The sequence below is a fragment of the Heterocephalus glaber genome, unplaced genomic scaffold (assembly GCF_053883595.1).
Source record: "Heterocephalus glaber isolate CG9 unplaced genomic scaffold, H.glaber_assembly_v1.0 deba00001428, whole genome shotgun sequence".
NCBI classification, from domain to species: Eukaryota; Metazoa; Chordata; class Mammalia; order Rodentia; family Bathyergidae; genus Heterocephalus; species Heterocephalus glaber.
In genome coordinates, this window is record NW_028258293.1 from 25,888,275 (window position 1) to 25,960,363 (window position 72,089).

The 72,089-nt window shown below is 37.8% G+C and overlaps 3 protein-coding genes and 5 pseudogenes across 3 annotated transcripts in view; 2 read left to right on the plus strand and 6 right to left on the minus strand.

Moving 5' to 3' along the window:
* LOC101696839 (signal recognition particle subunit SRP72 pseudogene) overlaps positions 1–1,339 on the minus strand; it is a 2,333-nt pseudogene extending 994 nt beyond the window's left edge.
* Positions 1,340–1,447: 108 nt separating this feature from the next.
* Positions 1,448–2,302, plus strand: LOC110345569 (RING1 and YY1-binding protein pseudogene; annotated as a pseudogene).
* A 23,420-nt stretch (positions 2,303–25,722) lies between these two features.
* Positions 25,723–26,647, minus strand: LOC101710765 (olfactory receptor 52I1-like; annotated as a pseudogene).
* An 8,761-nt stretch (positions 26,648–35,408) lies between these two features.
* On the plus strand, positions 35,409–36,294 carry LOC101726607 (ribosomal biogenesis factor pseudogene; annotated as a pseudogene).
* A 6,702-nt stretch (positions 36,295–42,996) lies between these two features.
* Positions 42,997–44,189, minus strand: LOC101726240 (olfactory receptor 52I1-like; annotated as a pseudogene).
* An 8,698-nt stretch (positions 44,190–52,887) lies between these two features.
* On the minus strand, positions 52,888–53,972 carry LOC101725876 (olfactory receptor 52I1-like). The gene has a single exon (XM_087211423.1). The coding sequence runs from the start codon at positions 53,934–53,936 to the stop codon at positions 52,944–52,946; it is 993 nt and encodes a 330-aa protein (XP_087067549.1). The 5' UTR covers positions 53,937–53,972; the 3' UTR covers positions 52,888–52,943.
* A 9,982-nt stretch (positions 53,973–63,954) lies between these two features.
* Positions 63,955–64,905, minus strand: LOC101725497 (olfactory receptor 51H1). The gene has a single exon (XM_004863450.3). The coding sequence runs from the start codon at positions 64,903–64,905 to the stop codon at positions 63,955–63,957; it is 951 nt and encodes a 316-aa protein (XP_004863507.2).
* A 6,835-nt stretch (positions 64,906–71,740) lies between these two features.
* The window catches only part of Or52m1 (olfactory receptor family 52 subfamily M member 1), a 1,182-nt gene continuing 833 nt past the window's right edge, over positions 71,741–72,089 (minus strand). Inside the window, exon 1 of the mRNA XM_004863339.3 lies at positions 71,741–72,089. This exon is cut by the window's right edge and continues 833 nt beyond it. Within this exon, the coding sequence (XP_004863396.2) occupies positions 71,840–72,089 (250 nt within the window). The 3' untranslated portion in view covers positions 71,741–71,839.

The window sequence follows — 72,089 nt, forward strand, 5'->3', positions numbered from 1 at the left end:
GAGCAAGAGATTTGGGCTGACAGTTTTGGTACCACTGGATACCCTGTGTGACCTTAATGGCACTATCAATATCTTTCTCATGGCTGTACATGGTCACTAATGCTGATACCACCCTGGTTTATGCTTTAACTCTTCTATGCTTCTCAGAATTAGGCATGCTTTGAATATATTAACCTTGAGAAATTTTCAACTGTGCCATACTCAGCTTAATGTTAGCTGCATTTTCTGGATGCTGATCTGAAAATTCCTGGAGCAGCTCTATTGCTTTTGTGTGCTGTTTTTTCTGGCAGAGCTGGGCAGCTTGGATTAACACAGGCAGGAGATGCTCAGGACTTTGGGACTGTAAACCAGTAGATATTTTGCAGCATTGCTCTGCCTGGTTTGTGTACATAGCAAGTAAAGCTTTGTTAAATTCTATAGCTTGCAGTTGTTTCTTGGAAAGCTTAAACTCTACTCCTTCTGCATTGGTTAATATCACCTTCTTCTTGGAGTCAAAGACATTTTGGTCCTTATTAATAGTAATGATGTTATTTGCAATTACAGCTAGTAATCCCACATCTGTTGGCTTCAGTGTTATTATCTGATTATAAAGCTGCAAAGCCTCCTCTGTATGACCTTGAAGTTGCAAAATGTAGGCCATCTGACCATGAATGATGGCCAGTTGTCTGTGGGTCTTCCTCCGTTCCATCAGAGTCTTCTGAAAATGACTGGCGGCAAAGATCTTCAGCTTTCTGTAGGATTTTCATTGCCTGGTTCAGCCGGCCTGGTCCAATCTGTGCACAGGCGGTGTTGTAACACAGTTCATGGGTGCCTTCTTGGAGGCCCAGGTTCTCTGGAGCCACTTTTTCCCAATTGCTTTTAGCTGCAACAACTGCTGAAAGCTTTGTTTTTCTTTCCTCATCATAGTCATCTTGGGAGTTTTGCACAAGATCTCTATGTACAGCTAAGCATTCATCATAGCGTTCCAAACGGTGTAACACTTGTCCATACAGCTCTACAGCTCTTTTAGCTTGTCTGTCTGCTGGTTGGCACTTTCTATTGTCTTCAAGGCACTTTCAATTCTGTTGAGCCTATACTCACAATATGCCTTCTCAAAGGAGAGAGAGTTATTGGCTAAAACTTTGGTATGTGTACTGATGACATTTAAGGCTTCCTTGAAACTTCCATTCTGAGTAAGGCAGACCACTTTACAGTGCAGGACAGTTACGTCATCCTTGTTGATCTGTAGTATCTTGTTGACGGTCTTCAGAGCGCACTTGAAGTCGCCGTTCTGTCCATAACGGTTCACTTCACTCCACAGCGCAGGCACCGAAACGCCCCCACTGCCACCGCTCGTCATCTTGGAGGAGGAGGGCTGCCACTGAGTTTTGTTAGGAAATACTGATATACATGTCACATACAAAGCCCTTCATGAACAAACACAATTTTAGGGTGGCAACAGGAGGCCATGTGGCTCGAGCGCAGCCGTGGTGACGGCTCCTCATCCCAGACAAAAGGGGATTTAGCCAGGCCCAAAAGACAAGCAAAACCTGCCGTGGAGGAAGGCTTTCGGGATTGTAGCGTTTGTACCTTCAGGAACAGCGCTGAAGCCTTTAAATGCAGCATCTGCGAAGGTTGAAAAGCAAGATGAAGAGAAACCTGAAAAAGATAAGGAAATCAATCCTAGTGTTACCAAGAAAAATACCAACAAGAAAACAAACCAAAGTCAGGTATTCTGAAAGATCCTCCTAGTGAAGCTAACAGTATACAGTCTCCAAAAGCTACAGCAAAGACCAGAGAAACGAATCCCACCTCAAGGCCCCGGCTGAAAACTGTGGGCAGGAGCACTGTACAGCTGTTGGCAGTAACCGTGGACAACGTACCGTCATTACCACAGGCTTGGAGGAAAAGCCTCGCTCTTCCTCGACATCGTCACCCACAGTGACCTCCAGTGCAGGGTCCGGACAGCAGAACCAGGGCAGCTCGGGGTCAGAGAGCAGAGACAAGGGCTCTCCCGTTCCTCCACGCCAAAAGGCGGCAGACACATCGGCAGTAAATGATGAATCTTTCTGAAATTGCACATGGAGTTGTGAAAACTATGAATCAGGGTATGAAATTCAAATCCTCCACCTGCCCGTGCTGTTGGCGACCATGGAGAATCTTCTATGGACATCGACCTCTGAGCAATGCTCCCAGGATAATTTCTGCTTGCCGTGGGTATCTGGCCACCAAGGAATTTCGCACCCTGACAATTACTCTTGACACTTTTATGTATGCCATTGTTTCATATGATTTTCCTAACAATCATTTATAATTGGATGTGCTCCTGAATCTACTTTTTATATTAAAAAAAACTGCTCTGAACAATTTTTCCATGTACATTACAACTGGTTTTTTGTTTTTATTTTGTTGAGGGGGGGTTAGGGGGGACTTTTATTTATTGTGTTCACAAACTCCATCCTTTCAGCATATCCTCTTTAAGTTTAGTTCTTTCTTCTAGTTATACTATGTGCTATCAGTTTTGCTCTAACTATATATATGTAAATATAAAATTGTATATAAAGGGTTATTTGAAACCAATCCATGGCAACGCTGGTGCTTGATACACTGTGAAGTGAATACAACATTGAACAGTTATAGATCTGGGACAGTCCCTTCCATGAAAGTGCTGAAATTGAATTAAAATCAGTCTTACATAAAGCGTGCTCCAACCCACATGAGAACTTGATTCTCTCATCTGTCTGTAAAGAGTCCTGGATGATATAAAAAAATATATTTTTAAACTATGTGATCTCAAATTTAAAGACTGCTCCAGATAGCCTGCATTTGCAATGGGATAACTGACAAATCACAAGTGGTTTAGTTGAGGGGAGGGCTTTGATCATTCAAAAGTAAACTAGCTCCAGAATGTCAAGTATTCATGTAAATTTCAGTTACATGTTAACATTGCTGTTCTCACTTTCATGAAAATGTGGTGTTCTGTGACTCGAATTCCATCCATTTTCCAGACCTCTACTCATATCTGAGGTAAATCTAGAAGTTGTCTTTTAGTTTTAGGATTAAAACTCCATCTTTGTCCTATACCACACTGGGAAGCAATCCCTTGTTTCCACTTTGCACATGACTTTGCAGTGGTGGTTTTTGTTACTGGAATTTGTTTGCCTCATGTTCCCTTGTCCCTCACCAATGTTGTTGTTAGAATTCATTTTTCTTTCTTAAAACCTAGTATGGTTCATTTTACTAAACAATGGTTATCAACTACACATCAGTCCCAACATGGAGCCCTTCAGTATGTGGATATTTCCCAGTTCCCTGTGGTGGGAAGGGACTCCAGTGGTGGATGGCTAAGGAGCAGGAAAAGCTCAAACTCATGGCAAGGGCCAATGCACCTGCGATCTCTGTCTTCATTGACAGAAAGACTGCTCAAGTGAACTCTCTCTCTGTTTTCACTCTTTTTACTGTCTTGCAAAAAAAAAAGAAAAATCAAAGACTACTAATACAATTCCACCTATCATTTAAAAAATGTTGTTTTGCTTTACTTTTATTCAGATTTGGGGGTCTACCTTCTATTTGACATCTATGTTCATATCCACTGAGTTTGTAGTACTTCAGAATCATTTCAAGCATAAGAATTTGATGTTAACCTTCCTTTATTTGATCTTACTTTAAGGACTCATGAGAGGGCATATAATGTAATGAAGCACCATATTTTGGTGTTAAGAATGTAATTTGCTTATTAATAGAACTAAATTCTGTCTGTGGAGGCAACAAGTAAAAAGAAATTAATGGCTTGAATTGAGTAGCCAAAAGTAAAGGTTCCTTTCACATTTACATTAAAACTATTCTGAGGTCCACTAATTACCATAAGTTAAATTCTGTTTTTAAAAAATCTAGATTATAAAGCAGTGTCATTTGTTGTTGTGGTCCTATTCTCATATGCATGGACAATGTTCCCCTCTTTTTAAAATAATGCTTGTATCTGGGATGCAAGCTGTGCTTATCTTTTTAAATATCTTTTTAAAGTATTTATTAATGAACCAAAGGAAATCAGGTGCTCTCTACAAGCATCAGAATATAAAATACATAGTGATTTGACTATGACTTTTAAATCCACATTTTAATATTAGTGGGATATTGCAAAGACATACTAAAGTTTTAATACCCTTTTTATTAAGGGTCTCAGGGAGGGTAAATTAGCCATATTTATTTTCCAGAGAAGTAAGGAATTGCTAAGTTTTTAATTAACTTGTTAAAAAAAATTAAATGCCACCAAATTCAAGTGGGTTGCACTGCTTTTTGAACCAATAAGTGGTGGTATTTATTTTGTCCAGAAACACATGTACTTTTCTAAATTAGTTTCATGTAAAGTGATTGGACCCCTAGATTAGTGGAATAGGTGATTAACTAGCTACTCACAGGCTGCTAATTAACTCATTACCAATGTCTTGGTTTTTCAGTTTTGCCTCCATGATAAATTAAAGAACGAGAGAGGTGAAGGAAGGGGAGGTGGATTGCTGTAGAACAGGTGGGATGACTTTGCTGTTTTGGTAGGAACTGTAGCTAGCAGTGGGAGTTACCTAAGCAATCAGAAGTCAGAAGGCCACCCTTTAACTGTGGATGTGTGTTGGGATACTGAAGTGGTAGCTATTTTTAGACTTAATTTCTGAAATTGTTGACACCCCTCAGGCATGTATTCTGGAAATGGAGTTCCTCTAATGTTCTGCCTTTGCAGTTTGGCCTACAATTAGTAGGCAGTGCATAAAAACACTAGTGTAAGTTATAAAGATATATATTAAAAGAGGACCAGAAATATTTGGTATTCAGTGGCACAGAAGAAAGCAGGTTTAAAAAGAAAAAAAACAAAAAGTACAGTGTTATGCTTGCAAGTTTCCATTTATTTTAATACAACACACACTCATGTGTGCACAGGCACACACACAGCTTACCTGATTTGTTCTGCTTGAGTCATGCAACTTAAAAAAAGGTAAAGGCATCTTGACTCCTAGAAAACATTTTTTTTTTGGTACTGGAGATCAAACTTGGGTCCTTTGCAAGCGGCAGAACCACTGAGCTAAATCCCCAGCCCTAAGAACGTGTTTTAATACAAACCTTTCCGTTTCAATCTGAATATTTAAGAAATTGGCAAAAGCTTCTGTGAGTTTTCATTCAACTAAGATGTTTTACCTGCCTTATCAAGACCATTCTCAGTCTACTTTTTTAAGCTACCGTATCTTAAATTATTGAAAATTTATTAATTGCTGAATATATTAAAATCTTTGCTTGTATATAACTGAAAATGATTTGAGAGCCAACATTTAGAGTACGACAATGAAGCTGAACAGTTTTTAATGCACAAGTACTTCTGTTCTTGTGTATGACTTGTAACCTTAATGTACTGTGTAAAGGTGGTCACATTATTTCCTTAGCTTTGTTTGTTGGAGACAAATAGTGAATGCTTGTTAAGTATGTGGAAACATAATCTTACCTTGTAAATTTTTGTTAATGTATTATACGAGCTATATTTTCCATTTGGCCAGAAAGACAGCTTGTATAACACTTCCTTGGAAGCTTTCTGCTCTCTAACATCTTTAGAGCTGACAGTCTGTTAGGTTTGTTTTCACTTCATGCTAAAGTGTCAGTTGGTGGTTTTGTGAACTGGTCAGAAATTCACAGGTCTTAAATGTTTTGGGGAAATTTATATTGGACACTGCTCTTTGTCTAGCAAATAAAAGATGTTAATATATTCCTGTTACTGGCATGTGCACGACTATGTTATTAGAAGCTACTTTATCATTTTCCTGCTTTAAATAGAAATGTCTATTTATGAATTCTGCTTGTAGCTTTTTCACAAAATAGTAAAATTTAAAAAAAAGAAAAAACATAATTTTACTTCAAAGTAGAAATGATTATTTGTGTTAAAAACCTGCAATCAAGCAAGAAAAAGAGACTTATGAGAGTTATTAAAAGGAAATTAGTTATTATTTGTGGATTAGTTACTGTATATTTAGATAATCGAAAAATATTTTGAAAAAGTATTAGAATAATTACTGAGCATAGAAAGGTTGGTGACTACAAGGTTGATGTATGAAATTTCTCTGTAATTCTGTAAAATGTGGATATGATTTTGGGCTGGGGATTTAGCTCAGTGGTTCCACCACCTGCCTTGCAAGCCCAAGGTCCTGAGTTTGATCCCTGGTACCAAAAAAAAAAAGTGGGTATGATTTTAAGAGTATTTACAATAGCATAAAAAATTCAGATGTCTAAGAGTAAATTTAAGAAATGATGGAGGACCTACACAAACAACCATAAAATATTCTTTTAAAAAATTGATTTTAATGGATGCATGGGTAAAGAAACTGTGGCATATAAATAGGATGAGATATTATTAAGCCATAAAAGCATAAAATCTCATTACTTGCAGCAATAGGGATGAGCCTGGAGGACATTATGTTAAACCAGCCACAGAAAGACAAATAATATGTGTTTTACTATGTGGGAAGCTCAGAGCACTGATCACATGGATATAAAGTTTAAAATTGATTACCAAAGGCTTGGAAAGGCATGAGGAAGAGGAGATAGAGAAATGTTGATTAACAAGTACGAAATTACAGTTAAGAAGAATAAGTTCTAGTGTTTTATAGCACAGTAAAGTGACCATAGTTGACAATGATTTACTGTATATTTCAAAATATGCAGAGAAATAAGTGAGGTGATAATTATACTAATTACCCTGCTTTGATCATTACACATTGCACACATGTATTGCAATATCCCACTACACCTACAAATATTTGTAATCATAAAGTATTAAATTTTTAAACATAAGTAAACAGAGAAAAAAAACTATGTTTTGTTTTGTTTTGTTTTTTTGTATCAAGGATCGAACTCAGGTCCTTGCGCTTGCACAGCAGGCGGCGAAACCACTGAGCTAAATCCCCGGCAAAAAACTATGTTTTTATTGGAAAGTTAAATAACATGAAGAATTTAGTTCTCACCTGAATTTCTCTACAGTGTTAACATAATCCCAATAATGCCTTGATAAGTGATTTTGTACAACTTATTGAGCTTAATTTTTAAAATATACAAAAATATAAACTGTCAAAATAGCTACACCCCTCTTGAAAATTAAGACACAGTAGAAAGTCTTGATATACCAAATATCAAGAATTATTTTAATGCAATTATGAATGTGTAATAGTAAAGAGTAGACAATTAAGTCAATGAATAGAAATAAAATCCCCGGAGCACATCTACTCATAGATGATCAGTTATTATATGATACAGATAACACTATGAAGCAATGGGGAAAGAAAGAATATTTTCATTAAATAACATTGCAACAACTGAATATGCATATGGGAAAAAATGAAACTTGAAGTCTAATCTTACAGCACTCACAAGTACCAATTTTTATGGAAAATATCTATAAAAATAAAAGGCAAGGCACACAGATTTCCTGAAACAATGTAAAAAAGATATTTTCATGACCTCAGCTTAGAGATAGGGGTTGATTTATTCATGCAGTTAGTTCATCCATGCATATCTGTTCAATGCCTATTATGTGACAAGCACTCTTCTAAGTAATGGAAGGGACCAGATGAATCAATGACTAGAACAGACAAAACACCCTGCTTTGATGGTACTTACATGCTAGTCAGTATAGTTTAGCAGGAAAATCACTCTAAATGCATGCCAGAGTTCCTTTTCTCTTGGAGTTCAGGAACTTTACCAGGATTTATTTACGTACAGATCCTTTATTACATGAATTAATGAACATTCTATGACTTGAAACATGAATCTTTAGCTTTTAGACACTTTCTATTGTTTTTTTCCTTGATTGCTGATTTTACTCACCTGCTCCACTGCCTCCTTTCCTTCCTTCTGGAAATGCCTGTATTTGCCCTACATGCCTTTTATCAGTTCTTGACTGAGTATATATTTACTGGAAAGCAAAGAACTACGGATACTGAACTTGAGGAATTCTCCCAGAAAGACAGTGCCCGCCCTGCCTCAATTCAGCTTTTTTTTGGTTATTTTTTTCAATTTATACACTGGAGTTCTAGGAATTCGAGAAAATACCAGAGTGCATATGTTCTGAAGCCAGACAGAGCCAGCGAAGACTGGGAAGCGACAACCCACAATGACTTTTTCCTTCTCCAGAATCCATTTACAAGACCACTCAGTGCCAGAGGAGATGGAAAGAGGCCAAGAGCTCTATTGTAATGGAAATTCTTCTGCATGGAAATGAGGTAAGGGAGAAAGGAATTTTCCACATAAAATTTTTACACTCTGTCCTATTGTTATCATTATTTCCAATGGTTCATTTTTCTTTCCCTATTCTTCTGTATCAACCTGTCCTTGTTTACATGAAATAACATTTTCTCAGCTCTCATGAAGCTATGAATCTGTTTTTAAAAAGTTTTTATTTCACCATTTTTACTGGACCATTTAGTCTAGTTTCTCAAATATGTCCCCATTTCCAAGCCCTGGTTTTTTTGTTTTTTGTTTTTTGTTTTTTGTGGGTTTTTTACATTACTAGTTTTCATTTTTTGCTTATGGTTATGAATGGTGGTTTGATAAATTACTGTTGTTAGCTGATGTTGGTTCTCAGGACCATCTGCCTCCAAAGGCATGCCCTCAGTAAAATATACCTCTTACAACCAGGCCCCACCTTCTAACAGCACATTTAGCTATGAACTTATCAATGGATCAATCCACTGATAAGTATCATGCCCCTGTCGTCCAATCACCTTCCAAAGCCCCATGAGACCTTGGAGGGACTTTTAGATCCAAACCATAACAATCACTTGTAGTGGTGTATCAAAGTTCTGAACTATTTGCTATTATGACGCACACTCAAGATTGAGAATGATTAAGAGCTCAAAGGTTGATATTGTATGCATGTATTGAATTACACTGTATATCATAAATATGTACAATTTTAAAATAATAAAATAATTTTGAATGAAAAAGTTACAGGGTTGAACCCTGAATGACTTAAAGGGAAACTGGATATTCATGCCTGACAGCAGTATGCTCAGAATAAGCTTTGTGGAAGTCACCCCGGCACCGCACCACCCCACCAATGAGGCTCCCTTGCTGCTTTGGAAGCAGCAGAGGAGCCCTGCCCCATCTGTAATTCTCTCTTTCAATTGAGTCTGTGCCTGGTTTTGGAATTAGGGTAATGCTGGCTTCCAGGAATGACTTCAGGAACATGCTTTCCCTTTCAATATCATTAAAAAGTGATGAGTACTGATGAAAGATCTTCCCTAGTGTTCTTTTTTTGGGGGGGTACCTGGGATCAAACTCAGTCCTTATGCTTGCAAGGCAGGCGGCAGAACCACTGAGCTAAATCCCCAGCCCTTCCCCAGGGTTCTTGTAGAATTCAATAGTGAATCCATCTGGTCTTTGGCTTTCAGTTGGCAGGATGTTTTATTACTGCTTCAATTTCATTGCCAGTTATTGGATTATTCAAGGTTTTCAAATCTTCTTTGTTCAGTTTTGTTAATACATATGTATCTAGGAATCTGTCCATTTCTTCTAGATTCTCTAATTTATTGGAGTATAGGTTTTTGAAGAAGTTACTAATAATCTTCTGGATTTTGGTGATGTCTGTTGTGATATTGCTTTTTCATTTCTAATAGCTTTGATTTAGGTCTTTCCTCTTTTTTTGGTAGTCTCAATTTCATTAATTTCTGCTCTGATCTTTATCATTTCCTTCCTTGTTCTAGCTTTGGATTTGGATTGTTCTTGTTTTTATAGGCTCTTGAGGTGCGTTATTTATTTAGGGTTATTTATTTGGACTTGCTTTGATTTTCTGCTGTGGACATTCACATCTATAAACTTCCCTCTTAAGACTGCTTTAACTGTGTCCCATAGGTTCTACTACTTTGTACTAACACTATTGTTTGATTCTGGGAACTGTCTAATTAAGTGGTAGCAAACCTATGGCATGTGTGTCACCACCACTTGTATCATTGAAAGCTCTAAAAGATTTGCCATCACTGGTCTAATTTCACCCTTGATTTCTTCTGTGACCTATTGCTTATATTGTTTTCATATGTTTGAATAATTTCTGTGGTTTCTTTTGCCATTGATTTCTAGTTTCATTGTGCTATGATCTAATAATATATATGAGATAATTAGAACTCTTTGGCATTTACTTAACCATGCTTTATGTGGCCTATTTTGCAGAAAAGTCAATGTAGTGCTGAGAAGAAGGTATATTCTGTCATTGAGTGGAACACTCTCAAGGTGTCTATTAAATCTTTTTATTCAAAAGTGTGGTTCAACTCTGACATTTCTTTGATTTTTGTGTAGTTGATCTATTTGTAATAGTGGAGTATTGAGGTCCCCCACTATAACTGTGTTGGTGTTTATCTGATCTTTTGGTCCAGCAGTGTTTGTTTTATGAAGTTGGATGTACTAGTGTTCAGTGAGTATGTTTCTAATTGTTATCTCTGACTGTTGAATTGTTCCCTTAACCAATATGTACTGACCTTTGCCTCTTCTGGTCAGTTTTGGCTTGAAATCCACATTGTCTGAAAATAGGGTAACTACTCCTGCTTTTTTGCAGGATCCTATTGCATGGAATACTGTTTTTCCATCTTTTTTACTTTTAGCCTATAAATTTCTATTTGCATTAAACTCTACTGTTGGATTTTGTTTCTTGATCCATTCAGCCAGTCTGTGTCTTTTGATTGGGGAACTGAGAGTATTCACATTGAGAATTATTACTGAAAAACATTATTGCCATCATTGCATGATTTTCCTGTTGCTTATTCCCTTTTTTCTCCCTCTTTAACTGTGCACCTTGCCTGGTATATACATTCTATTAGACTTTTTGGCATTATTGCCTTCATTTTCTCTTTCTAGGATATCCTTGAGAATTTTTTGAAGCTGATTTGGTGAACATGAATTTCTCAAAGTGTTCTTTGTCTTGGAAAGACTTTATATCCCTATTAATTTTGCGAGATAGTTTCAGGATATATCAGTCTGGGCTGGAAGGTGTTTTCTGTTAGGGCTCAAAATATTTCACTCCAAGCTCTCCTGGCCTTTAAGATTTGTCTTGAAAAGTCAGCTATAATTCTAATGCGTTTATCTTTATAAGTGATATGTTGCTTTTCTATTGTTGTACTGGACTTTTGGAATTTTCATTTTGAAAACTCAAGACATGGAGAAGTTCTTTTTTTTCTTTTTGGAGAAGTTCTTTTTTGATTATGGCTATTTAGGGTTCTACATGTCTCACTTATCTTTATGTTAATTTTTTCTCCATTATTTGGAAAGTTTTCTGCTATTATTTCAGTAAGCAGATGTTTATGCCATTTGTACTGTGTTCTGATTTTTCATTAATTCTAATTGATCTTAGATTTGTCTCCTTTGCATTATCTAGCAGCTGTTAGATGTATTTCTCATGCTGTCTTATTATTCTTGTTATTTTTAAGATATCTCTGAGTAGATGGTCACTAGAAACAACCCTATCTTCTAATTCTGACACTCCAGGATCACTTGATCACTTCTGCTGCCCATATTTTCAATAGAATTTTGACTCTCCTAGATTTCTATTCAGTACCTTTTCATGGACTCCAATCTTTGCTAAACTGGTCATTCATTTTTTGTATCATTTTGTTAAACTCAGCTATCTTTTACTTAGTGTCCTCTGTAGACTTAATTGATTGCTTTATTTATTAAGTCCATTATCTATTACTTATATCTTCTGTGAGCTCACCAAGAACCTCATTGAACTGGTTTTCTTGTCTCCTCTTTTAACATTTTGAATAGTTCAGTTGTGTGGCTCTTGATTTCCTCCCCCTTGATGCCCCACAAATTAACTTTGGAGGCACTGGGAGTTTTGGAAAGCATTATGTTTTCTTGCCTTCTCATATTTCTATTTTTCTCTCTCTTGTGACCCCCTCCCACCCAAACACTGTGGTAGGATGACACCAAAAATTCTGAAATGTAGTTGTTCTGTACTTGTTCTGTGGTTCAGTGGCAAATTAACCCTCTCCCAAAATTATTTGATTATATCCTTTCAAATATGGTGGACACTACACTGTATTTCTTCTTCAACTCTAGCCCATCATGGTAAGGAGTCACTTTCAGAGTAAAACCACACACTATTTTTGCATTTTACAATACCAATAGACTTTTCAAGGTGCTAGCACTGCCAACCTGGTTGGCTTTTTCTCCCTGGAGCTGCCAACCCTCTCCGGGCTTACCTTGTGTCAGCAGAAACAGGTCTCCCTCCCTGGGAGCACGGGTCAGCTTTCCAGACCTCTTCTTTGTTTTCTCTGTTTCTCCAACTTCTCTGTAGTAGTTTTCCTATCAGCTTCCTCCCAATTCCCACAGATCTACTTCTTTGTTTCTCTTCACCAACTTGTTTTCCAGGTATCTTGATTCCAGATCTTGGAGAGGTTGTGTTTTGCTGTTTATCTCTACTCCATCATTTTTAATTCCCTAGTACAAAACTATTTTTATGAGCTAGATATAATTATCTCCAGTTTAAAGACAGGAAGAAGTCCTAGAAATAGGGGTTGATAACTTTTGAATGAATCTGAAACATAGCTGGTCATCTCTCATCAAGTCACTTAAAATCTATAAATAAGCCAAGGACTGATTAAGACAAGTTTGATGAGGTTGCTGTAATATTGTTATATTTTTAATACATATATCTACACACATAAAATATACTTTATGTGTATGAATATGTATGTGTGTGTATATATATACACATACGATATACTGTTGTGTATATCTGTGCACAACTCTTTCAACCTAAAAGATCAGTACTCATGGTACAAAAGTTCTGCAAATATTTGAGGAGGACAACAAGCCAAAATAATAAAAAATAAAATGTTGAGTTGCAGGGCAGCAGCTGGGTCTCCACGCAGAAGGCGCCAGGCCCACAAGGGGAGCTGCATTGTGAGGGTGGGGCCTCGGATGCACGCACCACGACCCCCACCCCAGCGGGCAGCCAGCGAGCCAAGCAGCCAGCCCGCTACCTGGGGAACCGTCCTGCCGCATCTTCCTGAGGGAGCATCTGTCAGCCAATGGATCCCATCACCAGCTCCCCATTGCCCTGCGGTTTTTGCTTGGGCTTGGAGAGTGAGGGATAACAAAAAATGACAGAGCAGAGCCAGACGGCGCCTGAGGCAGGCAACAATATGGGAAATGATGTCATTGGAGGAAATGTCAGCAAATATGTAGTGCTTCCAGCTGAATACTGTGGACAGGCCAGGAAAGGACATCTTATCTTTGATGCTTGCTTTGAAAGTGGTAACCTTGGCCAGGTAGAACAGGTCTCTGAGTTTAAGTATGATCTGTTCATTAGGCCGGATACCTGTAATCCATGCTTCTGAGTTTGGTTCAACTTTACTGTTGAAAATGTAAAAGAATCACAGAGATAAATTGTCACCTCCATTTTTACATAAAGAAGTAGAAGAGCAGCTAAAAGATGCAATGAATGAAGTGAAAGGTACAACAGAGAGTATCAACAGCAGCATCAATCAAGAAGGAAGCAGAAAAGGAAAGAATTGGTGAATTTGAAGATAGACTATTTGAAAATATTTAGTATGTGGAGAAAAAAGAAGTCATGAAAAGAATGAAGAAAAATAGAAGGTTTATGGGACAGCTTCAAAACAGCAAATATCTGTTGTGTAGAAGTTAAAGAAGATAAGAGAGACAAAGGCATAGAAAGCACATTTAAAGGACTTACAGCAGAAAACTTGCCATATCAGGGACAGAAATTCTAAGTCTCCAAAGAAGACTACATGAAGACATATAGTAGTCAATCATGAACTAGGAGAGGATCCTGAAAGCCATGAGCAGTTTTAATGGCAGAAAGTTTGTAGGCCAGGAAAGTGGGATGATATAATGAAAATGCTAAGGAAAAACATATTACAGCCAAGAGTAGTATACTTAGAAAAGCTATCTTTGAAAAATGAAAGACAAACAAAAGCTAAGAGAGTTAGTTACTTCCAGACTTGTCTTACAAGATATATTAAAAGGAGTTCTTCTAAATGAAAGAAAAAGATACTATTTAGAAACATAAAAGCACAGAAAAGTATAAAACTGACTATAAAATGTAAGTACACAGTCAAATTATAAATACTCTTTGTATTAATCATTTTCCTCTCTCTGGGGCAAAATTCCTGGTGTGTACAATTTACAGGAGATTAGTTTGAGGGGAATCAGGTCATGATCGGCTTCAAGGCAGAAATGACATGGTGGAAGGGCATGGAAGAAGAAACCTGTTTAACTAATGGCAGCCAGGATGCAGAGAGAGACAAGGGAGGAGCTGGGGACAAAATAATCCTTCTAGATAAACTTGAGTCATTTGTTGGAAAACGGATGCACCTTGAGATCATAATGTTAAGTGAAATAAATCAAATACACAAGCTTAAATATTACATGATTTCTCTTATATGAGAAACCCCAAATATAAATAAAGAGCAAAATAAAAGATAATAGGAAATAGGGAGATACACCTCTTGGAAATGGAAAGGTGACAAAGAGATGGGGTGGGGTGTGGGAAAGAGAAGCAGTGGGCATTAAAACAAAGAAGAATTACAATCTATTTCACAAATGTAAAATAACTCCACAAGGAATGTGATCATTATATACTACAATCATGTTTTTTAAAAAAATATACCCTTTCAGGTAATACCGCTGATGACCAGTCCTCTCCAACTAGGCCCCCACTCCTAAACTCATATTAAGCTACACACTCATCAATGGATTAAGCCCACTGATGAGTATAGTACCCCCATGATCCAATTATCTTCCAAAAGTCCCACTTCTGAATACATGAAACTTCTGGGGATATTTTAGATCTAAACCATAACACTCATATTCTCTAAGAGTGGAGTGTAAATTACTTATATATTTAGTATGAAGATTCAAAGACAAACAATTAAAATAATAATAGCTACTGTAACATATTAAAGAATATATAGTATAAATAGTATAGTGTTTATAAATAGTATAGTGTTTATATATAGTATAAAACAAAAGCATGCAATGGTGGGAGAGTTAGAGTAAAAATGGTGTTATTTTATGTGAAAGTTAAAATGTTATCATCTTAAAATACCCTATTATAATTAGGAGATGTTTTATGTAAACCTCAGAGTAACAATAAGATAAAAACTTTTGGTCAATCACAATGAGAGAAAAAGAAGTCAAATCATATTTCTAGTAAAAATTACCTAGTTACAAGGGAAAACAACAAGTGAGGAAGGAGAAAATGATCTGCAAAAAACTAGAAGATGATTAACAAAATGAGAGTAGCAAGTCCTTACCTATCAATAATTACTTTGAATGTAAATGGATTAAATTCTCCAATCAAAAGACATAGAGTCACCAAACATTAATAATAAAGACAAAAAGACCCAACTATATACTATATACAAGAGATTCCATCCATAATAGAAAAAGAGGTTCAATACATGATGAAAAAGCAGTCAATTTATTAAGAGAATAAAACTATTAAGAGACTATGAAAGAAATAATACAGATAAGACCTCAAATAAATGAAATAAAGATGGGAATAACAATAGAAATCATCAATGAAACTGGGTTATCTTTTGAAAAATAAACAAAATTGACAAGCCTTTAGCATTCTAAGAAGAAAAGAGACTAAAAAAAAAAACAACAATATTACCAATGAAAGAGGAGACAGTAGTACCAGTATCACAGGTGTACAAAAGAAGTCTGCAAAAAAAATTAATTAATTATTTTTTTAAAAAAGGAGTCTGCAATGATTATGAACAACTATCTGCCCACAAAATAGATAACCTGGGCAAAATAGATAAGTTTCTAATACCTAAAACCTACGAAGACCTTATTCTGAAGAAAGAGAGAATCTCAAAGATTAGTCATGAGTAAGGAGATTCAATCAATAGTAGAGTTTCAATTGAAAGAAAAGCCCAGAATCTGTTTGCTTCACTGTTCTATTCTACCACATTTAAAAACATGGTTCTCAATGCTTCTGAAATGCTTCTAAAAAAATCCCGAAGAGTGAATACTTTCAAAGTCATTTTACAAAGATAGGATTACATTGGTACCCAAAACAGAAAAGAACACTATCAGAAAAGAAAATTAGAGTCTTCCTATTTCACATTATCAATTATTCATTTTAATCCTTATTTACACTTTCAGTTTCTCACAGGAGAGAAACTATTTGGTATTTACACAGGGTAGGGGAAGTGGGAGGGGTGGGGGAAAGGAAAGACGGGAAAGGAAAAAATGGAAACTAAGTCTTTGTAAATAGGGAGGGGTGGAAGGGGTGAAGGGAGGGCAGAGGAATGGGGAAAAAATAAGAACCAAGACACATCATGTAAAGATACAAGTTCCCAATGATAAATGTAATTGTATTGTATACCTAAAATGTACTAATAAAAGAATTTAAGGAAAAAATAAAATAAAATAAAATGTTTCCAAACCTCTGGGCAAAGTGGATATCACACTGATAAAATGGAAAGAAAAATGTGAAGACATTCATAAACACTGGTTCAGATTTCAGTTGTAGCAAAATGGATATTACCTTAATAAAGCTGAAGAAAAAAGTGATTACTTTCACAAATACCCATAAACAAAACTCTCAGTTTCAATCTCAGCTTAGGCTCTTGAGTACATAACTCTGTGTTTCAGGATCTTCATCTGTAAGATGGACACAACAGAGATGTTGTAAAAATTGGAATGTTAGGCTCCCAGCACAGAGGAGGCTTCCGGGTTGACATGCCACAGCTCCCAGTGCAGCATAGGAGGCTTCCAGGCCAACCTACCACTACTACCAGCACAGAGGAGGCTTCTGGGTCAGCATGCCACAGCTCCCAGTGCAGAGTAGGAGGCTTCTGGGCCAACCTACCACCACTCCCAACACAGAGGAGGTAAGCATGTGCGCCCCAGCAGCAGCGACCCCCCCCCCAGTCGACATGAGAACACAGGTAAACAAGCCTCAGAACCAAACTTCCACATCACCTACAGCAACCCCAAAGGGACATGAGATAAAATATTCTGATACTGAACCACCTGGACTCCATGAACTAGCAACAAAAGAAGATCTGGAAAAAAATGAAATCAGAAATAATTTCTCAAATAACAATAACACAATAAATGATAACAACAAAAATAGTGCACCCAACTATATAAAACAAATACTAATGGACATGAAAAATCACTTAAGCACTAATACAATTGTGGTGGGGGACCTCAATACGTCAATGTCACAGATAGATCAACTAGACAAAAAACAAGCAACTAAATAGTAAAACTCAATCAAACTCTTGAATAAGTGAACTTAACAGATGTTTACAGAGTGTTCCACCCACAATATCAGAATACACATTCTTCTCAGCTGCACATGGGTCATTCTCAAAAATAGACCACATACTCACACATAGAACATGTTTAAGTAACTGCAAAGGAACTGAAGTTATCCCCTGTATATTATCAGACCATAGTGTGATGAAATTGGAGATCAATAGCATAAGAAACCACAAGAATTTCATGAACACATGGAAACTGAACAACACATTTCTGAATAACCAATGGGTCACAGAGGAAATTAAAGAAGAAATCAGACAGTTCCTTCAATTAAATGACAATGACAATACAACATATCAAAATCTATGGGACACAATGAAAGCAGTCTTACGAGGGAAATACATAGCAGTGAATATGCATATTAGGAAAACACAGCGAATCCAATCAAACAACCTGATGCTGCACCTCAAGCTTCTAGAAAAAAAAGGAACAGGACAAACCCAAAGCTCATACAAGGGGGGAAATTATAATGCTCCGAGCAGAAATCAATGCAATGGAGAATAAGAGAACAATACAAAAAATCAATGAAGCCAAGCATTGGTTCTTCAAAAAAATAAACAAAATTGACAAACTCTTAGCCAACCTTATCAGAAAAAGGAAAGAAAAGGCCCAAATCCATGCAATTAGGAATGCAGAGGATGAAATTACAATGCACCCAGCAGAAATCCAGAGGATCATCAATACCTACTTCCAGAATCTATACACCAATAAGATGGAAAATACACAAGAAATGGGCAGATTCCTAGATACATGTGAATTACCAAAGTTGAACGCAGATGACTGAAAAATTCTAAAATACCCAATATCACTCAATGATATTGAAAACATAATTTAAAACTTGCCAACTAAGAAAAGTCCAGGTCATGATGGCTTCACTGTGGAATTCTACAAGACATTTAGAGAGGAACTGCTACCACTACTGTTTAAACTCTTCAATGAAATTGAAAGGGAAGCAATACTCCCAAATTCATTCCTGGAAGCAAGCATCACCTTGATCCCCCAAGCAGAGAAACACACAACCAAAAAGAGAACTATAGGCCAATCTCACTAATGAACATAGATGCAAAAATCCCTACTGGCAAATAGAATGTAGAAGATCATCAAGAAGATCATACACCCTGATCAAGCGGGATTCATCCCAGGGATGCAGGGATGGTTCAACATATGCAAATCTATCACTATAATACACTATATCAGTAGAGCCAAGGACAAAAACCATATGATTATCTCCATAGACACAGAAAAAGCATTTGACAAAATCCAACACACGTTTATGATAAAAACCCTACAAAAAATTGGAATAGATGGTCTCTACCCCAAACTGATGAATGCCATCTATGAAAAATCAACAGCCAATATCATACTAAATGGTCAAAAAATGAAATCCTTCACACTAAATCCAGGAACAAGACAAGGATGTCCACTATCACCACTCCTGTTCAATATAGTTTTGAAAACATTAGCTATGGCAATTAGACAAGAGAAAGGAACAAAAGGAATAAAAATAGTAAATGAAGAAGTCAAATTGTCATTATTTGCAGATGACATGATACTCTATAAAGAAGACCTGAAGAACTCCACCAAAAGTCTTCTAGACTTAATTGACAGATTCAGTAGAGTAGCTGGATACAAGATCAACACACAAAAAATCAATAGCTTTCCTCTACACAAACAACAGACTCACTGAGAGAGAAATATGGCAATCAATTCCTTTCACAATAGCATCCAAAAAACTGAAATACCTAGGAATCAACCTAACAAAAGAAATCAAAGACTTCTTCTCTGAAAATGATAGCACTCTGAAAAGAGAGATTGAAGATGATATCAAAAATGGAAAGACATCTCTTGCTCCTGGGCAGAAAGAATCAACATAGTGAAAATGGCCATACTTCCAAAACTGCTATATAGATTTAATGCAATCCCAATTGAAATCCCAGCAGCATACTTCACAGATCTTGAGAAAACAATCCAAAAATTCATTTGGAACAAGAAGAGACTCAGAATAGCAAAAGCAATTCTAGGTAACAGAGACATGGCAGGGAGTATCACAACCCCCAACATGAAACTACACTACAAAGCTACTGTGATAAAAAAAAAAAAAAAAAAAAGCATGGTACTGGCAAAGAAACAGACTTGAGGACCAGTGGAACAGATTAGAAGATGCAGAAAAAACTCCAGACACACTCAGCCACCTCATCTTCAACGAAGGAGCCAAACACTCTCACTGGAGGAAAGATGGCCTCTTTAATAAATGGTGCTGGAAAAATTGGGTTTCAACTTTCCAAAGACTAAAACTAGACCTATATCTCTCAGCAGGCACTAAACTAAAATTGAAATGGATTAAAGATCTAAATATTAAAACAGAAACACTATACCAGCTAGAAGAGAGTTTAGGAAGAACTCTTGAGGACATTAGTGTAGGAAAATATTTTATGAACAAAACCTCAGTTGCCCAGGAAGTAGCAAAACAATCAACAAGTAGGATCTCTTCTTACTAAAAAGCTTCTGCAAAGCAAGAGAATCCACCAACACTATGAAGAGGCAGCCCACAATGCGGGAAAAAATTTTCACCAGCAGTCCCTCAGACAAAGGTCTACTATTTCAAATCTATAAAGAATTTTTAAAAAGCAGACCTCCCAAATTGAAAGATCCAATCCAAAAATAGGCATCTGAATGAACAGACATTTCAGACAAAGAAGGAGAACTAGCAAATAAACATATGAAAAAATGTTCAACATCACTAGTCATTTGAGAGATGCAAATGAAAACAACACTGAAATTCTACCTCACTCCAGAAAGAATGGCTGCTAGATGAGTAAATATCTTTCAATTATAACTATCAATGTTAATGGCCTCAATTCACCAATCAAAAGAAATAGACTGGCAGAATGAATTAAGAAACAAAACCCAGCAAGATGCTGTATACAAGAAACACACCTAACTCAAAAGGAAATCCATAGACTGAAAGTAAAAGGATGGAAAACAGTTCTCCATGCCACAAGAACCCAGAAAAAACCAGACATAGCAATCTTATTTGCAGACAAAGTAGATTTCAAACCAAAACTATTTAAGAGGGACAAAGATGGTCACTACATACTTATGAAGGGAACAATCCAAGAGAAAGAGATGACAATCCTAAATATATATGCACCAAATACGAATGCACCCAACTATACAAAACAAATATTAATGGACATGAAAAACCAAATAAGCACTAACACAATTGTAGTGGGGGACCTCAACACCTCTCTATCACAAATAGACAGATAAACTAGAAAAAGAATTAACAGTGAGATTCTAGAACTGAACACAGCTATTGAACAACGGGACTTAATAGATGTTTACAGAGTGTTCCACCCCACAAAATCAGAATACACATTCTTTTCAGCTGCACATGGATCGTTCTCCAAAATAGATCACATGCTAGTACATAGGACAAATCTAAGTAAATGTAAAACAACTGAAGTTATCCCCTGCATATTATCAGACCATAGTGCAATACAATTGGAGATCAATAACATAAGAAACCGCAAAACTCCCACAAACACATGGAAATTGAACAACATCCTCCTGAACAACCAATGGGTGACAGAGGAAATTAAAGAAGAAATTAGACAGTTTCTACAAGTAAATGATAATGCCAGTACAACATACAGGAATCTGTGGGACAAAATGAAAGCAGTTCTATGTGGGAAATTCATAGCAGTGAATGCCCATACTAGGACAGCAGAGAGAACTCAGTTAAATAACCTAATGCAGAACCTCAAGCTTCTAGAAAAAGAAGAGTATAACAAACCCAAAACTTGTGCAAGAAAGGAAATTATAAAGATAAGGGCAGAAATCAATGCAATGGAGACTAAGAGAACAATACAAAAAATCAATGAATCAAAGAGTTGGTTTTTTGAAAGAATAAATAAAATTGATAAACCTTTTGCCAACCTTATCAAAAAAAGGAAAGAAAAGGCTCAAATCCATGCAATTAAGAATGAAAAAGGTGAAGCCACAACAAATCCAGCAGAAATAAAGAGGATCATCAATACCTACTTTGAGAACCTGTACTCTAATAAAATGGAAAGCACAGAAGAAATGGACAGATTCCTGGATACATATGAAATGCCAAAATTAAGTGAAGAAGATATAGAAATTCTAAACACCCCAATAACAATGAGTGAGATTGAAAATCTAATAAAAAACGTACCAATGAAGAAAAGCCTAGGTCCTGATGGCTTCACTGCTGAATTCTACAAGACATTTAAAGAAGAACTATTGCCATTACTCTTTAAACTCATCAAGGAAATTGAAAGGGAAGCAAGGCTTCCAAATTCATTCTGAGAAGCAAGTGTTGCTTTGATCCCAAAACCAGGGAAAGACCCAACTCAAAAAGAGAACTACAGGCCAATCTCCCTAATGAACCTAGATGCAAATATCCTCAACAAGAAACTGGCAAACAGAATACAGAGGGTCATCAAGAAGATCATACACCCTGACCAAGTCAGATGTATCCCAGGGATGCAAGGATGGTTCAACAACGTAAATCAATAAATGTAATACACCATATTAACAGAGTCAAGGACAAAAACCATATGATCATCTAAATAGATGCAGAAAAAGCATTCAACAAAATCCAGCACCCATTCATGATAAAAATCCTACAGAAAATTGGAATAGAAGGTCTTTATCTTTTTTTCCCCCATTAACTTTATTGGTACATTTTAGGTATAAAATACAGTTACATTCATCATTGGGATCTTGTACCATTATATGAGTCTCTTGGTTCTTATTTTTTTTTCCCCTTCCCTTGCCCTCCCTTCACCCCCTCCACCCTTTCCTATTTGCAAAGAAAGAAGGTCTTTATCTTAACCTGATTAAGGCTATCTACGAAAGACCAACAGCCAACATCATACTAAATGGTCAAAAACTGAAAACTTTCACACTAAAATCAGGAACAAGACAAGGATGCCCACTCTCACCACTCCCATTCAATATAGTTCTGGAAACATTAGCCACAGCAATTAGAAAAGAGAAAGAAATAAAAGAAATAAAGATAGGAAAAGAAGAAGCTAAACTGTCATTATTTGCTGATGACATAATACTTTACACAGAAGACCCCAAAAAACTCCACCAAAAGACTTCTAGATTTAATTGACAGATTCAGTAGAGTAGCTGGATACAAGATCAACACTCAAAAACCAATAGCCTTCTTATACACAAATAACAGACTCACTGAGAGAGAAATTAGGGAAACAATTCCTTTTACAATAGCATCCAAAAAAATGAAATATCTAGGAATCAATCTAACAAAGGAAGCAAAAGACCTCAACACTACCTCTACACTCTAAACTACAGCACCCTGAAAAAGGAGATCGAGGAGGATATAAGAAAATGGAAAGATATCCCTTGCTCCTGGGTAGGAAGAATAAATGTAGTGAAAATGGCCCTACTTCCAAAACTATTATATAGATTCAATGCAATGCCAATTGAAAGTCCAACAATATACTTCACAGAACTAGAGAAAACAATCCAAAAATTCATTTGGAACCATAAGAGACCTAGAATAGCTAAAGCAATTCTAAGCAACAGAAACATGGCTGGGGGTATCACAATCCCCAACTTGAAACTATACTACAAAGCTACTGTGATAAAATCAGCATGGTACTGGCAAAGGAACAGACCTGAGGATCAGTGGAATAGATTAGAAGATGCAGAAACAACTCCAGATGTGCTCAGCCACCTCATCTTTGACAAAGGAGCCAACCACCCTAATTGGGGAAAGATAGCCTATGTAATAAATTGTGTTGGAAAAACTGGATTTCAACCTGCCAAAGATTGAAACTAGACCCATACCTATCACCATGCACTAAACTAAGATCGAAGTGGATTAAAGATATAAATATTGAGACAGAAACACTAAAGTTGCTGGAAGATAAGTTAGGTAGAACTCTTGAAGACATTGACATAGGAAAAGACTTCATAAACAAAACCTCAGCCGCACAGGAACTAGCAGAAAGAATCAAAAACTGGGATATCATCTTATTAAAAAGCTTCTAAAAAAATAAAAATAAATAAAAAGCTTCTGCACTGCAAAAGAAACCACCAACAGAGCTAACAGACAACCTACAATATGGGAAAAAAATTTTAGCAGCTGTAACTCAGACAAAGGGGTACTGTCTAGAATATATAAAGAACTGAAAAAAATCAGACCCCCCAAATTCAAAGACCCAATTCAAAAATGGGCATCTGAAATGAACAGACTTTTCTCAGACAAGAAAGTAAAAGCAGCAAACAAATACATGAAAAAATGTTCGACATCACTCATCATTCGAGAGATGCAGATGAAAACAACACTGAGATTCCACCTCACCCCAGAAAGAATGGCTGCTATCAAGAAATCAACAAATAACAAATGCTGGCGAGGGTGTGGAGAGAAAGGAACACTTCTCCATTGTTGGTGGTAATGTAGACTGGTGCAACCACTGTGGAAATCCGTATGGAGATACCTCAAAGAACTAGGACTAGAGGTCCCATTTGACCCAGATTCCCCTGCTGGGTATTTTCCCAAAAGAATTAAAAGAATCATACCACAGTGATATATGTGCACCCATGTTCATAGCGGCACAGTTTGAAATAGCTAAAGCTTGGAAGCAGCCCAAGTGCCCATCAACTGGAAACTGGATAAAGAAAATGTGTTTTTTTTATAAAATGGAGTACTACTCAGTAATAAAGAATGAAAAGCTAGAGTCATTTATAGCTAAATGGATGCATATCAAGGCCATACTCTTAAGTGAAATAAATAGGACACACATGTGTAAATACCGAATAGTTTCACTAGTGTGAGAAACTAATAGTGTAAACAAGGTTAAAATGATTAAAAGGAATAATTGATAGTTTAAAATAGGAAAAATGGTCCAAAGACGAAGGAGTGAAGGGAAGGGAAGTGGAAAGCAAAAGAGGGAAAGGAAAAACAATGAGAAAAGGAAAAAAAAATGGAATCTCTGTAAATAGGGAAGGGCGGAGGGGGTGAAGGGTGCACAGGTAATGGGGGGAAAAGTAAGAACCAAGATATATCATGTACAGGTACAAACACTCAATGATAAATGTAAATGAATTGTATACCTAAAATGTACCAATAAAAGAACTAAAAATAAATAAATGAAAAATAAATAAAATAAAATATATTTTATCAACCATGGTCATTTTAGTAGTTGAATTGAGTCCATGTCCATCTTAGTATGCAATAGTCTTTCCGTCAAACACCTCCATCTGATCCCAAGACATTAAATGACATAAAGAAAACTCTTTATCTGTTATCCTTTAGTAGGATGCCATCTCCAACCAGTAATCTCAGTGGAAGAACTCCAAAATGATATAGGGGGAAGAGATGTAACTCCCAAACCTGCTAGATATCTGAAATGCAAGTTTGTGTTCTCTAAAATTGAAGAATGAATTCTAGGAACAACAGAGGTTAAGAGTAGGAAAACTTTATTGGGAGAAAGAAAGCTTCTGCCTAAGAGAGAAAGAAGGGGGACAGAAAAGTGGGTTGCTGACAGGTTGCTTCTTCTTGAGCATTAGCAGTAGAAGGGCATAAATTTCTACCAGCTACTTGGAGAGGAATGAACTGGTAAGTCAGTGACCTGGGAAAGGATTGAGCTGACTTACATTAGAGGGGTGATGAGTGCTCATCTGTGCACGTGCTCCCTGGGAAGCTGAGTTGAGAAGTTCTTAGGAAGCACATCCAGTTATGAATTAGAGCCAGGTGACATTCTCTTCATCAATCTATATAAATATTTCTTTTACTGTAGTGCCTATTTGCCTCTTCAAGTTTGTCTGTTGGAAAATGGCTGTGCCCTCAGATAAACCAGAATCCATTTGGTTGGGAAAGGACTCTGTGGCCTAGGTGTAAACAAATGGCTGAAGTCTGTGGATTCACCAGTGAACCAGAGGACAGGGTCAGATAGTCACACATCTTCATTTAAACACATTTAAGAAGGGACAGTTCTGAGAAAAACAATCAGGTGAGTGTATAGTGGGAGAAGGAGGTCTAACCAAAGTATCAAACAGTCTGTAGGGCCTGGGAGAATAATAGTGATCAAAATATGGGTCAGAAGCTAAGGAAAGAACACTCCTAAATCTACATAGTTAGTCCAAACATTTCATTTTTTATTCAGATACAGATTGAATCAAACCATTAAAAATTTTGAGGAATATTGGAATCATCACATTCACTTTCTTACTCAAAAAAGTGGCGAGGATACTCTTTACAACTTTATCATATAATTTCAGAATTTCTGTACTGCCAAGTGAATAAGTCAAGCTCAGTAGAACTCTAAATTATCAGTGCATTTGGCTACAAGGCTAAAGGTCTGAAAGGTTTCATGTTCATGAACCCTTACAAAAGTGGTAGAAGAAGAACATCAGCAAGTGTCATATCTTTTCCCATACTTGTTTGGTCCTAATACCATAAATAATGGGGTTTAAAGTGGGAGAGATTATCGAGTACAAGTCAGCTAACAGCACTTGGGTGTGCAAGGGCACTGTGTCCTTCCCTAACCAGGCTAGACAGTTGTCATCCCAACTAGATAGAACAGAGCCATGTCCCCCACATGGGAACCACATGTTTAATGCCTTTCTCTGAGCATTCTTTGAGGAAAGATTGAATACTGCCCTGAGAATCAAGACATAGGAAGGAGTAATTAAGGCCCATCAGAATCTGCACTAGTGGAGGAAGCAATTAAACTGAAAAGACTGCTGGGCATGGCATCAGCACATGCCAACTTGGCCACAGCCATGTGCTCACAGTAAGAATGGGGAACCACATTGGAGCCACAGAATGGTAGATGACTCAGTATCCAACTCAATGGAGACATGAACACAACAGCCCTGAATGCAATGGTCACACTCATTCTCAGCATCACTTTAGGTGTGAGAATTCTCTTGTAATGTAGGGGCTTGCAGATGGCTACATAGCGGTCAAAAGCCATGGCCAGCAGCAGCCCTGTCTCCACAGCTGTGGCTGCTGGACAAAATACATTTGAGTGAAGCAAGAGTTAAAGCTGATGGAGCCATCTCCTGAGCAGAAGATGCTCACCATCTTGGGTACCACAGAGGAAGCCATAACAATGTCCACGGCAGCCAGAATACACAGGAAGTGATACATAGGCTCTTGGAGCGTGGAATCCATGCAGATTACAGTCATGATGAGGGTATTTCCTAGCAGCCCTGTGGTGTACATGGCACTCAGTGAAATAGCCAGCCAAAGATGTGAAGACTGCAAACCTGGAATGCTCACAAGGAAGAAGGTGGCAGGGGTTCCCACTGTGTGGTTGTAGGGTGGCCCCAGCATCACAGGTGAGATGCTTTCCTTTAACATGTGAAGTAATGAAATGATGCAAACATCTCAGTTTTATTCTTATATGTGGTGCTGGTAAATCCTGGGGGAGTTTTCAGCTTGGTGCTATTCTCAGGACCAAAAAGGTGACCCGTGGTAAACCTATCTTCCTGTAACTTCCATCCTAAAGATTATTTGCCTAATATCTCTTCATTGTTCAAGGATATGCTCATGGGTTTCCTTCTTTGGGGAGTTTTTTTCTGCACTCTGTCCTCCACCATTGCATGCTAAGCTTTTATGAAATCTCCGCATCTGATCGCTGAGACACCTAAACTTACAATTCCAGAAGTCTACCTGTGAATTGATTGTACACACTCAAATGCAGGTCTCACATTCATGGCCTTATATATACCAGTATGCATTCCTTAGCTGTGCTGCACAAGTCAAGTTCATTAAAAGAAGATATATTTGTTTATCATAGTTTGTGGTTTCCACAGAATTCATGATAAATCAAAGACAAGAATTTGTATTTCATCTCTATATTTAGTTACTAAAAGTTAATCATTGTTGAATGAAACAGTCAACTTTTTGAGATCAAACATGTCACATTTTGTATCCTTTGTATAGGCCCTAAACTGAATGAACAAACATTATTATTATTATTGAAGAAGTTCATTAATGGCTTCAGAAGAGTAAGGTCATTAAAGAACATTATCTCATTCTCTAAGAGATAATAAGATGTATGCTAAGTTTCATCTTCAATTTCCTACTGAGCTAGAGTTAATGAATAAACAATTACACATAAAACTTTAGGGCTACATTATAGATGCATTACAAACATGTTTTTGTGTTTCCTCAATATATCTAAGTCCCTTTTCATTTTAAACTACCAAGACATTTCAGAAAACAAGGAAGTTCGTCTATTAGAAAGCAGAGCAATTTTAAATGGCCATACTATGGACCAGGAATAGTTGAAAAGAACACTACTTATAATCTGGCTCTTTCCCCATTTATAATATACAAAAATATCCAGAAAAGGCGATTTATATAACTATTTTTCCTTAAATTCTTTTATTGGTACATTTTAGGTAAACAATACATTTACATTTATCATTGGGTACTTGTACCTGTACGTGATGTATCTTGGTTCTTATTTTTTCCCCATTCCCTGTGCTCCTTTCACCCCCTCCATCCTTCCCTATTTACAAAAACTTTGTTTCTATTTTTTCCTTTTCTTATAATTCTTCTTTTCCCTTCTTTCCTTTCCCCTTCCCCTCACACTTCCCCTACCCCTTTGGACATTTTCTTCCTATTTCTTATATCATCTTTTACATTAAATTTATTTTTATTATAATAATTAGCATATATTGATTGTACAGAATAATTTATTTCACCATGACTTTTCCATACATGCATATAATATCTATCCCCCACTACCTTCTCTCTCCCCATCCTTCCTCCTCCCTTGTAGTCCTACTTCTACCTTAATGTGATTTTATTTTCTAGATATCACATATGAGAAAAAATGTGTGATGCTTGTCCTTTTGAATCCGGCTTATTTCAGCTAACATGATGATCTCCTGTTCCATCCATTTCCTTGAAAATGATATGATTTTATTCTTCTTTCTGATGGAATAACACCCCATTGTGTATATATGCCGCGCTTCCTTTATCCACTCATCTGATGTTGATCGTATCATTTGGCTATTGTGAATGATGCCATGATAAATACAGGTATACAGGTATCTCTATTATATGCTGACTTCATTTCCTTCAAGCACTTACCCAGGAGTGGGATACTTGTATCATTTGGTAGCTCTATGCTACTTCTAGTTTTTTTAATTTTAACTTCCATACTGTTCTGCACAATGACTGTTCTAATTTACATTCCCATCAACAGTGTATGTGGGTTTCTTTTCCCCTGTATTCTTGCCAGCTTTTCTTATTTTGTTCTTCTTGTTGTTGTCATTGCTGTTTTCTTGGGAACAGCCATCCTGGCTGTTATCAGATGGAATTTCAATGTAGTTTTTGTTTGCGTTTCCCTGATGACTAAATATGTTGGGCAGTTTTCATGTATTTATTGGTCATTTGTACTTCTTTTAAAAAGTATCTGTTCAGTTCATTTGCCCATTTATAGATTGGAGTACTTGGCTTTGGTTTTGGGTTATTTTGCTTTGTTTTATTTTTGAGTCCTTTATGTATTCTGGATATTGTTCCTCTGACAAATGAATAGCTGGCAAAGATTTTCTCTCATCATTAGGCTCTTTCCTCTGCTAATTGTTTCCTTTACCGTCCAGAAGCTTTGTAATTTAATGCAAGCACATTTATTAATTCTTGCTATTATTTCCTGATCTATTGAAGTACTTCCCAGAAAGCCATTGCCTATGCCAATATCCTGTGGTGTTTCCTCCTATGCTTTCCTCTAGTAGTTTCAAAGTTTTAACCTTTACATACAGTAAGGTCTGTGATCCACTTTGAATTGGTTTTTGTACAGCATGAGAGACAGGGATCTAATGACAGTCTTTTACAGGTGGATCTCCAGTTTTTCCAGCACCATTTGTTGAAGAGGCTGTCTTTTCTCTAGTACATGTTTTTGGCTTCTTTATCAACAGCTGCCTGACTATGGATACATGGGTTTATCCCTGGGTCTTCCATTCTGTTTCTTTGGTTCACATGTCTGTTTTTATGCTCATACTGTACTGTTTTCATTATAATGGTTCTATAGTACATTTTGAAATCAAGTATTGTAATGCATCCAGAACTGTCCCTTTTCATTAGTTATTTATTTAATTACCATACTGGGGATTGGACCCAGGGATTCTGTACCACTGAGCTATACCTTGAGCTCCCGAGCACTCTGTACATGTTTGTTTTGCGGGAGGGTCTTTCTAATATCCCAGCAACCTTGAACTTGCATTCCACTGCTTCAGCCTCCCAAATAGTTAAAATTAAAGATATCCACTCAGATTCCACTATTGTACATTTTGCTCAGAATTGCTCAAGGTCTAATTATATTTGTTAGATTTGTTTGCTAAGCACTTATTTTGTTTTCTAATCTGGATAGTTTTAATTCTGTCTATAATGTACCTAATGCAATTTTAAGTTGAATCCCTTCTCTGAATCAAATTATAAGTCAGTGTACATTTCCATATATGATTTTGTCTTTTTAAGAATTATATTCCAGGGGCCGGGGATTTAGCTTACTGGTTCCAGCGCCTGCCTCTCAAGCGCAAGGTCCCAAGTTCGAGCCCTGGTACTGAAGTGGAAGGAGCTGCCAAACATAACTTAGAATGAATAATTACTGCAGCACATCTGTCCATGAACTGTAAAATATGTTGTTTTTGTGCTCTGTGTAGGCTATCGCAAAGACCCTGTCTGTGTTAACCTGTCCCTGTTTTAAAAATACAGGGTAACCTTTCCCCTCATGTGAGACAGCCTGTTCCAAGAGATAAGAAAACAGCCTTGAGATTGTTTATGTAAGCCCCCAACCTTAAAGCCATAAAAAAGTCCCTTGCTGTTTTGACCGCTACTTGAACTCTTTACTCTGTAAAAGGTATATAAAGGAGAAATTATCTCAACTCAGGGTCAGTCTATAAGGACTCATTTCCTGGGACTGGCCATTGCCTGGCAATAAACTTCTTTCTTATTTTACCCAACTCTCCTGGTCTCTGTAAGATCGTTTTGACTCCCAGATTTGCCACAACATTTGGTGCCAAGAATTGAGATCATCTTCTGGCCATTTGGCCAACAGCCTGAACACTGTCGGAATGAGTCTGGCCTTCCGACTCCTCTGAGGGGAAGGGCACCCCCTGGGAGAATTTTCTCAGTCCCCTTTGAGGACTCACTCTGCCAACCTTGCCGACAGCAGCTTGACGGGACCCAGAACAAGAGACAAGGAGACATGGGACCGAGTGACTGTGTGAGTGACTGACTTCGGATATGGTAGGCCGCCCTAGGAAAAGCCCGAGATTCAATTTTCAGTCTGTTTCCTGACGCGAGTCAGAAGAAGGGCCTGATCACCCCTTAGCTGGGAATATCTCATTCCTGTCTGGTAGGGGCTTTTTTTTTTCTTAAATTCTTTTATTGGTACAATTTAGGTATACAATACATTTACATTTATCTTTGAGTGCTTGTACCTGTACATGATGTATCTTGGTTCTTATTTTTTCCCCATTACCTGTGTGCCCTTCACCCCTAAGCCCTTCCCTGTTTACATGCTTGGTTTCCATTTTTTTTTCTTTTCTCATAATTTTTCCTTTTCTCATAATTTTTCCTTTCCATTCTTTCCTTTCCCCTTCCCCTCCCACCACCCCTACCCCTTTGGACCTTTTCCTATTTCAAAGTATCAATTATTAGTTATTAATCCTTTTAGTCCTTATTTACACTCTCAGTTTCTCACACTAGAGAAACTATTCGGTATTTACACATGTGTGTCTTATTTATTTCACTTAAGAGTATGGCCTCAATATGCATCCATTTAGTTATAAATGACTCTAGTTTCTCATTCTTTATGACTGAGTAGTACTCCATTTTATTAAAAAACCACATCTTTTTATCCAGTTTCCAGTTGATGGGCACTTGGGCTGCTTCCAAGCTTTAGCTATTACAAACTGTGCTGCAATAAACATGGGTACATATATATCTCTGTGGTATGATTCTTTTAATTCTTTTGGGAAAATACCCAGCAGGGGAATAGCTGGGTCAAATGGGACCTCCAGCTCTAGTTCTTTGAGATATCTCCACACTGATTTCCACAGTGGTCGCACCAGTCTGCACTCACATCAACAATGGAGAAGGGTTCCTTTCTCTCCACACCCCACAAGCATTTGTTATTGGTTGATTTCTTGAGAGCAGCCATTCTTTCTGGGGTGAGGTGGAATATCAGGGTTGTTTTCATCTGCATCTCTCGAATGACCAGTGATGTTGAACATTTTTTCATATGTTTGTTTGCTGCTTTTACTTCTTTGTCTGAGAAATGTCTGTTCATTTCAGATGCCCATTTTTGAATTGGGTCTTTGAATTTGGGGGGTCTGATTTTTTTCAGTTTTTTATATATTCTAGATAGTACCCCTTTGTCTGAGTTACAGCTGCTAAAATTTTTTTCCCACATTGTAGGTTGTCTGTTAGCTCTGTTGGTGATTTCTATTGCAGTGCAAAAGCTTTTCAATAAGATGAAATCCCAGTTGTTGATTCTTTCTGCTAGTTTCCATGCTACTGAGGTTTTGTTCATAAAGTCTTTTCCTATGCCATATCTTCAAGCGTTCTACCTAATTTATCTTCCAGCAAGTTTAGTGTTTCTGTCTTAATATTCAGATCTTTAATCCACTTCGATCTTAGTTTAGTACATGGTGATAGGTATGGGTCTAGTTTTAATCTCTGACAGGTTGAAATCTAGTTTTTCCAACACTATTTATTAAATAGGCTACCTTTCCTCCAATGGGGGTGGTTGGCTCCTTTGTCAAAGATGAGGTGGCTGAGGGTGTCTGGAGCTGTTTCTGCATCTTCTAAACTATTCCACTGATCCTTGGGTCTGTTTCTTTGCCAGTACCATGTTGTTTTTATCACAGTAGCTTTGTGGTATAGCTTCAAGTTGGGTATTGTTATACCCCCAAGCCATCAGCTGGAGGCCCTACCGGTGAGTTGGGGGGGGGGGGTTCCTCCTCACCCTGTCCTGGTGGCTAGTGGAAAGCTGGTGGAGCAAGCCAGAGCAAGCAGGTCCCGGTCAGCCTGCAACCACTCAGCCCTACTTGGTCCCACTCAGCCCCACTGGCTCCATTTGGCCCAGCCATCAGCTGGTGGGCCTGCCCGGGGGGGGGGGGGGGGGGCGGGTCCTCCTCACCCAGTCCTGGTGGCTGGTGGAAAGCCTGTCCTCTGGTAGGGGCTTTTTAAAGTCCCGCTTGCTGGGGCTCTTCAGAGTCCCATTTGTTAGGGGCTTTTTAAAGTCCCCTTTGTCTTGCTTGGGGCTTTTTTGAGTTCCATTTGCTTTGCTTTTGCTTTGTGAACACTGAATTAGGGCCAACCCAGGCAGGCGGGAATGTTTAACCTCTGAATGACTGTGCGTGATTGTGTGATTGAATGTGAATGGACAGCGTAACAAATGGGGCTGATCCATCTGTGTCCACAACTAAAGGGGGGGCCACCTCTGTGCTTAAATATTCCCCTGAGGTTACGGACATGAGTGCGCCTGATCTGCGATTCTGTGGATGCATCTAATGAAGGGCTGAGTGGATGCTCTCTCGACTAGATAAATACACCCTTATTCGTGGATGGTCCTGAAAGTGCTGGTCATGCAGCCAGATAGGCACCTGTGTGGATCGTGTCTGATGGCCAGCCCCCTTTGTCTTGCGTCTCCATACAAGGGTACCCTTATACACCAACACTCTGATTGGCTGATCGTGGGGACAGAAACATCTCATCCTACTGTTTTGGAATGCATGCTTAAGAATTTTAAGAAAGGTTTTACTGGAAATTATGGTATTAAGATGAAACCCCCAAAACTTAGAACCTTTTGTGAGTTAGAATGGCCCAAGCTTTGACCAGCTTGGCCAACTGAGAGATCCCTAGATGAGGGTCTCATCTGGTCCATCTGGCTAACAGTCACTGCCCCTGGATGAGAACATCCAGATCAATTTCCCTATATTGATTTATGGCTCAAATTGTGCCACAGAATGCCTCCTTGGCTTCATATGTGCACCCTGGAAGCAAAAAGCAATATCCTGGCCCTCTGTCAGAAAGAGGATGATGCTGGAAAGAAACTGGTCCTTTCAGACCCAGACCGAGAGAATTTAGACTTTCCCTCTCCTTTGGAGTTGCTAAGTTCACAGGTGCGAAGGAGGTGGGGACAAAAGCATGAAAACTGCTTGGCTTTAGTGCACCAGAGGGTGCATGCTGTGGTCAGACTCAGAGAGGATCGAATAGGGCTTACACTCAAATTGGAAAAAAACTGAAAAGAGAAAATAAGTAATGGATTGAAAACAGCTAAGAAAGCTCTGAAGAGCATAAAACAAAGCCAGAGAAAATAAATGTGCTCTACTAGACATAAAGAAATTTTACAAGAAAAATCAAGTTACAAATTTTAGCCAATTGATAAATGTATCTGTGTTTCAGTTTGAGTTGATGTTTAATTGGTGTGCTTAAAATATTTCTTGTACATTGCAAATTCTTCAATGATAATTATAGGGTTAACTTGCTCTTTTCTGTACTTTGTTGATAAAAAAATCTCAAGGTTACTATCTTTCTATTGGCAGCCAACCAAATTTAAAGTGTAATAATCTGAGAACAAAAAAGGGACACTTTAAAATTTTAACAGCTAAAGACAAGTTTGTGATAAAAGGTCTATAGTAAGTAAGATGAAAAAATATTAAAAAGCTATAAGTAAAAGAGATATAATTTTGATATAAAAAATTTTGTATGTTTCTCTTGTTAGAAAGATAAAGAGACCAGAAGGTCTACATATGTCAAAAGGATGTGCAAAAGTGATTTATGTATGTTTGTTTCTTGGTTTCAAGTTTTTATAAAAAGTTTAAATATGTTTACATTGGTTATCATCGAAGGGTTAAATTCTAAATATGTTACTATAATATGTGTACATCGGTCATCTTCAAAGGGTTTAAGAGCCAACAGGTTACAATATGACCTCCTCCTTTGTAGTGAGTTTAAAAAAAAAAAAGACTGTTGAGAAGGGACCAAGGCCCTCCTTAGTTCCCGCAAGATGCTGGATACAAACTTTCATGGGAAAAGGCACAAATATGTCAGACTAAGGTTCAATATTTGGCATTTGATTTAGAAAAAGGACAAAGAAGGCTAGGTCCAGAGAGAAAAAGAGTCATCTGTCCTCTACCAAGACCTACAACCAGGAAAAAGCTCTGAGAGTTCCTCGGAACGACAGGATTCTGCAGAATCTGGGTTCCAGGATTCACAGAAAAGGCAAAGCTACTGTATGAAATGCTAAAAGGTAAAGGAAAGGAACATTCCAATTCAGAATGAAACACTGAACAAGATTTGTCCATCAGAAGATTAAAAAGGGCTTTAAGTAAAACTCCTGCACTTGGCATTCCAGATGTAACCAGACCCTTCGGCCTGTTTTCAGATGAGAAAATTCATGTTGCCTTAAGGGTCTTAACTCAGAGGATGAGCCCTTGGGAGAGATCTATCACTTACCTCTCAAGAGTTTTAGATCCAGTAGCAAAGTAGCAAAAGGATGGCCTCCCTGTTTGTGAGCTGTGGCTGCTAGTCACATTAATAAAAGAAACCGACAAGCTGACTTTAGGACAAGAACTTACTGTGTGTACTTCTCAGTCAGTAATGGAATTATCAAATAGTAAAGGCCCAAACTGGCTCCCCAGTAGCCACATCACCCAACATCAAGCACTGCTGTGTGAAAACCCTTGCCTGACTATTACAGCTGCAAAAGCTCTGAATCCTGCAACTTACCTGCCCTCTGAAATGGGTCCATCTGACCATTGGCAGTGACAATGATCCAGCTTTTACAGCAGAAATAGTCCAGAAATTGGCTAAGTTGCTAAAAATAAAATGGAACTTGCATGCAGCTTACTGTCCACAAAGTTCAAGAAAAGCAGAAAGGATGAACAGAACCATAAAGTTAGCTCTCACTAAGTATTGCCTAGAGACCCAGGCCCCTTGGGTAGATCCCTTTGCCTTGATGAAAATCAGAAATGTACCTAACAAGGGAAAGTTCTCCCCATTTGAGATCCTGTTTGGAAGGCCACCACCTTTGATTAAAAGCCTTAGGGCCAATACACATGAAGTAGGAAGTCTAATGGTTAACCAACAGCATGAGGCTCTAGGACAGGCTTTCCATCAGCTACATAAATATGGGGAAAGGGATAACATTCCCACAGGCATTCCTGCTCATTTTTTTTGAGCCAGGGGACTAAATTTATATAAAAGACTGGAAAAAGGACTCCCTCACCCCAATGTAAAAAGGGCCTTATGTTATTGTTATGACAACTCCCACAACAGTAAAAGTTGCAGAAATCCAGCCTTGGATCCATCATTCAAGAATCAAGGAATTTCATCCAGGAGACTCCTGAACATGGCAGCCAGATCCAGCAAACCCGCTGAAGGCCACCCTGCTGAGACGGCGCTCTCAAAGCCCTGCTTCTGTCACTCCAGAAGCTGACAGGTCAATGCACGACTGAAGAAATTAAAGGAGACAATGCTCTCAAAAGCCCTGCTGAGCCCGAAACTTCCTGGACCCTGTGCGTGCAGATAGCGTCACCTGGAGCTTGAGCAGCAGCATACAGATATCAAAGACAATGGCCAAGAACAAATGAAGAGGGCAGAAGTCCAGGAATGTATTTCATATAGCCAGCCAAAAGAACTTTAAGTCCAAAAACAAAACAAAACCAGTCACCACTAATCTTAAAAAGATAAACATCGTAAATGATGAAAAAATTCGTAGAGTGAATAATGCTTTTGTAAGAATTCAGAAGGAACTTGCAAATTTCTCAAAAAGGCTTACTCTTGAACCCTTGGAGAAAGAGCTGAATAATCAGCAGCATCATGAAGATGAACCAGTTAATGTTGATGAAGCTGCAAGATTAATGGCTCAATTGCAATACAATGGAGATGTATCAAATTCCCCAAAAAAACTCAATAAAATAAGTATTTTATTAAAAAACAAAAAAGCCCTGCTGACAGGTTGAAGTATGGCCAAAATCTCATAAATAGTTGTACCACTTTGTTGACTGGGACTTTCCTACTCACTATTGATGTTGTTTGGTTTTATTATTGTTTTATTATTATTGCTGTGTGTTTAGTTCTAATTGGGTTCCTCTTTGGCAATGCTCTGAGTGTTAGTGCCCCAAAAGACTGGACCACTTGCCAAAAATTATTGCTATCACGTATTGAGGTACCATCCCATTTTTCTGTGTTCTTGTATGTTTAAGGTAAATACAGGACATTGGAACTTTGAACTGAGTATGTACAAGCCTAAAGATTCAAAGTTTGATGCCCAAACCAAACTAAGGTAATTAAATGGTAACTCGAAGGGCATCCCCTGCCCATTATATTTGATGGATGCCCACGCCAGCACTATGGCTGGCTGGAAGTGATAGATTGTGGAGGACATAGTAGGGAATGGCAATACTATACAATGAGGTCAGAAGGGCCAACAAGAATGGCTATAACCTTCCAAAGACAACAAAAGGCTTAAATGGAAAAGAACACCCAATCCCCAAATTCCCATTCTTGTAAAGAAGCAGGATGTAACCCACTTAAAGTAGTTATACCTGATCCATGGGATCCCAAATGATTAAAAGGACAAACTGCAAGGATCCAACTTTATTATTCGGTGCCTGGTTCAAGTACGTGGATAAGCAGTAATGACCACAACACTCGTTGGGATATGCTAATCAAAAAGGTCTGGACAGCAATTTGGCCAACAGTCAGGGAAAGCCCAATAATCAAAGAAATAAAAAAAGATTAAGTCCAGAACGACTAATTACAGGGATAGACATGGTACAGACTATAAACAACACACACAGGTTACTTCTGGCCACTGACCCAGAACTGGCCTCTGAATGCTGGATTTGTGGCCCCGTCAGTCAGCTCACCTATCATGCTTTGGGACTGACCTTGGAGGGAACCCTAAATCATATGAATGAGCCAGAAGTTCGGTTTTTAAATGATCCCAACGAAGTGATAGGAAATAGTTCATGTGTATTTAATGTTTCTGCCTTATAAAACATCCCCAAACATTGTGTTAATATCCAAGGGACTAATTCCAACCTCAGTGATCTGGTAGGAGCCTTCTTTATATGTAAGGATGGCTTTTATCAAGTCTTTTCCCCTACTGTACAGAATGATTGTGCTATAGGCATTCTTTTTCCAGACCTAAATGTGTATTCCCCCAGTGCTATGAGACAAGTTCCTATTCAAATAGGATCTTCTGAGGGAGAACTAAGTAGAAGGAAAAGAGATCCATTGTGCTCCCTATTCTAGCAGGACTGGCTATAGCAGGAACCCTGACACTTGGTGCCACAACACTCGCTCAGACAACAACAATACCTTTCATTAGGTCAAGACATCCAAAAAGGGTTAGGTGCAGTGCGAGCCTCGATCCTCACTCTACAAGGACAAATTGACTCGCTGGCAGATGTAGTGCTACAAAATAGAGGAGCCCTCCATTTACTGACTGCTAAATATGGGGAACCTGTCTTTACTTAGGGGAAGAATGTTGCTATTATACAAGTCAATTAGGAGTGGTCAGGGAGTCCATGACCCGATTAAAAGAAAGATTAAATCAGATGGAAACTAAATATGGTTCCCAGGATACTAACTCCTGGTGGAATTGGCAAATCCCTGGGTGGAAAACATGGTTAGGGGCCCTGATGGGATGACCCGTAATGATAATAATACTCCCAGTAACCGTTGGACCATGTTTAATTAATTGGATTTCAAATTTATAATGGAAAGAGTTCGTTCTATACAATCTATCAAATGCTACTGCGCTTAGAGGCTAGTTATGTTTGCCCTGTTCAAATCAATGAAGATTCAGTTTGATACAACAACAGGGGGGAATGAAGTGGAAGGAGCTGCCAAACATAACTTGGAATGAATAATTACTGCAGCACATCTGTCCATGAACTGTAAAATATGTTGTTTTTGTGCTCTGTGTAGGCTATCGCAAAGACCCTGTCTGTGTTAACCTGTCCCTGCTTTAAAAATACAGGGTAACCTTTCCCCTCATGTGAGACAGCCTATTCCAAGAGATAAGAAAGCAGCCTTGAGATTGTTTATGTAAGCCCCCAACCTTAAAGCCATAAAAAAGTCCCTTGCTGTTTTGACCGCTACTTGAACTCTTTACTCTGTAAAAGGTGTATAAAGGAGAAATTATCTCAACTCAGGGTCAGTCTATAAGGACTCATTTCCTGGGACTGGCCATTGCCTAGCAATAAACTGCTTTCTTATTTTACCCAACTTTCCTGGTCTCTGTAAGATCATTTTGACTCCCAGATTTGCCACAACAGTACCAAAAAAAAAAAAGAATTATATTGAGGGGCCATGAATGTAGCTCAATGGCACCATGCCTGCCTAGCAACCACAAGGTCCTGAGTACGATTCCCAATGCAAAAAAAAAAAAACAGAATTACATTCCAAAGTCATTTCCCTTTTCAAGTTTTGAGTTTCTGATATTTTTATATTAGAAATTTTTATAATCTACAAATCTTTTACATGTAAATTTATATATTGTTACTATTTTCCTGTGATTTCATTTCTTATGACTTGTTATTTTTTATTTGTACTGTATATACTTGTAAAATGGTTAAATCTAGCTAGTTTATTGTTGTAATCTTTATGGGAGAAGATAAGAATTTTCAAAGGTTGCAGTATTTTAATTCAATTTGTTTTCTTCTTATAATACATATACATACATAGTCTAGGTATTTTCTGTTCAATTGAAAGCAAATGTTTTCATAAATATGAAGTAATGCTTTATGGAAGTTACTTTGAGAAATTTGAATAGGGAATGCAAGAGGGAAAATTTGAAACCTTAAACTCTATGATATGAAAAGGAGGAGAGAGATGCACCACAAAGGATCTTATTAGGAAAAGGATGTTTATAGAATTAGATAAAGGTAAGAGAAAAACAACTGATGCAAAATAGAAGATAAAAGAAAAAGGAGTGAAAAAATTATATGGGAAGTAAAAATAAGAGAAAAACTTAAAGGGAGAATAACTAAAATGGAGAAGAGGAAAAAATACAGAAGAAAAGCAATAAGAAAAAGAGATAAGAAACAGAGAAGAAGGACAAAGGAAAATTCCCCTAGCCCCAATAAACTGGTGAAGAAGAAAAGAGAAATGAAAGAAACAGAAATATTTTTTTAAAAACCTAAAAACAACACATACAAAAAAAATTTTCTCTGTGACTTTAATGTGTGGTTTTCTTCGGTGATCTACAATTTTAGGGCAGTGTCCAAATCAAGATGTGTCCCTGCTCACGCTGGTAGATAATGGAAGCAGACAGACTCCAGATCTATGCTTGAATGCAGGCACCACCAGCAGGCAGTAGGATTAGGGCAAGGCCACCAATGGCTGGACTTTCAAATCCAGAGCAATTTAGGCTGAAACCTATGTCCTACATCTGAAACCCCTCAGGGGTTCTCTTTCCAGCCTGACCTCAGCTGCCTAGCCACAACTGTCTACTTGTGGCTGTTTTTCACCCATTCACTACGGGAACATAACACTGGGAACCTATCAAAGGCTGATCAGACCCTCAGCTACCTTTTAGGGGGAATGACAAGGAATAAAAGAAGGAGACAGAGACAATTTTCAAGTTATCAAGGGAGGGCCAAGAGGAGACCTGACTCTAGCAGACACTCTAAATTCCGTGGTTGGCCCACTTCTATTAGCCAGTGAGAAGCACAGGGGGAAGGATAGCACATATTTCGTGAAATAGCAGCTATGGAGAATGGGTGGATAAAGGTTAAGTTAATGAGGAAACAGATATTCTCTACAACCAAATGCCTGTGTATTGACAGTTGTCCTCAGCAGATGCTGTCTTGCTTCAGGAGTGCTGGATTATGGGCATTCCACCCATAGCCAGAGGGAGTTAGATTTTATCAATCATCATACATTCTATAGTATGTCAAGTTATGTGTAGAATCATGGCAACACCAAAAAGAGTTTCCTTTAGCAACAAAACCAAAATTTTCTTTATTAGGTACATTGAACTAGCTAGCCTTCATTTGTATGAGGTGTCCATCCCTGCATGGCACTTACCCCTGACCAACTGTGAACTCACATATTCCACCCACAAATTCTAAATTTAGTATGTGTTTTACTTACCCTTGGCACTGGGCAGTAGAGGCACAGAACAACCAACCAATTTGATTGAAGATGAAGCCAATTCCCTAGGTTAGAATAAGTTGGGAGAGTTGACAGCTCTGGGGAGAAAAAACAGATGTGGCCCATGGCACAAGCCACAATAAAAGCCCAGAGAGAAAACTGTGACCTCCTGGGTTCCAAGACTGAATATCCTGAAAATAAGACACTCATTCAAAAACACAGAGGATTTTTTTAAAGTCAGTGGTTTGTCTTTTTTGTTTTTGTTTTTTGGAGCTTGGTGTTTAGTCTCTCAATTTTTTTTCCTTTTTGCTTTTCTCCTTTTAATGTTTTTCCTTCATATTTTTCTTTTTTCTTTTCTTTTCTTTTGCTTGTTTTTTTTCAGTTAAAGTTATCTAGTGCTATTTTTTTTTGTACCAGGGATTGAACTCAGGTCCTTGCGCTTGTGCAGCAGGCGGCGAAACCACTGAGCTAAATCCCAGGCCCTATAGTGCTATTATTAATTTTCTTTTACTCCTCAGTAGGATCCTCTATCTCACACTTCTCTCCTCCTTATTTTCTATTGACTAATATTTCAAACTTTACTTTTCACTTGTTCAATTCCCAACTTCCTCCCTCGTTACTAGTACAACCATTGAGCACTATGGACTTTTAGATAGCTCTAGGCTATTAGTGTTGAATACTGCTCTACTTTTAGTGGAGCTGAAGTTATTCCACTTAGTAGATATTTACTTGTAGGTCGATATTTGTTTTGTCTTAGTGCTTATATAAAATTATAGATCTCTCTTCTATGATAAAGGGAGTTACATCATTGGTTCTTAGAGTATGTCAATATCCAGTTTGTCTCTCATGCTATTATTGTTGCTGAATTTAATACTGTATCCAAGGTGACGTAGTTGTGGCTGTTAATTGGTTTTCTCTATATGCTAATATCGGGAATGTCTTTGTGTGATCGACAATACTACAGCCCATTTCCAGAGGACTGGGTACTGGGCAAAATACACTGCAGCCTCTCCACCCAAAAACACAGAAGTGATTGGATTCTAGGACAGAGTCAAAAGCCTATAGGTAGGCATACCCAGAAAGCATCACTGAAAAGTAGCCATTAACTAAAAAGGTCTCCATGCTAGCAACAAATCCTTCCATTATAAACAACCTTCAAACCTCAGCATAAAAACAAACAAATAGAACCATGAGAAGACAAGGCAACAAAATGTCTCCAAAGCTGGATAAAGAAAATGTTGCATTTACACACAATGGAGTACTACTCTGCCATAAAGAAAGATAAACTTGAGTCATTTGTAGGAAAATAGATGCATCTTGAGACCATAATGTTAAGTGAAATAAATCAGATACTGCTTGGTTATCACATGTTTTCTCTTATATTAGAAATTCAAATTACAAATAAAGAGCAAGATGAAGGATGGTAAGAAGTAGGTAGATGAATCTTTCTCAAATGGTAAGGGTATTGGGAGATGGAGGGAGAGGGAGAGAAGAGAGGGAAAGGAGATGAAAAAAGGAATCAAGATGTGTTGTATACACATTCAAGCTCCACACAGAGAATGTAAAAACATTTTCAAAACATGGAAATAGAAAGAAAAACAATTTACAGGTCAGGGAACCTGGAAAAGTGTTGAAATTTTAATTTATTACCTTTATCATTCATTATTAGCCTTTATATCCCAGATCATTTGTGAGTGGTACTCACAAGAAGAAGGATCTGTATTATACTTCATCTCTCCCTTTTATATCTTAAGATTGAGCTAAACAGAATAAGATAAAGAAGCAAAAGAAATATGTCCAAAGCCAAATTCACATTGATTTAGATTCTATTGCTTAAAAACAAAAGATAATAATTCATATATTGACTCCAACTGGCTTATAGTAGGAGATAAATGTAAAATACAAAAGGTTGTCTTGTAGAACATAGTAACAGGAATATACTTGTTTTCCAAAGTGAATTGAAACTGGAGAACCAGAGAAACATTGTCATCATCCCATTTAAATAAATGTCTTCATTGCTGTCGTCCAGATTTCTCTTCTCAAGTTCAAGTATTACAGAATGTGTATCATCATTGATCAGAAGTTTGTATGTCCAGCAACAAACTGGAATATATTATGGCTGGAAAGTGATTTTGATCTACTTGTGAACACATGGTCAAGAAGAGATTCATCAGTTATGCAGAGAGAAAGCTCATGTACTCACAGCTTCCATATAAGCACATCAGAAAAGGAAAAATTATTAAAAACTTGAGTGGTTGAGTGATTGGTGGGAGGAGGGGCAAACTGTGTTGGAAATTAGTGTTGGAAACATAGGTCTAAAACAAAGGAAAGAAAATCTATTATTCAGGTACAAATTGAATGAAATTATCAAAAATGTTGTTAGAATATAAGAATCATCCCATTCAATTTATTGCTTGAAATCAGAAAGCTATAAAAGTTCATTTTGTACATCTTCATCTTAAACTTCTGTAGTGCCAGGTAATTCAATCCCAACTCCATAGATTTCCAGACCATCTTTGCAGCTGGCTGGAGAGCTAAAGGTCTGAGTAGACTTGTGTTCATGAAACTTGATAAGAGAGATAAAAGAATAACATCAGCAAATGCCATATTTTCTTACGTATTTGTTTAGTCTTGATACCATAAATGATGGGGTTTAAAGTGGGAGGAATAATCAGGTACAAGTCAGCTAACAGCACTTGGGTGTGCAAGGGCACTGTGTCCTGCCCTAGCCAGGCTACATAGATGGATACCATTCCAGGTAGATAGTATAGGGCCATGACACCCACATGGGAGCCACATGTGCTTAATGCCTTCCTCCGAGCATTCTTTGAGGAAAGATTGAACACTGCCCTGAGAATCAAGACATAGGAGGCAGCAATGAAGGCCACATCAGAGCCCACAATAATGGAGGAACCAATTACACTGTAGAGACTGCTGGGCATGACATCAGCACATGCCAACTTGGCCACAGCCATGTGCTCACAGTAAGAATGGGGAACCACATTGGAGCCACAGAATGGTAGATGACTCAGTATCCAACTCAATGGAGACATGAACACAACAGCCCTGAATGCAATGGTCACACTCATTCTCAGCATCACTTTAGGTGTGAGAATTCTCTTGTAATGTAGGGGCTTGCAGATGGCTACATAGCGGTCAAAAGCCATGGCCAGCAGCAGCCCTGTCTCCACAGCTGTGGCTGCATGGACAAAATACATTTGAGTGAAGCAAGAGTTAAAGCTGATGGAGCCATCTCCTGAGCAGAAGATGCTCACCATCTTGGGTACCACAGAGGAAGCCATAACAATGTCCACGGCAGCCAGAATACACAGGAAGTGATACATAGGCTCTTGGAGAGTGGAATCCATGCAGATTACAGTCATGATGAGGGTATTTCCTAGCAGCCCTGTGGTGTACATGGCACTCAGTGAAATAGCCAGCCAAAGATGTGAAGACTGCAAACCTGAATGCCCACAAGGAAGAAGGTGGCAGGGGTTCCCATTGTGTGGTTGTAGGGTGGCCCCAGCATTGTATGTAAGATTCTTTTCCTGTTAAGGTATAAAGTGATGGAACAAAAAATACAGATCTCTCAGATTTATTTTTGTCTGTGGTGTTGGTAAATCCTGGGGATAATCTCAGATTGGAAATATTCTCAAGATCAGAAAAGTAACATCTGATAAAGCTATTCTCCATTTTTTATCTTTTTCAATTATCTCTGTCTTGTTTCTATTCATTGTTCAAGATCAGCTCTTGGGTTTCCTCCTTTGGGAAATCTCTACACTCTCTCTTCCCCCATTTCATATCAGCATGGTACCTTTCTTCTGAGTTCATAAAATGTCTCCTGCTAGCTTATGAAATGCTTAAATGGAGAATTCCAATATTCTACATATGAATTTATTATATGATCTCAACTGTGTGTCTGTTCTTTGTGGGCTTATGCCAACTATCTGATCCTTACCTGTGGGGTATATATGTATATAAAAAGATGCATGTAGTCGTTATAGTAAACAATTTCAAAAAATCCATGATCAATCAGAGGAAAGAAATTTTCTTCTCTTTCCATGTTTAGCTATTGAAAATAATCAGTGCATAAAATAATGAACTTTTTGAGGCAAGTGTATCAGTTTTTGTATCCTCATGTAGAACCTACACAAAATATGAAGGAAACATCTTTATGGTTAAAGATTTTCAGTAACAGGTTCAGGAAAATGGGGTCATTAGAGAACATTATATCTTTACATATAGGATAATGGGGATATTGGCAATCTCTACTTTCCTTTAGTTTCCTTGAATTATATTCAATGAGTATTTAACTACGCAAAAAAGTTGGGGCTATATTATTGATGAACTATCATATTTTTCCAAGATTCCTCAATACGGTTAATGCTATATTCCTGATAAAGTATCAAGATAGTCTAGAAAACAAGGAAGCTTTATCCTTTAGAAGTAAAGAACTTTTGACTGAACATAGTATGTACCAGGATATTTTGAAAAGGGTATTATTTATATTCTGATTATATTTCTGTATTTCTAATATAAAAAGTCATCTATACATGACAGTTGGTGTAACTTAAATCAGATATTCACCCCATATCATGTAGCAATTATGTAGTAAATTTAACATACAAGTCTGAATCTTTCCACTTGTGGCTTCCAAGAGTTGAACCTACCTAAGAATAACAGTCAAAAAACAGCTATGGATAGTTTTTTATATAAAAGTTTTTATATGGCATTATTTTGCTGTAATTCTGCACATATTGGAGCTAGGCTCCAAAGCTTGGGAATTTCTGTTTATTGCTATGCTTGCCTATACCTGCCTTATTCAAGTAGTGCCATGTGTAATGACCTGGTGGGGTAAATCTGAATAGAAGTGATCAGCATTAGTCCATTTCCAGTCCATTTCTGTGTGATATCACTTTTGTTCCTCTTCCTTTTGATTCCTTTTTGCAGTTGTGCAAACCCACAGCTCCCTGGGAATACTCCTTTCAAAGTCCCTTCTTTATTCATTGGTATCATTTGGCTTTGGAGGATGTTAGTTGATTTTTGTCTAGAAACTTTCAGTTTTACTTACTACAGAATGTAAGGATTCTGCATGCTTTTAGTGACCCACTTCAAATGTGCTTTGTCTTACTTCATCAAAGAAGGAAAACCTTGAAAGATTCATATTACAGAGACTGAAAACTCTACTCTGTCACCCTCTAGCCATTTTCTCTCCATCAAATTATGTAAACAAACCAAACCTTCATTTGTTTATCAAAAGATGGAAATAATGCACCTATCTCCAATAGATTTTTCTTGATACTTAAATGAGAAGATAAGTAAAGTGATTAGCATGAACTTGTACAAGGTTGCTCAATAAAGTTCAGCTAATTAAAAACTGTAGACTGTTTTTCCTGCTTAATCTTATAGCCCAGATTGTACCAAATACCATACTTATATGGGTAAAGCCAAATCAACACACTAACATACACATGCACACACACGCACACACAAACACACACCTTAACTAAATTGCACTGCCTGAGCTTCCTATTGGCCTTCTGTGAATTACCACTGAAGATGTCTCACCCAATAGTTATATATAACAAAGTTCTTCTATTCCCACTGTGGTGAATACCTACTGTCCTACAAGACCACTGTTATAAACCCACTGCTTATAAGAGTACTCCTCATAATCCTACTGTTTCTTTATAAGACCAGCTCTCAACTTTAAGACTTTAGGCTTTTTTCTCTGCCTGGTTCTCTTTTATTTTCCATTGTCACATCTGTGAAAAAGTCTTTCTTTCATCTATAACCCATCTCTAATAACAAATTCTAAGAGTGGTTCACACCTGGGCTTCCATATAACACTTGGTCAAATTGAAATGAGATTAAGGCTAGGGTAGAAGTTGTTTGATAAGCATCCATTATCCAGGCCATTTGATGCTTTAACCTGTTTTAATTTTAATGTAATACAAGTAGACATTAATAAGAAAATATAAAAACAATTGTATGAAAAAATAATTTTTCATAACAAACATAATTAGAGAATAACAATGGTAAATACACTGTGTATCAGGATCTTAAAAGAACATATTTTCAATTGCTAATCTTTCAACTCATCTTGCATCTTTTTTGCATAAAATATTTTAATTATCAACAAAGCATCTCAAGTGGTATAATTTTGTACAATTTCTTAGTATTTCACATTATCAATTATACATTTTGCTCCTTATTTACACTTTCAGTTTCTCATACCAGAGAGACAATGCGACCATAATCTTAAGTGAAATAAATTCAACACACGTGTAAATATCACATTGTCTCTCTGGTATGAGACACTTTTTTCCTATTACTGTCAGATGATTTCTGTCCCTAGGGACAGGGATAGGGAATTTGTCCTCAGAACTGGACTCAAGATCCCACATGTGGAACCATGTTAAATCCAGTTGATTTTCTTCCTCAAACACCCAGTGCCTTAATATACTGTACATCTCTCAAGGCATCATCCTCATGGGGCAGCACAATAACTGTGTGACTTATGCTGACTCATAGTCATACATAACCCTAGAATGCTTATGATTCCAGGCAATTTTCGTGAAGATCTCTTATTTATCAAAGCTCAAAAATAACCTCATTTCAGATATCACTTCCTGTGCCTCCCCTCAATAAAAGATTTCCAGAGTAAATAGTTACCATAAAATTATCCACCAGTATGTCTCTACCTTCCAACTTTTAATTTCTCTTCAGAGGCCTGGATCCTAGATGCTCCTTCATTAACTGAATAAACAGTTGGGAACCTGAGCGATGGTTTTCTGTGCTTAGGATCCCAGTTGTTGCACTGGACATTTTCACTGTTAGCCAAGCATAGGCATTTGCCTGATTCTCCATCCTGACTAAGGAATATACATTGTCCCTTTTATTTCCGTCTTAGAGAGCTGAGTGCTGACTAACTCTACACCCAGGAGCACACAACAGACTTGAGGATAGTTTTCAGGAGTATTCAAAAAATACAAATCCCTGAAACCTGATGAAAAACTGTCATCTTCACCAAAACAAATAAACCAACAACAAAAACAAAACCATAAGAACAAGAAATGCTCTGCAATTTGACACCGAATAAAGTCAAAAAATCCAATTACAGATTACAAAATCTTTGCAGTGTGTAACACAAAGTGAGATCTAGCATCTGCAATGCTAGATCAAGAGAGGACAGGAGAAAGCTTTCAAAGTGGAGTGGTGGTTTAGTGGAAAAAAAAAAAACTCTGCATATTCCTAAGACTACTGTACCTGTTCTGGAGGCCATAAATTTACTGCCTGGAAATCTGAAGAAGAGCAGAGGATCCAGAATGCCTACCACTCACTCACCTCTGATCCAGCATCTTCCTCTCCTGGCTGCCCTGAATAAAGCCATTTTTCTTCTGTGGGCAGCTTCATCTCACACCCTGCCCCATGCTTCCTCTCTCCAGTCCCAGCATTCTCACCTTACATTACTTTTATGATATTTACAGTGTTTTCATCTTCCCTTCATTTGCTTTTCTTCTTGATCAGCACTTCTAGTGACTTGGATGTACTATAAGTCTCTTCAAAGAAAAGGCATTCAGGTAGGTAAGTTGTCTCTTCTTAAAAGTTTTATTTCATTCAAACTATTGCTACTGAAAATTTTCCTGCTATGATGAACAATGAACACATCAAAGATCTGTTGCCAATTCAGTGATACAATTTAGCCTCAGTGCCTGTCTTGTTTTATTACTGACTTTTTGATTGGAGTATGACATACATACTGGAAGATGCAGAAAGCTAAAGTACACAGTGTGAACAACTTTATACTGTGAATGCACAGACACACCCACATAACCACTACCCAGTACAAGGTGCAGACACAGTTGCTTCCTGACTGTTGAGGGGCACTTTTCAGAAAGCTCTGGGCAAAACTCCTAAGACTCACTTTCAGTTCTGGACCCAACTCTGTCTTCAACTCTGCAGAGACAAGCACATGAGATCTTGATGTTCAATCACTAAAAGCTAGCTCACACAAGTCACTTAACAGCAATAATTAAATCACAGGCTATCAGATGACTTCTCTACACTATTTAAAGCATGGAAAATTCATAATCCAAATTAAATTTGTTTTAAAAATAAAAAATACTAGTGTGTAACTCATTTAAATGGACCCATATTTGAAAATCCTTTGTGTCCCTAACTGTCTCCCTTATCCAACCAAACACACTCTCAATCAGTCCTTTTGCTTAGGTCTTTTGTCATAACTCTGCTTGGTCCCTGAAAACTATCCCCCAACCATCCCAAGATTAAACTTACCCTTCTGTCATATTTAAACTATAGTCCTGTGTTCCCATTCCCTCTCCAACCTCCTCCACCCTCCCATTATTCTCAGAAGAAGCTCTTGGTATCAGCAATATGCTCTAGACCTGGCCAGCATTTTATAGTTGGGTTGAGGACTTAAAACCCTCCTTTCTACATGACCCTGGGCTTGAGACTCATCAGTATAACCCCCAATCCCCATGTCAGTTACCCACATCTCATGGTTTCCTCAATTCAACTTTTATGATAGGCTCTTTTCAAGCAAAAGAAGGAGAGTAAAAAAGCAGAAGCCTGCAAGAGGAGCTACAGGGACTCAAAGAAAACAATACAGAATTATGCTGAGTATTGCTCTCTTCAAAGACCTCCCACTGGGAGCCCTCCATAGTTAGATACTCAATCACTTCGCCTTTTCCCTGGACATCCTCACTTCTCTTGGCCTTGGCCCAGCAACAAGACACTGTAATTCCTCCAGAGGCTGGTTTTACTCTGTGCTGTGTCCCTGGGGCTTTTCAGGTTGCAGGCAGAAGTGGTTTCCCAGTGACTAAACAGTCTTTGTTTCTTCAAGTCCTCAGAGAATGCCTAAAAGAGCAATGATACAAAATTTATCATGAATGGGAATAAAAAGGGTTTAGATTGGTTTAGATTTCTGAAAGTCTGCTATGGGCCAGTCACCCTAGTAGATTCTTCTCTTTGTTTATTTCATTGAATTTTCACAAATTCTGACATAGCTGCTGCCTTCATTACATCTACCTTTCATAGATGAAGTGAAATGCACAAAAGTGGCATACAAAAAGCTGATAAACTAAGGAATCTAGATTCAAATTCTAGCAAATGCAGTGCTTTTCACTTTTTTGTATACCTCATGTAAGTAAGTGCTACTTTAAACATGTGCATGCCAATTAAAATGTCTTGGAGATATTGTTTTTAATTCTTTGGTTGTATACCTAGAAGTGGATTTACTGCATTATATGGTAGTCCTATTTTTAATTTTTTTGAGGAATATCCACACTCTACTATGCTGTTTGTTCCACTTTAAATCCCCACCATCAGTGCAGAAAAGTTTCAACTTCTCCACATCCTTGCCAAAATTTGCTGTTCTTTTTTTATGTTGGTATCTTAATAGATAAGAAACAGCATCTCATTTTAGTTTTGGTTTGTATTTTTCTAATGATTAAGGATACAAAGTATCTTTTCATGTTAGTTGCATGTCATCTTTATAGAAATGCCTATTCAAATCATTTGCCCATTTTTCACTGGAGTATACAATTTTTGTAGAGCTTTAGGAGTTCTTTATGTACTAAAAGGGAGACCTTTATCAAATATATGATCATAAATATTTTCTTCCATTCTATAAGAAATGTGTTTTGTCCTTTGTGACACAAAAGTACTTACGGTTCAACTCCAGACATATTCAGCTACCTCTTCTTTGACAAAGGAGCCAACCATCCTCACTGGAGGAAAGATAGCCTCTTTAATAAATGGTGTTGGAAAAACTGGATTTCAACCTGCCAAAGATTAGAACAGGACCCCTATCTTTAACCATGCACTAAACTAAAATCAAAGTGGATTAAAGATCTAGATATTAAAACAGAAACACTAAACTTGCTGGAACATAAGTTAGGCAGAACTCTTGAAGACATTGGCATAGGAAAAAACTTTCTGAACAAATTCTCAGTAGTGTGGGAACTACCACAAAGAATCAAGAACTGGGATCTCATCTTATTAAAAAGCTTCTGCACTGCAAGCGAAAACACCAACAGAGATAAGAGACAACCTACAATTTAGGGAGAAAAAATTTACCAGCTGTTCCTCAGACAAAGGTCCACTATCTAGAATATATGAAGAACTCAAAAAAATCAGACCCCCCCAACTATAAAGACCCAATTCAAAAACGAGCATCTGAAATGAACAGACATTTCTCAGACAAAGAAGTAGAAATAGCAACTAAATATATGAAAAAAATGTTCAACATCATTGGTCATTCGAGATGCAGATGAAAACAACACTGAGATTCCACCTCACCTCAGAAAGAATGGCTGCTATCATGAAATCAACCAATAACAAATGCTGGTGGGGCTGTGGGGAGAAAGGAACCCTTCTCCATTGTTGGTGGGAGTGCAGACTGGTGCAACCACTGTGGAAATCAGTATGGAGATACCTCAAAGAACTAGGATTAGAGGTCCCATTTGACCCAATTAATCCCCTGCTGGGTATATTCCCAAAAGAATCATACCATAGTGATATATGTGCACCCACGTTCATAGCAGCACAGTTTGTAATAGCTAAAACTTGGAAACCTCCCAATTGCCCATCAACTGGAAACTGGATAAAGAAGATGTGTTGTTTTTTTTATAAAATGGAGTACAACTCAGCCATAAAGAATGAGAAACTAGAGACATTTATAGCTAAGTGGTTGCACATTGAGGCCATATTCTTAAGTGAAATAAATAGGACACGTGTAAATACTGAATAGTTTCTCTAGGGTGAAAAACTAAAAGTGTAAATAAGGATCAAAATGTATAATTGATATCGTGAAACAGGAGGAAAAGGTCTAAAGGAGTAGGGGAAGTGGAAGGGGTAGGGGAGAGGAAAGAAGGGAAAAGGAAAAATATGAGAAAAGGAAAAAAATGGAAACGAAGTCTTTGTAAATAGGGAAGGGTGGAGGGGGTGAAGGGAGGGCAGCGGAAGGGGGAAAAAATAAGAACCAAGATACACCATGTAAAGGGTACAAGATTCCAGTGATGAATGTAACTGTATTGTATACCTAAAATGTACCAATAAACTTAATGAAAAACAATCAAAACAGACCAAAACAAGTGCTAACGTTTCATGCAGTTCCATGTGCGGTTTTTTTGCTTTTGTTGTTAGGAATATACTATCTCATGATTAAATGTAATAACATTGCTGTATAATAGATCTCTTAAACCAAGACGTCTTTAGAAGCAAGTTGTTTGGTATGAAAATCACCTTATAAAAGTGACAGAGATAGTTGGTATATCAGATGTGTACATCAAAACCTAGGATCAGAGCTGTTGCTGCACTTTGAATTTTAACACTATTAGAAAATTATATTTTATTAAAATTTTAAAAGGTATCCGAATCAAATATTTGTGCCTTCTACATGAGATCTTTTGCTTTTTAATATATATTGAACATTCAGTTCAAGACTTTCTGAAAGGATAATGTAAAACTGAGTAAAAACCAAAACTATGTAAGACTACAGACACCTTAAAAACAGTAGTGTTTCTATTTTTTTCTATTTTTTATTTATTAATTTCCATTCCAGAAATATCCTGAGAGGAACCCACAAGAAGAAAGACCTAAGTTATATTTGTTCCCTTTCTTCTGTCTTTAAAAACTGAGTAACACAGACCAGATCTAGGAAGTAAAAAGAAGCATGTACAAAGCCAAGGCATACTGACATAGTTTCCATTGCTTAAGAACAAAAAGCTGATCATTGGTACAATAATTCCAACTAGCTTAAAAAATAATTTAAATTAAAAAGATATGTAAGTGTCTTACAGAAGTTAGTAACAGACATGTACCTTGTCATTCAAAAGTTAATTTGAACTACAGAACCAGAGAAACATATTGTTCTTTAACCCATATTGCGAAATAACTTCTCTTGATGTTTTTCAGCTTTCTCTTTCAAGTTCATGTGTTGGAAAAAGGCTACCATCTTTGATCTCAAGTTTATATCTCCCCAGCTAACTGGAATCCATTTTGGCTAGAGAAGGACTCTGGTATAGGTATGAGATCATGACCCAAGTTGAGTAAATTCATCAGGGGTCAGAGGAAGGAGTCATATAATTAAAAATTCATTTATATAATCCCATGAAAGGAGGAACAATTTGCAAAAATCAGGCAGGTTTGGGGGAAGGATGTCAAATAGTTGTTTTCTTAGCAAAAGGATGGGTAGGATATTACATTAGAAAAATGGGTAAAGAACTAAAGAAAGAAAAATTCCAAATCTGTATTTTCTGCCCAAACTTTTATCTGATCTATATACTAATATGATTGAAATAAAACCAGAATTTCATTTCCATTCTTGCTAAAAATGTAAAGTTATACAAAGATACTCTGCACAGCCTCACCTTATAATGCTTATAGTGCTAGACAAATCAACCCAGTTCCATAGATTTCTAAAGTTCATTTGCAGTTGACTGAAAAGCTCAAGGTTGAAACAGTTTTGTTTTTATACACTCTAAATGGAGTGGTCAAAGAGACAATACATCAGCAAAGTCCATATTCTTTCTCGTATGTGTTTGGTTCGCAGGCCATAGATGACGGGGTTTAAAGTGGGAGGAATAATCAGGTACAAGTCAGCTAACAGCACTTGGGTGTGCAAGGGCACTGTGTCCTGCCCTAGCCAGTCTACATACATGGATACCATTCCAGGTAGATAGTATAGGGCCATGACACCCACATGGGAGCCACATGTGCTTAATGCCTTCCTCCGAGCATTCTTTGAGGAAAGATTGAACACTGCCCTGAGAATCAAGACATAGGAGGCAGCAATGAAGGCCACATCAGAGCCCACAATAATGGAGGAACCAATTACACTGTAGAGACTGCTGGGCATGACATCAGCACATGCCAACTTGGCCACAGCCATGTGCTCACAGTAAGAATGGGGAACCACATTGGAGCCACAGAATGGTAGATGACTCAGTATCCAACTCAATGGAGACATGAACACAACAGCCCTGAATGCAATGGTCACACTCATTCTCAGCATCACTTTAGGTGTGAGAATTCTCTTGTAATGTAGGGGCTTGCAGATGGCTACATAGCGGTCAAAAGCCATGGCCAGCAGCAGCCCTGTCTCCACAGCTGTGGCTGCATGGACAAAATACATTTGAGTGAAGCAAGAGTTAAAGCTGATGGAGCCATCTCCTGAGCAGAAGATGCTCACCATCTTGGGTACCACAGAGGAAGCCATAACAATGTCCACGGCAGCCAGAATACACAGGAAGCGATACATAGGCTCTTGGAGAGTGGAATCCATGCAGATTACAGTCATGATGAGGGTATTTCCTAGCAGCCCTGTGGTGTACATGGCACTCAGTGAAATAGCCAGCCAAAGATGTGAAGACTGCAAACCTGGAATGCCCACAAGGAAGAAGGTGGCAGGGGTTCCCACTGTGTGGTTGTAGGGTGGCCCCAGCACCACAGGCGAGATTGCTTTCTTGTTCATTTATAAAGAGTTGTAAGAAAGGATGCAAACATGTCAGATCTGTTCTTGTCTGTGGCACTGGTAAATCCTGTCAGTATTCTCAGCTTGGGGATATTCTCCAGATCAGAGAAGTGGTGATGTCTGACAAAGCTATACCACTCCAACTTCCATCCTCCTCCATAGTCTTCACATTCCTAATTTCTATTTATTGTTCACGGATCAGCTTTTGGGGTTCTTCCTTTGGGAAATCTTCTCTCTTTCTTGCCTCTGTTGCATGCTCATCCATGGCTCCTTTCTTATGAGCTTTCATGAAATCTGTCCTACTGACCCTTGAAGGATCTAAATTGACAAATTTAATTGTCTACCTCTGACTTTATTGCATACATGCAAATATCTCTCTTGTTAGTAGTTTTATATCAAGTAGTGATCTTCACCTGTAGCACACAGTAAAGAGATACACATTATATATATTCACTATATCTTACAATTTCCGCAGTATAAGAAATAAATCAGAGAAATTTGTCTTTTATCTCTGTGGTCAGTTACTAACAATAATTATTTAATGAAACAATGAAGTTCTTGAGGTCATATTTTGTATCCTCAGTATAATGCCTAGACAAAAGATGAACCAATCATCATTGTGCTTGAAGAAATTCATTAATAGGTTCAGGAACATAAGGTCATTAAACAACAACATTATCACTTTCCATATGATATAAGAAATGTCTAGAAACACTTATAATCCTTACCTTCTCTAAATTTCACTCCCAATCCTTGAATTGGCTCTAGTAGATTTAATAACTACAAATAAATCAAGACTAATTTATATATGAACCCTCCAGTAAGTATTCTAATCCTTTAGTATAGGTACCCCTTTTTCATGATAAACTACCAAGATGTTCCAGTTAACAAGGAAGCTTTATTCTTTAGAAAAGAAAACCCTGTAAAGAAAGTAATATGTGCTAGCATTAAGATGAGAACTGTGTTGTTTATAACCCAAGTATATTTCTCTCTTTATAATAGAGAAAAAATACAAGATAGTTGTTACAATTTAAATAAGATAAAATCTTTCATCTAATAGTATCATATATCAAGTAGTCAGCAAATTTGGAATAAAATTCCCGGTTTTGTTCTTTATAAGACAATTAAGTTTAGGGTTTTTGGGTTTTTTTGTTTATTTGTGTGCTTGCTATGTTTTCATTGTCACTTTGATAGAAAAGTCTCTCCAATGCTTGCCTATAACGCATCACTAATAACAAACTCTAGAAATAGTTAACATTTCTGCTGCCATATAACAATACTTGCCAAAGTGAAATTGGATTAAGGATAGAGTACAAGTAGCTATGAAAAACATCCTTGATCCAGGATAAATTGATGCTGTAATTCCTATTACTCTCTAATCATTCGACTCCCTGGGGACAGGGACATGTAGCTTGGTCCCAGACCTGCACTCAAGATCCCAAGTGTGGACTAGATCATATTAAGTCCAACTGATCTCCCTTATTGCCCTAATGTTTTATCTAACAAGGCCTCAGACTCGTGGATCAGCACACCAACTATGTCTTGAGTAAACTTAACAGTAATAATAAATACCCTAAGAATTGTTTCTTAGGTTTCCAGGCAACCTTCAGGGAAGCGATGATTTGCCAAACCTCAAGACAGGCCTGACTTCAGCTATAATTTCCTGTGCCTCCCCTCTGTAAAAGGCTTCTGAGATGGCAAGTTGCCACATCTTTACACTCAAACACTGCCTCTACTTCCTCCTTTTTCATTTCTTTTCAGGTGCCTGGACTCTCCCTAAATAATTAGATAAATCACATCGATAGAATCCTGTGCTCAAAATCCCAACTACCGCAGTAGATATTTTCACTGTTAGCACTGAACAAACATTCACCTGGTTCTTTGTCCTGAGCATGTGGCATACATTTGTCACTTTCATTTGCTTCTTGGAGAGCTGAGCACTGATTGATTCCACTTGCAGGTGAGCCCTGCAACCTTGAAGGGAGTCCTCCAGAGTTTTCTACAAAGCCACAGCCTTATACCTGATAGAAAGCTGTCATCTTTATTGAAACAAACAAACCAACACCAAAAGCAAAAACTGGTAAACAATTTGACACATAAAATAAAGGAGAAAGTGCTGCATCTCAGATTGTAAGACTCTTGGTATGGGGAAGCACAAGATGAGATGTCTTCAATGATGGAGCAACAGAGAACAGGGGAAAGCTTTCAAAGTACAAGAATGGTTTAGAGTGGGAAAACAATCTAGATAGTCCTAAGACTACTGTACAGTTCTGATGCCACAAATTCAGGTTTGAGGATCACTGACTAAAGATCTGAACAAGAGTAGAGAATCTAAGATTTCCACTGCAGCACCTACCTGTGGTCCAGCATCTATTCTTCCAGCTCCCCTGTATAAACCCACCTTTCTTCTGAGGGCAGCCTCCCCTTATGCCCTGCCCTGTCCTTCCTCTCAAGAGTCCTGCAAATCTCATTTCATCTTATCTTCTATGATATCTAGAACACTTTTGTTTTCTCTTCATTTACATTTCTTCTTGTTCCACACTGCTAAGGGTTTATGAATGCTGTAAGTCTTTTCAAAGAAAAAGACGTTTGGGTTGGCCAGTTTTCTCTTTTAAAGTTTTATTTCATTCAACCTATTGCTACTGAAATTTTTCTTACTATGATCAAAATGAGCTGCATTAAAGATCTGTTGCCAATCTAGTGATTTCTTTTTTTATTTTTTTTTAGATAAGGTCTCTCTACATAGTTCAGTGATTTTTTTTTAGCATCACTGCTTCCTCCCTTATTTCTTTGTTGACTCTTTGATTAGAATATATCATACATACTATAACATGTAAAAATCTAAAATGTACTTCATGATAAACTTTATACACCGAGCACACAGACACATTCATATAATCACTGCCAGGGTCAACATACCAACACAATTGCTCCTGACTGTGGAGGTGTACTGTTTCCAGAAAGCTCTGACCAGATTCTTCTAAGATATGTTTCCAGCCCTGCATCTGCTTTTGCCTTCAACCATGAAGACACACTGGTATGACACCTAGAAACTCACTCACTGAAGACTAGCTTAGACAAGTCACTTAGCAGCAATAACTAAATCATAGCATATGTGAAAACCTTTCTTTCATATCTAAAGGATATAGTAGTCATAACTCAAATTAAAACTCTTAAAGGTCAAAGTACTAATGTATAACTCATCTGAATTCAGCCTCTCTGTTTATGATAACCCTGTCCCCCTTCCTAGTGCCTCCCATCTCCAACCAAATACACTTCCAGTCAGCCCTAGTGCTTGGCTTCTTTTCTAATAACTCCTCTCAGTTCCTAAAAATGTTCTCCACCATCTCAAGGTTGGACTTACTCTTTATTTCTGATTTTTGATCTGAAATATTCTTATATTCTTGTTCCCTTCATTTTCCATCATTTCCAGAAGAAGATATTGGTCATCATCAGATCAGCCCAATCTTTTCTCCTTGTGTCACGTTCTTCAGTCCTTTTGGGGTGACCCTTGCTTTGAAAAATCCATCAGTCTAACCCCCCAATTCCCAGATCAGTTATGCATATCCTTGGAGTTTTCTCTTTTAACTATTTCTGATGGTCTATGCCCAGTAGTCCAATAGAAGAAGGATTTATGTATGATTCTTCAGAAGGATCAGTAAGAGTCACACAAGATCAAAGATAACAGCGTGGAGTCTTGGTAAATACTGTACAAAAACTTCCACTTGAAGCTCTCTTCTGTCAGATACTTTATCATCCTACTTTTTCCCTGGATACTCCAATTTCCCCTGGCCTCTGCCCAACAGCCAAATACTGTAACTCCTTCAGAGACTGGTTGTTCTCTAGGCCCTGGCCCTAGGGCTTTCAGATTGCAGGAGTAGGCCATCCTTAGTGTATTAAAAGTCTCTGTTGCTTCAAGTCCTCCCAGGGCACCTAAACACTAGAGTAAGAATAGAGAGTGCATCCTGAAAGGAAAACAAATGATCCAAAATTTGTCAGATTTGTGAAAGTTCACTATCCCAGGTACTCTAATAAATGTCTTTCTATGATTGTCTCATTGAATTTTCTCAAGCTTCTGAGCTAGCTGGCATCATTGCACCTACATTTCATAGATAAATGTGAGATTGAAAGATCACAAACCTAGTAAGTTAGAGAATCATGATGCAGATTCTAGTAATCATAGTGTGTTTCACTTTGTTTTATAACTGTTTACATTGATTGTGTGATTAACCTCTCAAATTCCACCTTGCTGCCTTCATTTCTTCTAGGAGCTTATGTTGGGCTCTGCTCATTAAATTTTTCTTATGACACTTGGTTATAAAGTCCCATTAAAACACAGTATAGAAATGGGATACTGTGAAGACCAAGGAAGATAAATTCTCCAAACCAAAGGAAGGACTTGGACCTCAGCACAAAGATATGAAAAGCAAAATGTTCTCCAAATGAGAATAAACAACTTGTTATTTACACTAGTTGCAGGACCTCTGGTTGCTTAACCTTTCCTACTCAGAATATTGTCATAATTTCCTAGAAGGCATTTGCAGTAGATAGCGCAGATGGCACTGATGTTCTCCTTCCTTCAGATATTCTCAGTCATGTGTAATTCCCTTCCCTTGAGGGTATACTGGACCTCAGGACTCACTACAATGCTGGGAAGTGATGGGATTTCAAATTGATTAATTTACAAACAAATTCTGCTTTCTATCTTGTTCATTCTGTTCCACTGTTTTTCTCACTCTTTATGAGGCAAGGCAGCTGCAGCATTATGAGCTAACCATTGGAGTGGTAGGCATGGCAACGAAATTGCCTCTGACTAATAGTCAACAACAACTTAAGGTCTCACAACAGCAAAATGAGTTAACCTAAAAGTGGATATTCTGAGACTTGCAGCAGCCATAGAGTGAAGTCGGAATGGATTTTCCTCCAACTGAATCTTTACAGGACTGCTGGCTAACACTTTGATGACACTCTATAAGATCTTGGACACCCAGCAAAGCTTCACCCAGATTTCTGATGCCCAGAAACTGTGAGATAATCAATTTTTGTTGTTTTAAACTGCTAAATTTTTAGGAAACATATTACACAAAAAAATAATAATAATAATGCAGTAGCTAGCCATACCTTCAGTGTACAACAGTGGGTTGAATTTGAGGCTGAAAATGATAATCATTGATCTTGGAGATAGCTATTCACCTAATTATGACTATCAAGACCATTTAGGGCTTAAAACTGCATGGAAATACATGGGCAAGATGATTCTCTTTCTTGACTGTTAATCTAGCAATACTGTGCCACTAAAAATTGAAAGACAGATTTTAAGGCAATGTTGTTCATGCTCAAGTGTGACAGTTTAATTACAACATTCTGTGTCTGGGATGCATTTATAATTCATGGGAATGGACAGAGGATACATAATCAATAGCCTCCAGGCTGTTCACTTAAATTATCTCTCGCATTCAATATACCTTATTCCTGATGCTCTTAGGAGGCATAAGCTATGTGAAGATCTTCATCAGGGAGCAGACAATTTTTGGATTATCTATTTCCTCCCACCTGCCTAGAGCAGCATGAAAGATACTTGCAAAGTGTAGAATGGAAAAAGGAGTAATAAAACTTTAAAAGAACTTTCCTTTGGTCCCACCTCTTGCTGAACCCAGAGACCACTACCTGTTTTAATATGTCATATCCTGATCACAAATATTCAAGGCTATTAGGGATTACCAGAGCAAATAAAGCCCCAAATCTGACTCCATTAGCCCATGGGACTGGTTACACTTTAAAACCCTTCCATAGGACAAAACCATGTAAACCAAACCTTACTGGGTACTGTTTATCTCCTTGATGCCAGTCAAGGCACAAGGCCTGTCATCATGAATTCATTTATGCAAGATAAAGACTGCTGTCCCCTCCAGAAGATCATAACAGCTACACCCATCAGCCTCTGGTGGATCTCCACTTCCTTTCTTGAGAAGACCTAGATCACTAGTGGCAAAACTATGGCATGTGTACCACAGCAGGCACAGAGATCCTTCTGTTGGTGCGTGAACCAAGTCACCCCAGCATTGCCCCAGCAGCCAACCATTATATAGCAGCACACATAGAGGCAGTGTTGGCACTTTGCAGTAAATAAATGGGTTTTGGATTGTAGTTTAGGCATTCAGTTTCTAAAAGTTTCGCCATCACTCTCTTAGGTGAAACCTACCTTCAAACACCCCTGCACTCTGATGAGTAATCAGGATTCTTCCTCTCATCTTTTTAAGTTTTATAATATAATCTTATAAGCTCTTCCTTCCTATTCCCTCAATGTCCTACAGGGCTCACCTCAATTTAGGGAAGTTGTCCTAGACTTATTTCTGGAAGGGAGTCTTTCAGACTATTCCTGGACTGAGGTTGTTGCTTACCTTCAATTACATTACCTGTCTTTACTCCTGTACCTCAATGCCATTGGCCTTATACTGTGCCTAATATTTCTTCTCATTTTAACAACCTCTCTTATTATACTTTTTACCTTTCTTCTCAAATTTACCCTGTGGTATCACCTAAAATATAACCCCTCTATGTATTCCTCTACCTTAACATTCTCAGATGGGCCCTCTGTGGGGTAGACAATATGGTGATGGTATCATGCAAGGGGCCTGCGTCTTGTCATTCAACTTATATTCCTTTACCATTGTGAACCAATTCCTTTCTCTTGCTGAGATTAGACTGGCCCCAGTTATGTTCTACAGCTTCCTTTTACTGAATTTCTTATCTGTTTTCTTGTCATTACTGTACTTGTGCTGTTACTTCTTTCTTTTCTTCATCGCCCTGCTCAGGAGCTTTGCACATGGCCAATAGGAAGACAATTCTCTAATTATTTTTTCTCAAATCATTACTTTAGGAAATAATGTCTTCAAATACTGGATTTATCACCCTTTCCCCTAATTAACTGGACCTAATGATGTGGCCTTGCTGTTCCTACCAGTAAACAATTTAAATTTTTCCATAAGTCAGGTCCAACGAAGTCTGAACACTTATTTGCCTCTCTCACATCAAGTCTTTCATTCCCTTGTTTAGATCTTACACTCCACTGCAACCCTCAACAAATATGAGATATTCCCCTTCTCGTGTTTCACATCAAATCCATCTATTGCCCCTGCCTTTATTCTCACCATGCTGCCTCAATGTGAGCAACACACCCACTAGGTCCAATATCTCCTCATAATCCCTGTGTTTAATACCTCCACATATCGCTAAACTCACTCATTGGTATCCCAGTGAAATATACAATATTCCAGACACTCAAAATACATGCATGTATTTTTGATCATGAAAGACCTGTGTTATCTGGAAAGTAGTTTATAAAGTCCCCAAGGCTTTGTGAAAAGCCACAAGTCTTCAATCTCCAATCTACCCATGGTGTCAAGGTCGTGCCTAATACAATCTTCCTTGGTACCCCCTTGGGGACCTCCATTAATATTCTGGTTTTACTCCACTATGGCTCACAAAGCATGTGCTCCACAGGAAACCTGCTTTGCTGGGGCTTTAAGTCACATTCATTATCATATGAGAGCAACCCTAATACCTTCCATCATGTTGAACTATTGCCTACCCTTTCATACATACTGTTCAAGTCAATGGCCATTGTACCTAGACAAGGTTAAGACCTCAAGGAATAACATCACTTGTGTGTGACCAGAAAGAGCCATTGGACTAATTCTAGCTGAAAACAGAGCATCTATCAGAAGATACTTGGATTGAATCTACTTACTATGAAACTATCTTGAGATACTTGCGACATTGACCACAGAAGACCAGTCTACCAATAATGGAGAGGCTCTTTGAGGCCTCTGAGAGTCATTAGATTCATGGGTAAATGTTGTCCTAGTCAGATGGTTGGCCTAGACTACCTCTTGATAGATCAAAGCGGAGTCTTATAAACATCAATAAAACCTACTGCGCTTATATACACAACATACATAAACACCTCGGGCAAAGTAGAGACAAATACCCAAAAGGTTTATAAACAGGCACTAAATAATCAAGGCGCTGACCCCAACACCTTCTGGTCCATCATAAAAGCAGCCATACCTAACCTTGCCTGATTCCTACTCTTTATAAGGCCCCTCATATATATAAGGTCTCTCACAGCTATCCTACTTCCTCTTGGCTCTGAATCTTAAACATAATGACAAAGTTTGTGCCTTCCAGACTCCAGAAAATTTACCTTCAAATGATGGCCAGACAAGGATTCCATTTTCTTTCTGAGAAATTGATTGATCTTTCACCCCTCAAGCAAGCCGCCCAACCAATCCCCACTCAAACTCTATGCAACTGTGGTCCACAAGGCTGGATAGATCAACAAACTCACGTGGGGCCCTTTTTTCTCATTGCCCATTCCCAGCCAGAAGGATACACAGAAGAAGAGGTCTCAACCCAAATGTCAAAGATTACATTTTGTCAATCAGTCAGGGGCTAAATGTAGAGTGCAACATGGAAGAGGCTATTTTGGCCTCCATTTGGATACCCCATTTGGCTTTACACAAGAGCCGGTTATTTTGCTTTAACATGAGCTGATTTAGAGAAATACCCATTATATTTTTTCTGTAACAAGCATGGCTATTACCCCAAACTCCAAGTCCATATCTTAAGGCTGATGTACATCACCTGCCCTATTGCAAGAATGACATATATTACCAGCTTGAAGGAGACAGAGAACACATGGCCCTATATTGTCCTCACTAACATTCTCTTCCTATGCATGAGTGCCTTGTCTATAATTCTTAGGCTTAAAAAACTCTGATCAAAACTTTCTGCCTTCCACAGTCAATATGATCCTCTCTGGGAACTTGCCCACTGCTGCCTAAAAGTATACTCTGTAAAACTCTTGCCTTGCTCTGCTCTGGTTTTGGTCCATGTTTTTATCATGCAGATCACTCTCCATACACTATGCCATGTGGCACTGGATAAATAAATAATCCCCCCCAAAAAATGGTTTGTGTACTGTTTAGCATAATTCTTAAACAAGATATTATCATCAATGCAAAACTCAACTGGTGCTTGACATATTCATCCCACGTGTGAGCACTGCATTCTTAAAGTTCTTTTTTCGTGCTAAAATATTTTCACTTGCTTCATTAAAAGTCCAGAAAAAATTGAATTCTGTAAAATTTGGGTTTATTATATAGTACATGACAAAACTGCGTCATTTCCACTTGGTCAAAAGAGTAAAGGCACAATATATATTCATATACTTAGTATATCACAGAAAAATAGAATATTGTCAAATCTATAAACAAATGACCTATACACAAGTGATAGCCAAAAGAAAATGTATGTATTAGGAACACTACATATATCTGATTTAATTTCATCATAGGTACCATTTGCCCCATAAATACATAGAAAGAGAGATATTAGATCCTGTTGGTTTTCTATGCTCTATTTTAAAGTAAGATACTACTACTTCATATACTAATCCTGGAGAAATACTACAGGGACTTACTGAATATTGTTTGATGTAATTATTAATTAATAGAGAAAAATGTTACTTAACATTATAAGAGTACTCATAGGCTATCCTGTCTTTCCTTACAGAGGCCCACCCTGCTTTCAACAGGTGTTCTTTTATGTTGCTTTTTTCTCTTTTACTCAACCCAAGCTCACTCTGCAGAGCCAGTTTCTCTCACTGTTCACTTTTACTTTTACAAATAAACATTGTCATTGTTATTTTTTTAAATATTCATAAATGTTTTCTGTATAAATAATTTGTCATTACTGATGTTCATCTCTGTTTTCAAAGAATAACAGATATAACATTACTTCATTAAATTGCATATTGTGACACCAGATAGCAAAATGTATAAATTCCCAAAAAAGAGTAAATACAGAACAATAATGGCTTACATTATATCCTCACTTACACACATCCATAATTCATAAAATGGACAACATCTCATTGCACCATAACTTCTGGAAGTGGAATTATTAATTCTCCTAGTGTCTGTTTATTCTGCAATTTACATGTTTTTCCATCCCACTAAGCATGGCCCTTTCTTGGCTGGAACATTTGAATGATCCGTCTTCGTATCTGCTTGGTCTTCACACTGTACACAATGGGGTTTAGGACAGGGGGCAGTAGGAGGTAGATATTGGCCATGAGCATGTGTATTACAGGGGATAAATGTTTCCCAAATCTGTGGATCATGGTGACACCAATCAGAGGAATATAGAAGAGGAGCACAGCACAGATGTGAGAGAGGCAAGTGTTGAGGGCTTTGAGCCTTTCAGCTCTGGAGGCAATGCCCAGCACTGTCTTCAGGATGAGTGCATAAGAAAAGAGAATTATCAGGGCATCAAGTCCCAAGGTGAAGATGACAACGATGAGTCCATAGAGACTGTTGACTCGGGTGCTGGCACAGGCAAGCCGCATCGCATCTTGGTGAAGACAATAGGAATGAAACAAGACACGGGAGTGGCAGAAGGGCAGCCGCTTTATGAGGAAGGGCACAGGGAAGACCACACAGAATGATCGAATGAGGACAGCTATTCCAATATTTGCAATAACACCATGGGTGAGGATGGATGGATAGTGCAGTGGGTCTCGGATAGCCACAAATCTGTCAAAGGCCATGGACACTAGCACCCCAGATTCTACTACACCAAATCCATGGATGAAGAACATCTGTGTGATGCATGCGTCAAAGGCAATTTCAGAGACATTGAACCAGAAGATACTGAGCATCGAGGGCAAAGTGGACATGGAGAGACTAACATCAGTCACAGCCAAGATAGAGAGGAAGTAGTACATGGGCTGGTGGAGACTCTGATCTGCCTTGATGACTGTGAGGATGGTACCATTTCCCAGGATTGTTAGTGTGTAGAGAAATCCCAGGGGAAAGGCCATCCATGGGTTCTTCTCTGGCATCCCTGGGATACCTGTCAGGATAAAACTATGGTAGTTGAAATCTGATGCACTCAAGTTCTTCATGGCGCTTTCACCTTTGGGTGAATCCTGACTCTCCCACTTAGCTTGCAGGTTCTAAATTGAACATAAATTCTCATTTGAGATAAGCAAATGACTTTATGGATATATAGAACAACACAGAAGAAAGAATTAAATGAAAACCAGTATTTGGGTGGTGGTTCTATCACTTTGTCCTTTTACTTCCTACATAGTTCTATATGATGACTTCCCTTCACTTGGATTTAATTGTTCATCTGAAAAATAAAGACAAGACTAAGCACCCACTCTCTGTACAGTAGTTAATTTGTATCTCTACTCCTTTTACAATTCTCAAGGTCTTGTAGGAAAAAAGGAACCATACCCATGGATTTATTAGAATAGAGCAGTTAACTTATTTTAAAACCTACTAAACTCACAATGCTATCACCACATACACACCTACACACAAATCCCAGTGTTGCCACAAACCAAATCCACACCCATTCAAATCAGTGTGCGTGTGTGTCTGTGTGTGTTAAAAATATTTTCCACCTTCCCACGCATTTATATTACTGTATTTGTAATGAACTACATGTATAATTAGGCACATTAGTAGATAAAGTTGTTCAAATTAACATTTGGGCTTCACAAATTTCAAAAGTATGTAATTTTTCTAAACTTCATTTTAAGATATCCAAGAGCAGAAAATAAAATTTACTGCCCCATACACAACCACATGTATGAAATATAATAATGGACCAGTCACACAAACTATTTTGAAAGTCTCCTTGCACACCAGAACATTGATAGCCATTCTTGACAATTCTTATTGCATCTAACCAACATGGAACCAATTTTCAAACTTATCTCAAAAACACATGAAAAATACACTCCCCTTTTATTCTGTTAATAGCCAAAAAAAATCATGTATACCATTTATTTCAGACTTCCTAGATGATGTTTCTGCATCCTCTTATGCCCTCTTACAATGCATTCTTTAGTCTATATCATAATAAGCTTCTGTTTTAATAAAATTCTGATTTATTTATTGTTAAGGGAAATGTAAAATGACTTCAGGCCCTAGCATCATCCCAAGAGAAGGAAATGCCTGCAGCATTTCTTAACCCGCAACCCCCTACTTGAATTGGGCAAGATGTCCAAACTAAAATAACAATTACCATGCCTTGCTAGCAAAAGTACCTGTAGACCCGAAGCTTTCTGTAAATCACATTGATAGACAAAAGTCTTAAGTAGCTAAATAGATTGAATATGAAGGTAATTGTAGAAGCAAAATAAGTAATGTATTCCTTTAAGATTTGTTTTTCCCATAACTCTTGGTGTTTAAGGTGTTAACCAGTAATTTAATTATAGATAACATTTTAACCTAACAAAGCTGCAAATGCCTAAGAGAATTTACAATGTATATGTGCTTATCTTGTGTCTCTGACTTATAGGTAGGAACTGGAATTGTATTTACACATCAAAGACCACTAGGAATGAGATAATGACTAACAAAAAGTATAAAGAGAAGAGACTAACAAAAGGGCGGGGGGTGGGGGGGGTCTCTGACCAGACCAGTTTCTTGCAGTCTTGCCAGCTTGCAAGTAAACTTTTATTTGTTTTACCGAATTATGTGTCTCCAAGCATTTCTTTCAAGATTTCCGGAACATCATCACACGCAAAATTCCTTTAAAGACGTCCATTGTACTTAGAACAGAGATCTAAATCCCATTCTTAGTCTGCACGGTGCACCTTGATTCAACTCCTGCTTACCTCTCTAGTTCCAACCTATGCCATTTACTTTCCACTTTGGCCTCTTCAATTCAGCCCAATTTGCTGTCTCTAACTTCCTGAATCTCACTTAGTTATTTCCTGATACAAGATTTCTCCATTCCCCAGGCATTTTTTAGACTGCTGCCTTCCTTCTAATGTCTCCTTTAGACTACTCATCTATCCTTCCCAAGTAAGCCTTTCCCAAACGCTTATACTGGTATAAGTCTCCTTGGTATGGTGTTTTAACATTCTGAGCTTTTTCTTCTGATAAACAAATATAAATTAATTCTTAATTAAATACTATATAAGTACTTGTTAAATGGCTATCTCTTGTATAAGAAGTTAAAGTCCATGAAGAAACAATATATATTTTCTTGTTCATCACCTCATAGAGCACATATGAGTATTTCCATGTGTGCTGAATCAGGGAAGAAAATAATGAATGTGGACATAGAAAGGTGAGTTTTGCTTTAAGAAATCTCAAAAACCCTCAAACAATTCCCTGATCTTCTTCAGCATTGAAAATCATATACCAAGGGGGACATCTATTCTTCAAAGTGGCTTTTACAATAACATCAAAGGAGAATTATTTCAGAGGCTCAATAGTATTTTTTTTCCTCACACACATCTACTTGAGAAAAGAGAAAAAATATCCCATGAGCTGATCTGGGAACTCTTAAATCCAGGGTGGCATTAGGCCCATAAACCAGGTGGCTTCACTGCTTCTTCTGTCCCCTTTTCTCTGCTGTAGGAGGAGGACTAGCTGTTCCGGAAACACAATCACAAACAAGTTGTTTTTCTAGTTCTAATCTCTCAGAACCCTTGAAAGGTACTGCAGTCCACTTATGTTGAGTCTTCTCTCCAAATAAGTTACAGCGCTCAGACCTGAGCAGGCTGGTTGGATGCCTGCCTCATCCTCTGGCTGCACTGTGAGGAAGGAGCTTTGTTGTATTCTACCTCTTAGGTGAGAGCCTTTCACTTCTCCAGGCTTGTGGATCCCTCCTCTCAAGTAATTCTGATGTCTTTCTGTTGAGAATAATCAGTCGGCTAGTATCTACTGGATATTTTTCTTGGGAAGTTCTTGCAAAATCTTTAGTAATCTGTTATTATTAAAGTCTCTAAGTCACCAAGGCCAGATACCGTACTACATACGAACACTTGATTCTGGTTTTCCCCTTGCTTTTCACTGCTTTTGACTGCTTGTCTTGACATAGACATATTTTATCCTAAGCTCTTTTTTCTCAATCCTATTGCCATTCACTATCTTTTCTTCTGTTTTCCTTAACTATTTAGCATCCTGTTTGCTCTTCCCCCACCCAGTGAAATTCTTGTTCACTCTTTCATCTCATCTTCATTCCATACTTCTCTGTGCACTGTTTCCTCTCCCATGGGATACGTCTTCTTTTATTCCTAATAACACTTGCATTTTCTTTCCACCATCTATTCCAACATCTTCTTTCCACTGCTGTGTGGCACTTAGATGATTCCATCAGACTTAATCATCTCCCTTACTTGAATTTCTTTAAGAATTTATTGAAATAATGCATAATAAATTATCCTGCACAGAACTTGCTAAGACTACTTTATTACCTGTGAGCCCCAGTTCAGAATTACTTTGGCTTCTGTCCTTCCCTGATATCAGCATGTAAAGAATTTGTGAAGATGGCTCAATCCTCTGGTGGTGCCTGGAGCCAACATGATTTTATAAGCATTTCACCACTACTCTGGAAAGGGTCCCTTGAGGGATGTTAGGTAGTGCCACCTGTGCACCTGGGCTGTTTCATCTTGGCTTCGCTGAGAACTCTATTACTCTAAATGTTTCCTTCATCTGTCAAGCTGTCCTTTCTTCAGCCAACACATCTCAAAATATCACTCATTTTGATTTTATTACATATTCTCTCTCTGTCTCTCTCCCTCTCTGTCTCTCAAACACATAAATATATACACAGCATGTATTTATTCAATCCCCACAGAAGAGCTTCCACTTCTAAAGATAACTAGGGTGCTTCAGGAATTGATTTCCCAAGTTTGAGAAGACAGATGTTTTACCTGATTTAAACATTATACAATATATACATGTATTGAAACATTACATGGTACGCCATTAGTATGTATGTTTTTATATATCAGATAAAAATAAATTTTAAAAGAATTGATTCCCAGACCAAGTAGTTGACCTTTTCTGCACTTGCTATGCAGAGTGTGTTGACATACCCCCACCTAGTTTTTAGATAGTAAGGCCTAAATATCTGTCATTTTAACAAGAGAATTTATTGCTTTAGAACCATATCATTGAATTTCTCTCCATATGAATTTCCTCCTTTGTAAATTCAAGATCATATGTAATACATCATTTACTGCATTATTTTTTAAAATGAGTGACTATTACATGTGCAGGATTTATCATATTGCCTAGCACCATATTAATTACCTAATAAATATTTACCATTATGGTCACTAATCAAAATAATAATTGTTATAAGTGGAACACTCTATGTTGGTGTTGAAGACGAGGTTTCAGCTGAGCTTAGAAAATTACCAGAATCTCCTAAACCCTTGCTGCTCATAGTGTACCCCTCAGACAAATGGTGTAAGTATTCTAGAGAATTAAAATGCAAAATTTTATCTTTCACCCCAAACCCATTTAATCAGTGCATTTTCACATGACCTCCCAAATGATGTGCATACATATTAACATTTGAGAAGCAGTATCATAAACCACTCCTTTTTGGAAAATCACTTCTGCAAGTATAAGGGCTATGGCATCAGTCTGAAAAGTAGAGCCAAGCTTTTAGAGTCTGATGCTAGCTAATGAGGTGACATACAGGTCTGTATTCAGTACTACTAATGACTTCAACCTGTTTGAATTAATTTTATAGTCTTTTTACAAATGGGAATCTGCCTCTTAAACTGGCATAAGGCATCCACTGAACATCTCAGGAACATATAGCATGAAAGGAAGAGATGGTTTAGTCAGCACATGGATGAGCTTTAATCAGTAGTGGAAATTGTCAAATTCCTGAGACCTTGAAATCTTAGCAGTAATGTTGATGGCAATTAGAGACTGACGAAGGTAGTACTGACTGGACATACCACCTTAACATAAAAGCAAGTGGCAGGCTTGCTTATGCAGGTGGGTTTGTGTGTAAATATAGGTATACATGCAAGTAGGCATTGATGACAAGTCCCATTTCAGCCAGGCAGCCCTTTTTGTGTTCACCTAATTTTCACTACAACCCTGTCATACTTTCCAAGAGGAGAATTTCATTTTGTGCTATCAAGACCCAGCCATAGTACCACCTCATGAAAAACTTCTACAAGATTCCAATTGTTTCTTCACAAAAATACATATTTATTATAGAAAATGGAGCAGAATGTGCCAGACAGCAAAATAAATCTCCCTAGAGCTTGATCAGTCTAGTAAATACCTTCGTCAGTGTTCACATAGAGACACATCATTTACTCAAGGTCTTTGTCATGTTCACAGCTGAATCTATTACAGTATTTCTTGTTTTCTACATCATTGTTCCTCAAAGTTTCCACTGCTAGAAAGTTAACCAATAACCATAAACACAGTTTAAGTATTTAATTTTATTTTCCAAATTCATCTCATTTTCACATTTCAGTTCTAATAGTTTTGTCTCTATTTCCTATCTGAATGAAAAATAATCAAAATTGAGATGAACATGTTTTTGTTATATCTGTTTGCATTATATCTCATTGGTTTTTTACCTTAACTGTAGTTTAAAATTCAGTTACATTCAATTTTACTATATATGCTTCATGATTTCTCAAAAAAGAGGAAGTATGACCATAAGCATAGGAAGATCCCACCATTGAGATCCATATGTGTGATAAATAATAAGCTTGGAATTATAGTTGAGTAATCAGACACAGACCTAGTCCAAGTTATACTCTGTCATCCCTCTCAGAAGAAAGGTAAATCAAACTGTTGACCTGCAGAACCCCAGTCTTGGAAAAGTGGGTACACCTAATGACTACTGTGTTGGAAATGTTAGATGCCCAACCATTCAGACCTCAGAAGAGAGGCCTTTCATCCGTTTGACAATTAAGGAAAATGAGTATTAGAAAGACTGAGAGATTTAGAGGTTCTTTTTTTTTTTTCAACTGTGACTGATTCTTGAAATTACCCCTCATAAAGGAATAGGTTTGGCAATTCTATCATTTTGGAGACCTTCAGTTTCTTCGTCTGTATGGTAAAATGGCTGCCTTATAGTAATTATGTCAGTAATTTTCAATAGAAACTAAGTGCTTCATTCACATTAACAGTTTCCTAAGTATTAATTTAACATGTAATCTGGAGGGTAAAGTCAATGTGTGCACGAATTATATAAACTTGTAACTTTTTTCATGCTGACCCATTAATGAACAGAGTATATTATGAACAAAAGCCCTCCTGGTTGATCAGAAATCAAGGAGAGTTTCTGTGGGAAAGAGAAGGTTTTTCCCTTGCTTGGAGCATGCATGTATTTCAGTCCTGGAAAGACAAACACAACAAGGGCAATACTAAGTAAGACAGTCATTTTCTCATTTACCATCTTTGAGCCTGTAACTTTTGTCAGACCACATTTGGTCATGAGTGATATCTCCATATGTACCTGCAAGTCAGTCTTCTTGAGCACATGTTTTATTAGTGTAAGCAGTTTTGGCAGCATTTCAATTGCTAGTGGTTAACTGACAAAATGGTTTTTGTAGCTAAGGAGACTTTGAAAAGACTTGGTTTATAGAAAAACTGAGTAAGAACTATTAGTATATAATTCTACAATGCGTTGTGAACTTAAACCATAACACTGAGCTAGCATCCCTAAATAACTTGGTATGCAGTCCATAAAGTAGGAATGTCTTGTCCTACTTCTTCAAATATAAAATATGAGCAATATCTCATAAGATTTTAGGATATTTATAGGAATTACCTGAACAGTACAGAATAAACACTTGCTGTTATTTGTTACTGAGGTCACTGTTGGTTTGCTTTCTTTGCAACTCAAATATCCTCCAGTTAGAGGACAGTTACCTTCTGGCTTTAGAACCTAGTTCCATACTCCATTTTATCATCCCTTTGGAACTATTAAGATTGGGCCTAATATCTCAGACTTCTTGACAGGTTCCCAATTGGGAAGAAGGCTTCCATATTCAAATAGCATCTTGCCCAGGAGCTTACTTCAGAGAAAAGAGGGGGCTGTAGTCATCTGATCTTAGCTCTTATCTTCAGGATTTGAAGAAGCTTCGCTCGGATCTGCTTGGTACGGACAGCATAGACGATGGGATTAAGGACTGGAGGAATGAGGAGATAGAAGTTGGCCAACAGAGTGTGGATTGGAGGAGACACATGGCGACCAAATCGATGAATGAGAGAAGAAACAGCAATGGGAACATAGAAGATCAGGATGGCACAAACATGAGAACTGCATGTCCCCAAAGTTTTAAGCCTGGCT

Excerpts from the sequence above, each read along its gene's own strand:
- LOC101725876 (XM_087211423.1), bottom strand. The coding sequence starts at position 53,936 with ATGAACAAGAAAGCAATCTCGCCTGTGGTGCTGGGGCCACCCTACAAC.
- LOC101725497 (XM_004863450.3), bottom strand. The coding sequence starts at position 64,905 with ATGAAGAACTTGAGTGCATCAGATTTCAACTACCATAGTTTTATCCTG.